This window comes from Arvicola amphibius, chromosome 11 (assembly GCF_903992535.2).
Source record: "Arvicola amphibius chromosome 11, mArvAmp1.2, whole genome shotgun sequence".
In the NCBI taxonomy this organism is placed as follows: domain Eukaryota; kingdom Metazoa; phylum Chordata; class Mammalia; order Rodentia; family Cricetidae; genus Arvicola; species Arvicola amphibius.
In genome coordinates, this window is record NC_052057.2 from 104,576,977 (window position 1) to 104,649,065 (window position 72,089).

A 72,089-nucleotide genomic window follows, 5' to 3' on the forward strand; every position below is an offset into this window, starting at 1 on the left:
TACGATGTAGCGATTGGTCGATTGATCAAGAGCTTAAACAACCTTGGTTTTATTGTGAAACACTCCACTCTTCCATTTTTTTTTTCTTTTCTTTTTTAACTTCTTTTCTAACCTCATTCTCAGTCTGCAGTCTAGGCAACATACCTTTTAACATTTGCAGACCAGCTCTTAATACTTCATGTATTTTCCTGCAATGGACTTCCTTAACGAATTGCACCCATACATTTTATGCTTTGTGAAATTCTGTGTGTCTTTTAGAAAAAGTTCTTCCTGGGAAAACTCAAATTTCGTGAGGCTATGGATAAAACATTACTGCTTTATTTTTCATATTTTCAGTAGGTAAAAAAAAAAGTGAGTTACATTGTGGTTGTTTAATAAAAGGCGAACGGCATTTGTTTACATAAAGGAATTTGACTCTGAGAGTCGCCCCTTGGATCAGCTGGCACCGACCTCCACGGAGAAGATGCCATATCTTTAACAAGAGAACCAGGGACAAGCCCCATCCACCGCCGTGATCCGATGGCCCTGCCTCTCGTTCCGGCTCTGGCCACGCCCCCATCAGGACCCGCCCCTCGGCCGCCCCCCCTGGGCTCCAGAGCGCACGCGCATGACTGGAGGCGGCTCGGCCGTCCCCTCCCCCAACCCCGCCGCGGGAGGGGAACCGGCAGCCGCGGCTGCTCGGGCTGCCGGGGTCGGTAGTCGTCATGGAATACCCGTGGGATGATCTGACCCTGTCCTTCTCCCGCACGTCCATGTTCCCCTTTTTTGACATCGCCCACTACCTGGTGTCGGTGATGGCGCTGAAGCAGCGGCCAGGTGAGTGAAGGGGCCCGACGTGCTCGGGGTTCCGCGGAGTCCCTGCCGGGATGGCCGAGGACAGGGACGCCCGAATCCCGGGCGGCCCACCTCTTAGCCCAGACCACCCGACGCTGACCTCGTCTTAGGGAAATGATACAGACCCCTGAACAGAACGTCTCAGGTGGGACCGAGCACCTTCCTCGCGTGTTAAACTATACGAGTGAGTGGCTTTGCGTTTTCTGTCACTAGAGATGCGGTAGAGGTTAACAGTCAGTTGGCATAGTTCAGCATGTGTGGGGGCGTGATGTGGTTTTCACAACCTTGAGTTTCAAGAACCATGTGACCAAAGAACAATGTTTGATTTCCTGTCTTTCACTGGCTTTCCATTTTTTTTTTTTTTTTAAAGTCACTCCACTTTTCCATCATTTTCTGAGTCTGTCGTTGAGGTCAAGCATTTCACCGCCTTGCTGCTCTCTGCTGCCTTTCCTTTTCCGCAGGTGAAGTGTGAAGGCTTAAGGATGATTGTCTTACTTCTTACACACTACTAATTTTCTAAATCCTTGACTCTCCTACGTTTTTGAGAGTTTCCAAGTCCAACTCTTGTTTCAAGAACAGAGCATCTGCGTGGGATACTGTTTCTCTGATTAAAAAGGAACAACGTTTTTGTTACTGCCGCATATCCGAGATCTGATATTATCTTGTATTGATTAAATCAGATAGTCTCAAAGTGTGATTCCCTTTTCTTCTGCTTCCCTGTCACACGGTGTAAAAATTCATTGTTTTCATAATGATAGTCAGAGGTTATTCTTGTTACCATTGCCTTTATGAATGTGCAGTTTATGAGTGTAAGTTTTCCAGCGGCTTACTGACTTATGATGCTGTAACAGATTGAAACACGCTCTGGTGAGTTCAACCAGTTGTTTGTGTTTGAAGGTAGACATTATAGAAATTGCCCAGATACCCAGCAGTGTGCCTTCTTTAATCACGACTACTTTTTACTTTGGAAAGTACAGTTATTTTTAGTAAAGAACACATTAACATTTAATGCCTTATTTTAAGATGGGTAGGTAATAACTTGAAAAACTGTTGACATTTCTAAATGTTAACTGTAAACCAAAGCTCTAGGCCTTTTGTTGTTGCTAGAGGTGATTCTAGAGAAACGTTCTCTGACTGAGTGTAGCCCCCGGCTGAGCAATTTTTAAAGTCATTTTTTAAAGGGTATTATTTCATAAGTATATTCACTATTTTTTTGTTATAAAGTTAGATGATTTTTGGATAAAAAGTCATGGAACCATGGTCATGATTAAAATTTAATGTCTGTTTCTCATCTACTCCAAATCCCCTTTACCCCCCTATAGTCTTTCTCTAAACCCTGACAAGTTATACATGCCCTCTTTACATTTCGGGGTCTATAGAGGTCTGAAGTCTGAGACTCCAAAATTTGAGAATCATTTGGCTAATTAAATGCTAACGAACATTTTCCCCAGTACTAGTAAGTGGTAGCATTTGAAGAATGGCCCGTAAGCAGGGAGTGCGCTAGCGTGCCCGTTAGCTTTAACCGTAGTGATTTTTTTCGTCCCGCACCATCTTGTTAGTTTCATAGTCAGAAAACAGCTTTCATTTGCATTTTCCATGGTTATTAATGTGTGTGCTTCCTTGGTTTGTTAGCCATTGGTGTTAAATTCCCATAGAAGCCTAGGGATCTTTTGCCTGTTCTATTGGGATGTAGATTGTTTTACTTTATTGGTTCTCTTCATGCATCATGGACATTCTATTGTAAGAGCAGAAGCTTTTTATTTTTTTTCTCTCTCATTAAATTTTAGCTTTTAGTGTAGAAGTTTTAAAAGTTTCATGATTAAATCTATTTTTTTATAGATAGACTTGTTTTTATAGACAGATCTCCTTTATGGCTTTTAGGGTTTGTATATCGTTTCAGGAAGGTTCATGATGAGGACTATAGAAATAGTGATTTGTGCTCTTTTAAAAATAGATTTATTTTTACTGTTTTAATTGTGTGTGTGTGTGTGTGTGCGCGCGCGCTTGTATATGAGTATAGGTGTCCGCAGAGGCCACTGGGTCAGAGTCCCTGGGGCTGGAGTTACGTTAGAGTTACAGGTGTTTCTCAGCCATGCAGTGAGGGTGCTGGAAACTGAATCAGGTCCTCTGTGAGAGTCATAAGTACTCTTAACCATTGAGCCCTATCTCCAGCCCCTTATTATGGTTGTATGGTGACAAAGGAAGCCATTGGGATTGGAGATACGGCTTAGTGGGTGAGGCAGACTGTTGTACGTGCTCGAGGACTTGAGATCGAGTCCCCAGTCCCTATGTGAAAAGCTGTGGTTGTAAACTCTTCTGGGAGCCGGGACTGGGAGAGGCAGGTGGATTGTTGGAGTTTGCTGACAGCTATCTTAGCTTTAGGTACAGTGAGAGATGCTGTTTGAAAAGAATAAGTTAGAAAGTGATAGCATAGGACTGGTGTTGTCCTCTGGTTACATGAACATTCTCGAGTGCGCCCTTGTACACACTTACTTCTTAATCTCTCTGCAACCATTCGGTGGTAGATGAATATACATATGTGTGTGTGTGTGTGTGTGTGTACACACACACACACACACACACACACATATATATCTATATTTGCAAGTCTTTGAATCTCAGTGATGAGTCATTGCCAGGGGCACTTGGAACTCTGTGATCTCGGCAGAGTGGCTAACCAAATGGGCTTGCCCTGTTCCAGAGACCATTTTTCTGCGTGCCCCGTTGCAGGTGCTTTCCTCAGCCTTGCATTTCTTTTGGGAGTTCCTGAAATTCTTCCAGTAAGTTCTCTTTGGCTTAATCTTGCTGTGTTGCTTGTAACCAAGAGCCCACGTTTTGTTTTTTAGCTTCCGTATGAGAAGCATCAGTTCTGGTACCGAGTGACAGGCAGTGATGCTGATGGCAGTTCCACCTCTCCTGATTTTAGTGAGGATGTTTCTAATGGTTAATGAAATGGGGTTCTTTCCTTATGCTTTTTGGAGGTATCTTATAAAAAAGCTTTATTATATTCATTAGCTCTCTAGGCTGCTTCTCTTTACTACCCAAGTAGAGAAGGTGACAAATTTTAGCAAGGTTTTTTTTTTTTTAAGATTAAAAATCAATCAATGCAGGATTGGTAAATATCTGTAATTCTAGTACTGGGGGGGGGTATACACAGGAGAACTGAACTTAAAGTGAGCCTGGGCTACATAGCAAGACCCTGTCTCAAAAAGGAAACCTATTGAGATAAATAATTATATGTATTTCTTTTCCTGTGGAAAAATAATGTAAATTACATGAATGCAATTGGAAAGATTAGGAATCATCCTTATATTCTTATAATAAACTTTACTTGCTTTATGCATTATTTCAGTGTATTTGGGAGTTGTTTTGCTAACACATGATCTAAACTTTTTTCATTCATGTTTATTATGGGTGTTTGCCTGTTAGAGTTTTTTTCTTTTGGTTTTTGAGATAAGGTTTCTATGTAGCCCTGGCTGTCCTGGCACTCATTCTGTAGACCAGGCTGGCCTTGAACTCACAGAGATCTGCCTGCCTCTGCCTCCCAAGTGCTGGGATTAAAGGTGTGAGCCACCATGGCCCGAGGTTCTGCTGTTTTTATAAAATAGATTTAGGTCAAGATGATTTTTTTATCAAGTTGCTTGGAAGTTTACTTTTTTCCCAGCACTCACTTGTCTCCTTTAGACTTTCAGGTCTATCAGAGTAGATGAGTATGTCTCTAGATCTTTTACTAGTTCAGCCTTTATTTTTGGTGTGTGTATGAAGTATGTATGTGTTCACAGAGATGCGTACATCTGTACATATAGGTGCCAGCACCTGAGGAGGTGAAAGTTGACGTTGGCTGTCTCTCCCCTCTTCATCGTAGGTGAGACAGGGTTTCTCACGGAACCTGGAGCTCACTGGTTGTCTGGAGTGCAGAGATCTACCTCTCTATCACAAGTGCTGGGTTGTGGATGTGTGCATCGCTGTTCCCAGCTTTGTGTGGGTACTAGGGAACCTGAACCCAGGTCCGCATGGCTTACATGACAAGCACTTTGCCAATGGAGCCATCTCCCCATCCCATCCCATAATTTATTCTTAAGTGTGTCTTTGCATTTTGTGGATCTTAGGCCTACAATTATTTAGGTTCTCATGTATCTTTTCTCTTTTCTTTTTGATTAAAATACATTTGTTCAGACTTTTGTCTGTAGAGAACAGTGGTTAGTTTGAGTTCTTTGTCTGTGTGGTAGTATTTCTTTTTCTTAATTTAGAACTGAAGCCCTGGTGTGTGTGCATCTCATCCAAAGTTCACCTTGATCATGACTTAGTAGATCCACGCTTTACGAGTTGACTGCACTGTTGTTGCCATGGCTGAGGAAAACTCCATTTTGGGCTAAGGCACCCTTGGTAGTAGCCGTCCTCTCTGACCTGAATTCCTGAGAGATGAGTTCCCAGCAACCCTGCCTCTCTGCCCCTCCCAGAACTGTGACACTGTTATCAAGTGACTGGCCTCTTGCTCTGCTTCTGTGAGATCACTTACTGCTGTGTGCAAGGGGAGTAAGGCAGTTCCTCACGGAGCTGTAAAGTCCTCAGAAATGAAGTGCTTGTGGGTTTCAAAGCTCTTCCTTCACCCTCTGCAGCCCTGCCAGCAGTTTCAAGAAATTTGGCTAATTATAATCTGACTTGACTCTGGTGGTCTTTTCTGGGTGGTCTTGAACTCTGTAACACTTTCATGCTCCCAATGACCAGTTCTCCAGAGCCCTAGAACCCAGAGTACAGTAAGGCCTACAATTCACATGTGTGCAGATAGCAGAGTTCTTCCCCACCCACAACAGGGCCCTAAGAATTTAAGGCTAGCCTGAACTATATGTCAGTGTCTGTAAGAAGTCCCATAAAAGACCACCGTCTCATATGCAGTAAGCAAGAGCGTCTTTATTAAAATTCCAGTCAGAGAGGCTCAAAGGTTCCTTTTAAGCAAGACTGAGGGCATTCCTGGGAAGGGAGGCTAGTCTGGGGACTGATTGGTGGGGTTAAACCAACAGTTTCCGGGTTTCTGTGGGATTGGTTGGTGCTCAGTGGTTAGGGCTCTTCAGCTGCAGGGCGGGAGAAGCTGTTTCTAGTTCTTTTAAGCTTGCACAAGGTTATGGGGTGCCATCTAATTGGTAGCCTCTGGGCTGCGGCTTTCCCAAGGACTGCTTGCTCAGTCTAGCTGGTTCCAGTAAACTGAAACTAAGACCTGGTCCCTCTCGGGGGCCATTAGAAACCTGTCCTGACTCTGGTCTCGCTCTGGCCCTCTCACTACACAGCGAGTTCAAAGCCAGCCTGGGCAACAAGAGGTGCTGTTTCAACACCCTGGCCCCAGCAAACTCTGAAACCAGCTCACTTTTTTTTAACATTACAGGATTATTGGGTAGCTGTTGCCTGTCTAGTCAACATAATTTCTCCCCAGCCATTCAAATAATTCAGGCACTTTTTAAAATCACACTTCCCGTCGTTAGAATGCAGTCAGCAGAGCACAGACACACAGTCCACCTTAACAGTGTGCTGCCAAAATGAGCACTTCGTCAGGACATTGACAGAATGCAGGATGCAGGGAAGAACACCGTGACTTCACGAGGCAGGGAGCGTGGGTGGTTTTAATTCTGTTACCACTGTTCTTTCCAGCTTGACCATCTCCCGCCAGAGGAAGATGCGACAGGCTCCTGTTGGTGTGTGGTTGGCAGGCATTATGTTCCATTTCACACTCTCAGCGACAGCTGTGTGCAGCCCACACCGCAGGCAGACCTCCAGCCTGCCCAGAGATGGCTCAGGGGTAGCCATTAGCTGTGTCTGTGAACTGAGAGGTTCGAGAGAGCTGAGGAAAGACTTCGAGGAGAGGAGCAAAGAGGGCATGTCAGCAGTTAGTAAGGGGGATGCTAAAGGGGTGAGAGTTTAGGAAAGTCATTTTAATAACAACTGGTAAGCTGTTTCCAGAATTGCCCACTGAATTATAGCCGGTGTTAAAATATCATTGGTTCAGGATAATATAGAAGAGTTTCAGGAGTCAAAGACACGAATAGGAAGATTTTCTAGCTGGTGATCAACAAACCTGGGGCTGCAGAGGGGGGCTTGGTAGTGGAGTACTTGGCTCCCAGAGTTCCCTGGAACTAGACCTATTGACAGTTGTGAGTCACCCAGCATGGTTGCTGGGAATTGAACTTGGGTCCTCTGCAAGAACACTTGTGTGTTCTTAACCATTGAGCCATCTCTGCAGCCCCTTAGTTGTAGTTATTTAAACCTCTTTTTAGATTACCTTTGCTTCATAATCAAAGACACAACTGCCTGAGTTCAGCTGCCAGCACAGAGAAATAGGCAACAAGCAGACCAGCCAGCAGACTTCCTTAAGGCTGGAGAAGGTGTGCTGCATCTGGCCAGCGTGGGTTCCTGTGGGATCTGGCCTGTGTGGGTTCCTGTGGGATCTAGGCTTGCTTACAGAGAAGACACAGTGAGACTTTGCTCCTTTGCCCAGCGCATTTCTTTTTGAGACTGGGTTTCCAGGCTAACTTTGAACTTGCTATGTAGCTAAGGATGACCTTAAGTTTTTCATTCTCCTGCCTCCACCTCCTGAGTGAGTGCTGGGATTACAGGTTTGTGTCACCACACCTAGTTTTATGTGGCACTGGGTATCGAATCCAGGGATTCATGAGGCCTGCTGAACAAACTCCAGCAGCTGAGGTCTGTCCCTCAGGTTCTTCTTCTTTTCTCCCTTTTCAAACCTGTATTTCCTTAAGATCCTGGTTTTATTTTCCATCTCTGCCAACACATCTCTCCTCAGAATCCTCCCTTGTGTATCCTGTTATTTGGAATCTCTGTGTAGGTTTTACGAATGGTTAGAGAATAAAAGAGGTTTGTGAGAAACTGTTTTTCTGTCAAGCATGGCCAGCCTGCCAAGGGTCAACAGCTTTTACACCTTCCCCAGCTTGTTAAACTTTTAAGTCAAGGAATCCAAATCTTTTCCTATCCCTACATTGTAAAACTTTTATGCAAATCTTTAATCTCTCTCATCTGATAAAACTTTTGTCAAAGGAGGCCCACTGTGTTTCCAGAATTTGGCGGTCCAGACTGGCAGGTCCCTTTCTTCTTGGCTTCAGTTGTTTTACAGCTAGCCAACCTGGAAGGGAGCTGGGATGTGGCCAGCCAGCGGGGAGAGGTCTTACCTCCCGTGTGAGGATCAAAATGTGCCAGATTTCCTGCCTGGTGTGCTTGTGTGCCTCCTAAAAAGAAACTGCCTTGCTGGGTTGCTTTTGTATTGTTCCTGTATTTCTTTGTGTAGCAATAAGAATATTCTTTTCCAACAGTTTAGAGAACTACCTCTTATATTTATCTGACTGAGGCTGTAGAAGTTTTTTCTTTAGATTTATTTTTATTATATTTTAAGTTATGTATATAAGTGTCTGTCTATAGGGGTATGTATACATGATTGCAGATGTCAGGGAAAGCCATAGGTCCCAGGGGAACTCCAGGTTCCCTGGAACTAGACCTATTGACAGTTGTGAATCACCCAGCATGGATGCTGGGAATTGAACTTGGGTCCTCTGCAAGAACACTGGTGTGTTCTTAACCATTGAGCCATCTCTGCAGGGCTGTGCCACTGTTTTTCTTTTTTAAGTCTTTATAAGTTAATTAAGTTAAAATAATGGTGGCATGTGCTGTAGTGAAAGTCTGAAGTCCCAGTACTCAGGAGCTTGACAAGGGATGATCCTAAATTCCGGGCCAACCTAGGCTGCATAACGAGACCCTCTCTTAAAATAGAAAACAAAAATAGTCAGTCCCCACTACCCCCCAAAACCCGACTTTAAACATATTTATTTAAGTCTATGTCCATATCCAGTTGTCTTTTCTCTAAGAGCCCCCACCCTAGCTTTCATGTAATCCTAGCTTTGAACTAGGCAATGCCTTGACTTTCAGGTCCTCTTTTTCTCCACCTCCCGAGTGCTGACATCACAGGCAGGCGTCACCGTGCCCAATGTTTTTGCAGTGCTGCCTGCTAAACAAGCACTCCAGCAACCGAGCGACATCCCCAGCTTCCTGAGAATTTAATCTACAATTATTTCTTCTATCTAGACATCTATTACTTTAGTCTACAGTCTTTAACAACTCTTTTGCTAACTTACCAACCATGTGTCGTTCATTAAACCAAATTGTTACTGAACTTCATGCTCTTTCAGACACTATTTTAGATATTGAGGATCCCCAAGCAAAAGATACTGTTACAGCCTAAATAAGTCAGCTCCTTTTCTTTTTTAGTGGTGTCTCGTACGGCAGCTCCATTCTTCTTACCGAGTAATAATAGTTATTGAACTCAGCTCCATGAAGACTGTTTCAGCTGGATAATTACAATCCCTGCATGTTCCTGTATTAGTGCGCTCATTTGACAAGTGTGGAGTTTGGGAGAATGAAGTGTCCTTCCTAAGGCACGTGGGTAGTAAATTATAGAGCTTGTTCTTGACTCCAGAGCTTCCTAGTTCCAGTTTCTTACTGATCACTTTTGATTTGCAGCCCTATTTAGTGTTCATGGCTTCTCAATATGTATAAGTCTCAATAAGTTGTCATTTGTTATGTTTTTTCTCCATGATTTTTGTCTTTTCTACACCCACAAAGCAGTTTCTTCATTTTTTTTATAATTAAATACAGAAATGTTGCCATGTTCCTTCATCTCTTTTGTGGGAGATGAAAGGGTTAATAAGAATTTATTAACCTTGGTGTTGGAGACAGGGGAAAGTGAGGGCAGGATATCTTGCAGGTTTTTTTTTTTTTTTAAAGAGTTAGTGCTCTGCATGTGTGTATGTCTTTATGCCAGAAGAAGGCCTCAGATCCCATTACAGATGGTTGTGAGCCACCATGTGGTTGCTGGGAATTGAACTCAGGACCTCTAGAAGCAGCCAGTGCTCTCAACCTCTGCGCCATCTCTCTAGCCCCATATCTTGCAGTTTTTGTGGATGCCTATATATGCATGTAAAAAGGGCAAAAGTCATAAATGTATGGCCTGAGTGTTCAAAATGTATCTGTCCATGTAACAAATATCTAGACATGAGGAGAACACCGTGCTTTTCAGCAGCAGCCTTTGTTGTATGATTTAAAAACTAGAGTAGGCTCTATCTAGCGTGGAGTGAGAACGGATGCATTAGAAATGACTGTTCAAGGACTGAGGCTGGGGTTTAACCGTGTTCCAGCCCTCATAAACCGGTTCAGAAGCTCTGAGCTGTGGCACGCACATGTTCCACATGCTGGGATTTCTGGCTAGCCAGGCTAGCTGAATTGGTGAGCTTTAGGGTCAGTAAGAGACCCTGACTCAAAAAATAATCTCAGTTGAGGGGAATACCGAGCTTCTACCTCTGCCTCCACATGTACACACATATATATGTCTCACTATATATTTCTATATTGATACACACATATTCACACACGGTAATCTATAATCGACTTCTCTGAGTTTAGAGAGTTAAAGTTCTTGCTTGAACATATTTACTTTTCCCCCCTTTCTTAGCGGATTGGAAGAATCTTTGACCAGACATGAGATACTAGGTAGAGAGTGATGTGGTAGAAAGGGTGCGCACAGAGTCAGTAGACCAGTGTCTGAGCTCTCCCGCTAATGGGTTGGGTAGCATGGGGTGACAACTTCAGACCCAGTGTTCTGTTTGTATAACGAGTGGGCTGGACTGAGCACCAGCTAGAGTGTCTCCTCTGCAGGGGTCCTAGTTTGGGCTCTAAAGAGCTTTTCTCTGTGCTTCTGAGTTTTCATAATTTGAGCTTATCCTTTGTTCCCCCAGAATAGTAGCTGCTTTCTGAAGCTCATTCCTCTGTTACATCATCTTTACCTTCGCGTTTCAGTTGCAGCTCTGTATGTATGCAGTTCTTTATATTAAATGCTCTGTTAAAATAACTTTGTTTTTAGTCATCTGACTAGACGCCTAACTGATAAAAGAAATCCAGGGGTAGAATTTAACTTCACATTCTGGTTTAGATACATCTTCTTTTTTTGTTTGTTTGTTTGTTTTAATTTTTTTGAGACAGGGTTTTTTCTGTGTATCTCTGATTGTCCTGGAACTTACTCTGTAGACCAGGCTGGCCTCAGACTCGGAGAGATCTGCCTGCCTCCCAAGTCCTGGGCTTAAAAGCATGGCAATGCCATGCCTAGTGGTTTTTGTTTGTTTGCTATGCTTTTTGTTTGTTTTCAAAAATGCTAACAAGTGTCTTTACGTAAATCTGGCTGTTTTGGAACTCCCTGTGTGTCTACCAGGCTGGCCTTGAACTCACAGAAATCCAACTGCCTCTTCTTCCTCAGTGCTAGGATGTAGTTGGGTTTTAATTCTTTTGCTCTTTGGGAGGCCTACCACCCAACTCCCCAGTAATCACACTTATCATGCTTATTCTTATGAACGCCAAGCCTTAGTTTGGCTTGTTTCTAGCCAGCTTTTCTCAAATTATCTTGTCTACTTTTTGCCTCTGGGCTTTTACCTTTCTCTATTTCTGTATCTTTTCTATCCCTCTCATTTCAAGTTTGGCTGTGTGGCTGGCACCTTCTTTTCTCAATCCTCTGATCTTCCTTTTCTCTCCTTCTGTTTATTCTCTCAGCCTGGCAACACCATCGGTTTCTCTCCTGCATAACTATTGGCCATTCACCTCTTTTAATCAGGTGTTTTGGACAGGCAAAGTAACACAGCTTCACAAATGCAACATAAAAGAATACAACACATCTTTGCATCATTAAACAAATGTTCCGCAGCATTAACAAATGTACCACATCTTCAGCTAATATTCTACACATTGGGGTAAAAGGCTTATAACACCACCCATGCCTTGCATGTGTCTTCTTAAGACGTACTCTGGGCTGCTGGAGAGATGACTCAGAGGTTAAGAGCACTGGTTGCTCTTCCAAAGGTAATGGAGGGCATAAAGGTTCTAGCTGTTAAGTTCCCTTTCTGGGTTCAATTAAAGACGCCACAAACAGCTCAAGGGGCTAAAAATCTGAGCCTAAAGATCTGAGAGGTAAGAAATCTACTCACAACTGGTTCTGTCTAGCCATAATTCTTTATTCTTCTCTCTTCAATCATCATTTTTCATTGTTCCCCCTGGTTCTCCCTTGTTCTACATTGCTCTTAGTTCTACACTGTCTTTGTCCTATGTTCTTAGTTCTACACATTACAAACGTTCCCAATCATATATACTCTTAAAACCAGCAATTCCTCAACCCTAGCATGTTACAGGACTGGAATTCTTTTGCCCGCTGTCATGGCTTCCCCACCATGATGGACTCCCACCCCACCTCCCTGGGTTTTTTTGTTTGTTTGTTTGTTTGTTTTTGAGACTGAGCCTCTCAGTGACCTGGAACTTGTCAAGTGTGGTAGGCTGTCCCAGCCATTGGGTCCCATGTATCTACCTGTTGCCACCTCACCAGTGCTGGGGTTATATACCCTACCACTGGCTTTTTTTTTTAATACATGGTTTTGAGATCAAATTCAGCTGTTGGTGCTTGCAAGGTGGATATTTCACAAACTAAGCCATTTCTCCAGCTTCCTTTTTTTTTTTACTTCCCTGTGTGTGTGTGTGTGTGTGTGTGTGTGTGTATGTAAAAGTGTAAGCCAGCACCCGGGCGGTGGTGGCGCACGCCTTTAATCCCAGCACTCGGGAGGCAGAGGTCGGCGGATCTCTGTGAGTTTCTGTGAGTTCAAGACCAGCCTGGTCTACAAGAGGTAGTTCCAGGACAGGCTCCAAAGCCACAGAGAAACCCTGTCTCGAAAAACCAAAAAAAAAAAAAAAAAAAAAAAAAAAAAAAAAAAAAAAAAAAAAAGTGTAAGCCAGCGGTAGGCATCAGGTGTGGTTTCTCAAGATGCTTCTGCTTTTTTTTTTTTGTTTTGTTTTTTGAAACAGTCTCACTTTTGCTTAGAGCTCACTGGTTCGGAAAGAATGCCTGGCCAGAGATCTGCTTGTCTCCAACACAGGTCACCATTATCCTGGGCCTTTTTTTTTTTTTTTTAGGTGACTCTGGGGATCAAACTCAGGTCCTTATCGTTGCACAAAGAGCATTATATTGACTAAGCTATCTCCCCGCTTCTCCATTTTTTTTTGAAAAGGAGAACTATAGGAGAGACACCAAAATAGAAACATATTAGTAAAACATATTAGTATTCACACAAATACCACCTCAAGTGGAAGGTTTAAGAAAGCTAGTAATCTCATGCTCTTTCTGGGTGTCATAGCAACCGCTTGCCAGCTGGATGTTAACTGTTGTGAAAATGTCTTCAGTGTAGTGGTTTCTACCAGAAGGAGGAGGAAGAAAGCGGAGGAAGAGGAAGCCTGAGGGAAATACGCCCAATATAGATATGTACTTGTTTGAAAAATTTAAAAATACAAAACTACAGTGTAGTGGTTCTTAAAAATAGGTACACACGACTGACCTAAATTTAGATTGAGTACAAGGTAGAAAGGTCATGTTCGTCTACACTGAAGAACCCGTTCAGGCTTTGTTATAACATAGACAGTGAACGGTCTAGGTGGTCCGGTGCGTCATCTGGGGTTTGCAGGAGTGATGTCAGGTGAGCTCCTGAGGTGGATTATGATTTTATGTGGAGCGTTCATTCTCAGTCTCATTGGGATGTAGCAGGCTCACTTGTCACACGTCCCCTCTGACTGCTGCTTGCCAAGTTGGAGCTGGGTGATTGAACAGACACTGTATAGTCCACGGTGTCTCAGTTTGTATAAACAGTTTGCCAGCTCCTGGTTTTGTTGGTTGGATGACAACGCAGGCTCTTCCTGTGATCCACAAGGGGCTCACTGTCACCACGGGGCATGTGCCACTCTTCATGTCGCTGACCACTGCCCTTTCCAGCACAGCCGCTCCCTCGCTCCCTCGTGCCTTTCCAGCTCTAGGGGGCTCTGTGGGGAGCAGGCCTCATTCAGTTGCTGCGCCATGTGCCTGCCCCATCTTCCTCCAGCTCCCTGTCACAGCTCGCTTGCAGAATCTGTTACTAAAGTTCATATAAGATTATTTGTGTTTCAGCCTCTTGTTCTTTCAATTTAGCTGCAGTGTGACAGCTCTTGCAGAGAGGTTTTTGGAAAATAATTCTGTTGGTAGCATATTTGAAGAATCTTAAGGAAGGACTGAGAATTTTCTCTCTCCTAAGTGGATGTTAAAAATCAAGTAATTCGGGGCTCTGGAGATAGCTCAGTGCATAACACAGTTGCTGTACAAGTGTGAAAAAAGGATTTTGGATTCCCAGAACCTGTGTAGGTCGGGCAGGTGGGGTGGCCACCTCTAACCCCAGCATTTGGGCAGAGTCAGGGAGTCCCTGGAGCAACCTGGCTAGTTAAGACTAGCTGGATTTGGTGAGTCCAGGGTTCAGAGAGAGACCCTGCCTCAGTAAATAACGTGGACAGATATTGAGGAAGCTACCTAATATCAACTGTGAGCCTCCATATGCGTGTTCACATACATACATGTACACCTGTGTACCCACACATATGCAAAAACACACATCCACGCATCTGTGGCTTTGTAGTCTGAACTAGAGGTGCTTTTTCTTGCTGATATAGTTTTGAAAATGGGGTCAGATAGGACCAGTATGAGAGAGGTACTCCCCTCCCCTGAGCTCTCTCTTCCCGAGTCTTTTTTATACACATCCTAAGTCATTGATTTAAGGACTATTGCACTTACTTTCACTGGCATGGCACATCATTCACACCCAGCCTTTCAATAAGAAGCAAAGGAGAGAATTGAATGAGCAGCAGCTGAGGCTTTCCTTTAGCCTGTTTCTTATCTTCTCTCCCGGATTGGTCCATTCAGCAAGTAAATCAGCCAATGGTGTCTACCATGTACTCAACATAAAAGTATGTTGTCTTATTTTAAATTTTTATAAAGTGTATAATATTTTCATTTTATAAAAGTTGAAATTTAATGCAAAAGAGATTGAGGCCCTGCCCAGAAGTTAGAGAGTTGTTGGGTGCTTCGAGCTCCTTGTTTGAGTTGTGACAGTGTTAGGTAAGGGACACTCAGGCTGGCATAATTTTAATGCTGAAATGATTTGAGATATCTCACATGTTTTTCTGTCATATGAACATTTTTTAGAGCACTGTTCCTTACTAAGGTCTCTTTTAGAATCCCAAAGGTTAAGTCTTAAAATGCAGCTGTGACCTGTGCACAAGATCAAGAATGTGGGAATGTCTTAGGGCAATGAGTCAGGTGAAGTGGGAAATGTTCTTTGTTAGGTGTAATCAGAAGTGAATAAGCACTTGATACATTGGATGTGTATTGCTTTGATGGGTAAAGGGAAGTCTGGGTGTATATGGGTCTGCTTATTAGCCCGCGAGTGCTTAGTGTAGGATGCGGGCTGATGGTTTGTTATGATAACACTGAGCTGGTCTTCTCTAAATGTGACTTTATCAGTTACTTGAAGAATAGATATTCGTGGTGAGGGCGATGTGGTACTCTTTGGCTCTCCTTCAGACAGAAGGCCAGTGCTAACTAAGCAGGGTGTGCCTGTGTGTGAGGAGCCATCCTCACCTCCATAGTGAGTTTGAAGCCTGTGCGGAATGTGTGAGACTGTCTTAATAAATGCATAAGGAAAAACTAAAGCCTAAAATTTCCTTGATCATCTTCCTTAATCCCAGGATTCTCATAGTTAATAGCTCATTACTGCACACTGTTTTCTGTGCACTCTATATATCTTAACAGCATACACGCTGAGTACTCCTCCACAAAAAGTTCTATGAGATAATTTTATTGTCCATTTAGTGATTTTGTGCTTCTCTAAATTGCTTCTGTTTGTCTGGTTTGGACTATTTTTATGTTTTAATTCATTTTTCTTTTGGTAATTTTAGATTTATAAATCAAATTTCAGAATAATCAGTTAAAGACCTCATATATAATATTTACTTATTTGCTAATTGTTACTTTACCACTGTGAATTTTTCTTATGCATATTATTTTTAGGACTGTGTAAATATAAATTGGAGCATTTTGTCTAGTCAATTATTTCAGTATATTCTGACCACAATACAGTTAAAAAATCAGAAAGTTTGTGATAAAAATGTATTTATCTTCCTTAGTCTGTAAAGTTCACCAGTTGTCGGATGGCCAATAAGGCCCTTGATAATTCTTTCTTCCCTGCTCCAGGGTATTAATTAGAACAGGCATTGCTTTCGTTTGGCTTTTTGGGGGACAGAGAGTGCTGGGAATTGGACTTAGGGTCTCACCTATTTGAGGTAGGGACTTCACAACCAAGCTACATCTCTTGCCTCTAGTTTTCACTGTAGTATAAATTAATCTTAAAGCAACATTGACCATTTTGCGTGTGTGTGTGTGTGTGTGTGTGTGTGTGAGTGTGTGAGTTCACTCGAGTACTGTCCCTACAGAGGTCAAAAGAAGATGCCAGATTTCATGGAACTGCAGTTATAGTTCTGAGCTGCTCAGTGTAGGTGCTAGAAACCAAAATTAAAGCAGTGTATCAATCAGTGTTCTCTAATACATTCTTATATGTGTGAATCCATTAGAGTGACTTACAGGTTGTGATCCAGGTAGTTCAATAATGACTGTCTCCCAGTGGAAAGACATGAATCCAGTTGTTTGTTCATTAACCGGATGTCTCGGCCTCCCAGTCTGGTGCTGGAGTCCTGGAGGAGTCTAGAGAGCTGCTGTCTTCAGCTGACCAAAGAAGTGGGTTCTGATACCAGCAGAGGAATGCCTACGCACCAGGGTAGATGAACTTGACAGCGGGAGTGAAGGCAAACAGGCAAAAAGCAAAAGCCTCCTTCTGTGTCCTTCCATGTAGGCCACCAGCAGGTGTGGCACAGATTTAGAGTGGATCACCCCACTTCAAATGATCCACACAAGAAAACCGTCACAGGCAGGCCCAGCTGCCTGAGTTTTAGTTGATTCCAGATGTAGTCAAGTTGGCAACCAAGATGAGCCATTAGACCATTGCGTGCTCTTAACCCTGAGCTCTCTCCCTAGCCCTCCTCCCTTTATCTTTGACCTTTGAGCTTGTTCCAGCCTGATATGCTGAAAGCTTAATTTATTTACTGTAGCCTCTTATATTTTCTAAAGCGCTCAAGGTTAAAAACTTTTCTTTTAAAAAAAAACTTTAATTATTGGTGGTGGGAGGGTGTGTGTGGAGCCCTGTGGGGAGGTCAGAGAATAGCTCTGTGGGGCTGCTTCTCCCGTAACACCTTCACGTGGGTTCTGGGGATTGAACTCAGGTTGTCAAACTTCTGCAAGCTCCTCTACCCGCTGAGCCATCTGACTGGCTCTGCTTTTCTTTTAAAAAAAAAAAAAACTAATTACACTTTGTGTGTGTGTGTGTGTGTGTGTGTGTGTGTGTGTGTGCATGAACCTGTGTAAGAGGACAACTTGTGGGATTTGGTTCTCCCCTACCATGTCTGTCCCAGGGAATCAAACTTGGTTTGTAAGGCATGGTAACAAGGGCCTTTACCTGCTGAGCTGTCTCTCTGGCCTCTGATCTTTCATGATATATTCCTTTGCCACATTGTCTAGGAGTGCCTACAGTAAGATTTGGGATGGAAGGAGATGCTAAATGGGAACCTTTTAACCATCTATCACTAGGAAACTGGTAAGAAAAAGTTGGATGATATTTTAAGGATGTCAAAATTAAAAAATAGTTCCAGGGGCCGGGAGATGGCTTAGTGGGTAAATTCTTGTTGTGCAAGCATGAAGACCGGAGTTTGTATCCCCAGCCCCCATATAAAAGCCAGGTATAGGGCTGTGTGTTCCTGTAACCCAAGTGCTGGGAGGATGGAGGGAGGGAGGTCCTAGGAGCTTGCTTACAAGCCAATACAGTGAAACAGTGAGCCCCAGATTCAGTGAGGGGCCCTGTCGCATGGTGATGCATGTCTTTAATGGCAGCATTCAGGAGGATGAGGCCGGTGGATCTCTAGTCTCTAGTAAGACACTAGCCTTGTGGACTTAGAGAGTTCTAGGTCAGCCAGGTTATATAGCACCCTGCCTACAAAACCTGAAAGACAGAGAGATCAGCCTAGGAAGATACCCTGAGTCAACCCCTGGCTTACACGTGTGCGTTCATAAGCAAGTGCACTATCAGCCATGCACGTAGATAGTGTACTTTCTCTTATTTTCCTCCTCTTCCTGCTCCTCCTCCTTCTCCTCCTCCTCCTCTTTTTCTTCTTTTAAAAGAAAAACATACTGGTTTTGGGTTAGACAACTCAGTGGGTAAAGTGCTTGCTGCACAAGCGTGGAGACCTCACTTTGGATCTCCACACCCAAATAAAAGCCAAGCAAAGCAGCGCAAGCCTGTAAGGCCAGCACTGGGGTCTGGAGACCACAGATATGGGGGCTCACTAGCCAGGCAGTCTAACTGCAGGGCAGGCTTCAGGTACAGGAGAGTCCCTGTTTCAGAAATAATCCCTGTTTCAGAAATAATGCGGAGACGTGATCAAGGTGAGCCACCCTGACAGCACCATCAGGCCTCCATGTGCCGGCACAGGAGACTCACCCCCCCAATGTGCCCACATATACACGGACCCACATTCACCCACCCCACCACACCCCACACAGGATAGCCACTGACGGAGAATGAATACTGTTTAAATTTCATAATTAGCTTACTCATGAAAATAATTTGTGAGAAGTTACAAATTTGGTTTATTTCTCTAATACAGCGGGTCCTGGGAGCTTTCTTGTAAATATACAGCTATCTCGGAGCATGTTTGTCCTCTGTCATTTCAGGATCAGTGACAGTGGCGTGGAATAACCCCCTGTCCAGCTGGCTGAGTGCTATGCTCCACTGCTTCGGGGGAGGAATTTTATCCTGTCTCCTGCTTGCAGAGCCTCCACTGAAATTTCTTACAAACCACACTAATATTTTACTGGCTTCTTCCATCTGGTAAGTTGCTCTTAGGTTGCATTATGACATGTTTTAGGAATTCTTTTATAGATTGTAATAAATGACTCCTTTTCCTTTAAAGTTTTTTTGATGTCCTTAATGCGTGTGCAGTGAATGAACTTAAATGGTGCCGAAGGTTTTGAGGGCAAAGTCTGTCTCTTGCCCTTTCTCCCTTGTCTTCCCAGTGGCACTTGTTCTTTCAGGTTTTTTTTAAAATGGGAACATTTTAACACAAGAAGAGAATGTCAAATATTGGTCCAGATATTTTATTTTGTGAAACAAACTCTAATACTTAGAACTAGGACATGATAAAAAAGCATACATGTGAAAAGCTGAACAAAAAGTCCAAGTGATTATGGCGTATATATAGTTTTTCTTGTCTTTCTCTTTGTTGGATTGGTTATTTATTTATATATTTATTTGCTTGTTTGTTTGTTGATAGCTAGATTGATTAATTCGAAGTCTCATTGGATAGCCCTGACTGTTCTGAAACTCAGTATGTAGACCAGGTTGTCCTTGAACTCATAGAGATCCACCTGCCTCTGCCTCCCAAGTGCTGGAAATAAAGGTGTGTGCCACCACTGCCAGCTTAGAATTCATCTTTGCTGCACTAGTGAATGGCTCGGAGAGTAAAGGAGCTTGCCACACAAGCCTGGCAACCAGACTTCTAGCCCAGTACTCGCATAAAGGCAGAAGGAGAGGATCAGCTACACAGAGTAATCCTCTTGACTTCCACATGTCCATTGTGGCACACAGCCCCCCCCCCCGTCATGCATACACAACTAATAATAAAAATATTTTTTTGCTATAATAATTTAAAAATTATTGAGTACTTATAAACAGGGATATTATATAGCATAGTAGTAATGGTAAGGTAGTGGTGGGAACCCATGGCTGTAGAAAGTAGGTGAGGTGGATTATTCACTTGCTAGTAATTATTGAATTAGTATTATATTATCAGCTAAAATTCATTTTCATATTTAATCATGAGCCCTGTGAAGTAGCTACTATAATTATTTTTTTTTCCTGACAAATCTTTTACTGGTGACATTAAGAGAAAAATATTACTTAAGTACTATGAAACACTATATTACTTCTCTCTAATCTGTAACTAAATGATGAATTCATCTATTACTATTTGAAATATCCAATAGAAACATAAGCAATATGTTCAGATATGGAATGACTGAGTGCATCGGATTATTCTGAAGAATAACCCTTCTTCATATGAGCAGGATTCCAAGTTTTACTGTGTTTTTGTTTTTTAAAATGCAGTATGGTCTGTGGAATTAGGACTTTTTTTTTTTACTAACGATGATTACAAACAAGTTTCTCAGGTTGCTGATACTTAAGAGCACGACTCAAACTATCAAATGAGAAAGACGAGAATATACTATTTTAAATTCAAACAGAAAAGTCTTACAATGATTTTACTGAAAGCTACTGCTTGCTTTCATTAAAAAACACTACTTTCTCTTTTAATAGTTTATATTTTTTCAGTTGGACGTGTGGAATTACTTGATAACTATTATGTATTGAATTAATATTATATATTAGGTAAATTAATTTCATACTTACGATGAGTTCTCTGAAGTAGCTATTGTAATTAGTTTATTAAAGATTTATTTTTATTTTATGCATATGGGTGTTTTGCTTGAATGCATGTATGTGGAACATGTATATGTCTGGAGCCTCAAGAATCCAGAAGAGGGCATTGAATCCCCTGGAACTGAAATAACAGAGGGTTGTGAGCCACCATGTGGGTGCTGGGAATTGAACCCAGGCCTTCTCTAAGAGAAGCCACTGTTCTAAACTGCTGAGCTGTCTCTTCAGCCCCTTAACAGTTTGAAAACCTCGCTTACTTGTATCACGTTTCTGTATGGTATTCTTGTATGTGCCGAGTTTCGGCTGACTCCCCCATCCTGCCCAGACTCCCTGGTTCTCCTGCGTTATCCTACGGACCCCGGTATTCTGCCTTCCATTTTGTATCAGATATATTCTGCTCATCACCCTACCAGTGATAGTTGTTGTTACCGAGACATGGGGCAGTTGATGTGATTGTCATATCTAGGTCGGTGGCAGGGCTAGAATCTGGACCTCTACGTGCAACAGCTGCAGTCTCTCACAGACTTGCTTAATATCATCTCACAGAATCATCTTCCAAAAACACTTCGGAAGGACTTCTGTTTTTATATTATCTTAAAAAGGTATTAACAGTTTAGATTTTTAAATGTTGTTAAATGCTGAAACTATGTAAGAACTAAGAGCCAGATTTTGTATTCCTTCTGTCCTGTTTCTAGTCTTAAATATTGAGCCTCCATGTCTGGGCCTGGATTTGTAGGAATTTCCTACGTGGGCTAGTTGCTTCTTTCATTACTCCCCTAAATCTTTTCTTCACATAATGATGAAGTGGTTGTCTTAAAATGTGTTATAGTATACCACTCCGGTGTGCAATATTAGGAACAAGATCCTGAATTTTGCTGTGACCTGTACATCCTGACAAAGTCTCTCCTCTGTTCTCTCTGCTGTTATACATCACCAGTCTGCTCCTCCCCCTCCTTTCCAGCCATCCTGAGCCTGCTGCCTGGACACGTAAGGGAGTCTACCCCGTGACTTTGTTCTGGCTTCATTTCTCCCTGTCCCCTCCAACCCCAGACAGAAGCCGTCTGTGACTGTCATCTCCTCCTCCTCTATTTTTCTTCTCAGATTCATTAATGTCAGATATCTTATCAGTTGGCTTTTTAAAAACGCTACTTTGTCTCACTTCTAGACCAGCATCCTATCAATGCAGAAACTTCCCCTTGTTAATGGAGCCACTAAGTACTGTTCAGAGTGAAGAGATAGACTTACAAAAGAACGGATCGCTCTGTGCTCTGGTTTCTGGATTTGAGTAGCAAGGACTTACAGATCTTGATTAGATGATCCAACGAATGAAGAACACTTTCATGCCTATAAATGTATGCCCCTACATTTAGAAGGTATGTTAGGAGCAGAGAAGGAAGAGTGTATTTTTGAGCACACATGTACAGGTGTCTGGAAAGACACTTCTGACTTCCTGGTCTTTGGTGAGCCCGTCTTACTACTCACAGAAAAGCAGGGAGGGAGGTGGCTTGGCTCTTTGACTTGCTGGTCACCCTGCAAAGATGGTCAGTTTTTTAAAAGGATGTTTTGTGAGATTCTACAGATTTCAGTTTTTGTCATTTTTTGAAACTAATTGTGAATCTTTGGCTAGCGGGAGACTTTTCAGAGGAGCTCCCTCCTTCTCCCCCCCAGCCCTGGGATTAACGTCCTTGTGTCTTGGTATTATAAGATTCTTGCACTTTTCTTCTGGGATTAGTTTTTGTTTCTTTCAGTGAGAAATAGCTCTCCTATGCCTCACTCAGAGCATTAAAGGTATTGCTAGGGCACCCACTGCACTGGATTAGGACCACGACAAGGGAAATGACTCGTTCATGTTGATACGTGTTTCTGAGGTTTTTATTTCTTATATCTGCTACCTACGTAATACTTAATTTACCTACACACAAAGAATTCTGTTTCTTATTGAGCAAAGGATATAAGAAAATTAGACTATTCTGACGTTGATAATTTTCTGTTCTCTGCTCATGTACATTTGGTCTTACCCATCTCTAAACCTGGTGTGTGTTACACTGCTGTGGTGTCACTGGGGTGTGTTACACTGCTGTGGTGTCACAGCCATTCAGTCTTAGTTTGTGCTCAGTGAATACCTGGTGCATATCTCCAGTTTTTATACCTGGTCTCTAGTGTTGACTCTTTGAGACTCTGGTAGGTCCCGTGAGGTGGGTACTGTTTTATCCTTAACAGGTCATGAAGGTGAGCCATGGAGAGGTTAGTGACTTATCCAGGGTATCAGAGATACTGAGTGGCTGCATTCTGGATTGAAACCTTGGCTATTTAATCTTTTAGTTGTCGCATAAGCAGTGAATTGCTTTGAATTCTGGAAATAGGAATCTTTTCCTTACAGTTCCTTAAATATGAAAAATGATGCTGGCTGCCAGACAGTATATTTTACTCCTTTAATGATAGAAGTTTTATATTTAGAATAATTTTTTTTGTCCGTGTCTTCTGAATTTAAGAGTCAGGTGATTTGGGGACTCAGATAGCAAGGTCATCTTTAGCACACACGTGGCTCACATCTGGAGGTTAGCGCCATCTACTGGTAAAGACAAGCAAGAACTTGGTTCTACCAGTGTATATCCACTGTCTGAACACAGCACATACTTTTGTTCAAGTTTTCTTTTTAAAAAAATCTATTTATGGAAACAGTACCTACTTTATAATTTTCTGTGTATTGTTTTTATGCCTCAGAATTTTTCTTTAAACTCCCAAGCATACTGCAGTGAGATTTAGATGACGGTCTATGTAAGAGCTGTCGTTTTATAGTCATTTTCAAGACATACCGATGAATTCCTAGTGGTTGGGGTGCTAGCTGCAGAGCAGAGCAGAGCTGTTGCATTAGCCTACCATGGCTGTGGCTTGTGTTGATTGGCCCAGTTAAGTGATACTGACTTTGGTGGAAAAGGAGACTTGAGAATAAACAAAGCACTGTTCTTAATGATTAGCCTTCCTCTCTGCTCAGCCTCTGGTTTTAACCTAAATTGTGCTCCCATCTTAAAACCTGTTTAAACTGGTTTAGCTTACATTGTTGGTTATATCCTGTTCTAGACTAGTGACTACTCTTTGTCATATGTCTTCCTGTTAATCTGACCCACATGGCTTTACAGTGTGTGAGAAGTCCATATTATCTTTTCCTTTCATTTCTTTTTCCTTCTCTGTATATTCTTTCTAGGTGCTTACAAGGTAAAGGTATTTTAGGTGTTACAAACTTAAGGTGAAATCATAGTCTTTACAGAGGAGACATGCTGTTTAATTAGTGACTGTTGGTCCAGTGGTTCATCAGAGGGACATCATCTCGCTAACGTAGGTTACAGAGCAAGTGGAGTCGTCTGTCTGCCATGCTTCTGTGTAAGTCTGTTGAGCATGGCAGTGGGCGGTTCCTTTACTCCATGACAACTCAGCTGGGCACAGGGTTTTTGTTAATATGTGAGATTGTTGTATCTGTACTTTAGAAAAATAGGGTGAAACTTAGGACTCAGAAGTAGCAATGATTATAAATTATAGACTGCATGTTATTGTATCACATAGTTGAATGTAAAAGTCCCAAACTGCTGTGGTAATAGATTTTAGCACATGCTCAAAGATAGAATTAAGGAATGCAAGCAAAGAGAGTCGTTGTAGTATGGTTGTTGTTCTTCTTGTGAGTGTTTTTTTTTTTTTTTAGCATGAATTAAAACTAGTGTTTTCTTAGTCTAACCTCTCATAGATAACAAAGTATTGTTTACTTTTATTAAGAGTATATATACAACTTATTATTTAAGTGTATATGCCTTTTCTGTCCATTGCCTACTTCCTGCAAATCACTTCTACATTTAAAGACTGAAAAAATTTTATGTCCATGTAAAAATTTTAAACTATAACTCGGGAGGCAGAGGCAGGCGGATCTCTGTGAGTTCGAGACCAGCCTGGTCTACAAGAGCTAGTTCCAGGACAGGCTCCAAAGCCACAGAGAAACCCTGTCTCGAAAAACCAAAAAAAAAAAAAAAAAATCTTACCTCAGATAACATAAAAATTTCCCCAGATACTTCATTTCTTTCTCTCAGATTCTGTAATTATCAAGTGATTCTTTGATGTTTTGCCTGTAGATTGAATGCTAACAATTGAGAGCTGGTTTTCATCGTGCTGAGGTTTTGGTTAGAGGACAGCTGATAAGATGCAGGACTCTTGTCATCCAGCCACAGTGTAGTCTACTTAGGAGCACTATAGCCTTTATTTTATATTGTAAAGAACAGTGTATGAAGGACCTTTTTTTGGCATAGCAACCACCTGCTTCAATTGTGTAGAGCCACTACCTGTCTGAGCTGAGATGAAGTGAAACAGACCTTCCAGGGGCCATGGATCCAGCAGTGTTTGAGTGGTTTTTTGAAGAAGAGGAATTAGTGAGTAAAGATGAAGAAGGAGCGTGGAGTCTGACCAAACCATTGCTTCTCATGTTAGGTTTCTGGAGCAGTGTGTTTGCAAACATTTCACATTCTGTGACTACACTTGAGGGTTTTGAGTTTATGACTCAAGCATTGGAATAAAACCGACTCTTGTTTCCAGAAGAGCCCCGACACATTTCCCTGCTGTGTATTCTGCATCACCCGTCAGAAGAAGATCTGTTGTGCTTTTTGCTCTGTACTGTCTGTTAGGAATAGAAGGAAAAATAGTGTAAAAATAGTGTAGTTTCTAGCAAATACCACTGGTAGTATTTGAGAAGATGCCAAAGAACAATGAAGTTTAAAACTGTGATTCACCAGAGAATGGGTGACTTATTCTTAAACGAGCAACTTCATTGGCTAAAGCTAAGCTTATGCAGCCAAATTAAAGATTGAACTTCATAGTCTTTCAACTGCAAGATAATACACTTTCCATATCATAAGCTCATTTCCAGTGAACTGTCTCACCTTTGTATAGATTTCAACTTAATGCCCTAACCTAAGGGACACAGGTCAAGATGTTAATAGGAGTTGAAATATAACCTTTGTTCATTTACCAAAATGCTCCTTTGTCTAATTCCTTTTTTTCTAAGAACAAAGACGCTATGATCATAGCCCACACCTGCTGGAACTGTTGATACACCTGCTTCCTTTGGTTAATAAATTATGTACCTATTAGTTCTAAAACTGCATGGGTAAATTAAAAACTGTGTGGAGTATTGCACAGTATATGACTTTATTTCCCCATCATGACATAGACAGATTATATATGTTTTGTGTGGATTAAAAAACAACCTAGTGTCCAGTCTGCTTTTCGTGAAATCATCTTCTAAGCTTTTATGGATGATTGCTTTCTTTGTGTTATGCCATGCTATTAGTGATGATGGTTTCAATTTTACTTCTGTTCTTTTGATATTATTTACATATTAAAATTTAAATTTTAATTTCAGGTATATTGTATTTTTTTGCCCGCGTGACCTAGTTTCCCAGGGCTATTCATATCAACCTATTCAAATGCTGGCTGCGGGAATGAAGGAAGTGACCAGAACTTGGAAAATAGTAAGCGGAGTCACACACGCTAGTAGCTATTACCAAAATGGCTGGATAGTCATGATAGCTATTGGATGGGCCCGAGGTAATATTAATGTGTTCATAAGTATTCTGTTATTGGTGTACTGTAGCTCCTAAATACTTCTCTGCTTGCAGGAGTGGGGATCACATATTCTAATAAATCTGTTTGGAAGGTGGAAACCTTTTCTTTTTTAGCTACTAAAGTTAATTTAAGAGTTACTTACATCAGTATTAGTGATCAGCCATTATTTTGAACCTCATGGCTTTATAAAGTTTCTTATGAATAATTACTTTAGGTTTCCTTGAACCATATGGGATCATAATTATTTTTCCATAAATGAAATAAGTTTAATAAGAAATTTTGTGGCTCATGTAAATTAAAAACATTACGGAGTCTGGGCATGGTGGTGCATGCCTATAACCTGAGTACTTGGGAGACTGAGGCAGGAGGTTGCAAGTTTGAAACCAGGTTGAGCTACACAGTGATTTTTAGGCCAGCCTAGAAAGCCCCTCTGTAAAAACAAAAACAAATTGCTTTATATTCTTTCCATTCTTGTGAGTTGTTCGAAGTAGCAAGTATTCATAGTCATACTGTTCTAATTGCTTTATGTTTATTTTATATCTTTTCTTTTTTCTTCTTTCCTTCCTTTATTCTTTTCTTTCTTTCAACTGTAGACTGTGTAGACTGTGTAGACCATGTAGACTATGTAGACTGTGTAGACAATGTAGACTGTGTAGACCCGTAGATTATGTAGACTGTGTAGATAGTGTAGACCGTGTAGACTATGTAGCTGGGGATGACTTTGCACTTATGACCACATTGCCTCTACCTCCTGAGCGCCGTGATCACAGGAAAGCGCTACCATGCCTGGTTTATGCATTGTCAGGGACTGTTACGTGCTAGGCAGGAGCTCCTACCAGCTGAGCTGTGTCACTCACCCTGTTCTTTCATATGTAAGAACTGAACAGATTTCTGTAACCTCTGTTACAGTATGCTGCAGCTAAAACTAGCTGTTATCAAGGAATGAAATAAAGAGGCCCTTACTTTTCACAAAACTATTACACACACACACACACACACACACACACACACACATATGTTTCTGTGCTTGAGACCCCAGCGCTAACCTTAGATCACAGTGACACAGGTGGTTGTCATGCTGGGGAGAGAGAGTGCTGCTGTCTCAGATGTCAATACACAGAAGACAACTTTTTCTTCCTCTCAAGAATTCTATTTTGGTAATCTTGGGTTTGAAACCAGGAGGGGAAATTCTGACTTCCCCTGCCCTGTGTTTTCTTAAGAAATTTGGTTAAATATCTTTGTTTGTGTGTTTCTTTTTAGGGGCAGGTGGTGCTATTGTCACGTCTTGTGAACAGCTGCTGAAAGGAGATTGGAAGCCAGCAGGGGATGAGTGGCTGAAGATGTCCTTGTAAGTGTATATATTTTGCTGAGATCTGGGCCAAAAGAGCATTTTTGGAACTGTGTATGTGCCTGAAATACACCTGAGACACAAAGGGCAATCGCAGTGGGAAGAAAACTAGTAGATTCTGTCTAAGAGTTTACTTTCCCAGATGAGATCTTAAAATAACATCACTTTTCTGTGGATTCCCCTCCTTCAGAAAAAAGCTTGGAGGCTGGAGAGCTGGCTCAGTGGTTAAGATCACTTGCTGCTCTTACAGAGGACCCAGGTTTAGTTCCTGGCACCCATGTGACATCTCAAAACATTTTGTAACTCCAGTTACAGTGGGTCTGATGTCCTCTTTTGGCCTCTGTGGGCACCAGGCACACACGTGGTACACAGTATATACATGCATGCAAAGCACTCATACACAGAAACAACAGAGAAGCCTACTTAGACACACCATGTGGACTTGTTCTCCCTCATATGCAGATCCTAGCTTTTTGTGGATGAGACATGTAGGTATGAGTAGGGAATAAGTCCCAAAACTGGGGAAGGGGACCAAGGAAAGGGAAAAGTAGTTTGGAGGAAGGAGCGGGGAGCGCCATAGGCCGGGCTCACAGGCTACAGTTGAAGTACAGAAGCCAGAGCCACGCTGTATAAAATTAGAACATGGCGCCTGCAGCCCTAGCCCTGGAATCCCAGTGGAACTTGATCTGCTGGATTTTACAATGTCCTGGTGCCAGGGCTCTCTCCTTTCTCTTGGACGAGGAGTGCCTGTCGTTGTCAGCCAGCATCTGATCCACTGTTGTGCTATGGACAGAGAAACCATAAAATTTTCCAATGCATCTCAGTCTTCATAGCAAATCTAATACTTTGATTTAATCTTCCTTAAATCCTCCCCAGTGTCCTTTCCAAATTATCTACAAACCACTTATTTTTGAGAGTCTCTCTTTAAGAAAATATCATCCATAGTGGTCAGTGTGTATGTCAAAGCCCTTTCCTTAATGAGCTACTTTAGCACAGGAACCAAATGATTAGAGAAACAAAACAACATCAAGAGAAATCTAATTCCATGTGGGGGGTCATATGTATGTATGTGTGTATGTGTGTTCACATGTGTGGGCATGTTTGTCATGTTTTCACTGACATGTCTCCACCTTGCATATCGCGCCGAGGCCTTTCATGCATGTGGAGGTCACTGCTTCAGGAGTCCTGAGTGCCAGTCTGCTCCGGGGATTTCCATGTCTGCCTCCTGTGCACTGGGACTGCTGGGGGGCTTTTAGGTTCTAGAGACCCAATGTGGCCTCCACACTGTGCAGCAAGCACTTTACCCATTGAGCCATCTCCGTAGCCCCTCATTTGCCTTTTATTTTATACTTTGAAATGTTCAATTTTATGTATGTGTTATAACATAGTTTTATATATATATATAAATATATATATATGTATTCTAGTAAATATATTAATAATTGTCTTAAAATATTAAAAGTAGGAATATGCAATAAAAGTTGAGGAATGACTATTGTAAGACATGATTCTTATTCAGTTAGAGTGTTATGTGAAGTCTGGATCTTATACTGTTTTCAACCCAGTCCTTAGTTTATAATACTAAAATAACCTTTAAAAAATAAACTGGCAATCTTATAACAATCTTTTGTCATTGTTGTAGTGTGGCATTCTCATAGTTTATCAGAGATCTTTACTGGGATACCTTAAGTGCATGATAAGTGTGTAAGAAAAAAATTCTCCTGACTTGGTAGGTTAGCAGTATAATGGTTTCATTTTTTTTAGCATTAATACTTACGATATTGGCTAAGACTGGCCTTCTGTGCTCAGGGTAGCAAAGTGATAGACTTGAGCTGGCTCGCAACGTCTCACTGTGTAGACTGTGTGTGTAGCCTAGGCTGGCCGTGAACTGTTTTTCCCTCTCAAGTACTGGGATTAAAGGTGAGTGCCTAAAGGTGTGAGCTGACCGGGCTCACACTGCTTTCCCAGAGTGACTGCGTGTGTCTCACTCGCCGTGTGTGCGTGCGTCTCACTCGCCGTGTGTGCGTGTGTCTCACTCGCCCTGTCTACAGCATCCTGATGCTGTCAGTGGTGCGTTTACATCACACAACAGGAGAGGCTTTCCCCCACTTCTCTCATCTGTCTTTGGGAGCTTGTTTAAAATGGATGGTTTTTCAGAATTAATTCTAGATTTGTGATGGGACAGGAAACCTTCAAGTCCTTTAAAAAAGTGTTAGATGGACAGATATGTTTCTGAAATACTGCACTGTGGAAACATGTGGACATTTTAAAAAGGCCTTGGGCCTGAAGGGTTAGCTCAGTGGTCAAAAAACACTGGGTGCTTGTCTTTGTTAGATGACCAAGGAAAGCTGGGGAGGAAAGGGTTTATTTGACCTACACTTCCTCAGTAATGTTCCTCACCAAAGGAAGTCAGGACAGGGACTCAAACAGCAGGAATGTGAAGGCAGGAGCTGATGCAGAGGCTGTGCAGGGGAGCTGCTTACTGGCTTGCTTTCCCTGGCTTGTTCAGCTTGTTTTCTTATATAACCCAGGACTACCAGCCCGAGTGGGATCAGCCACAGACCCACCGAAGTCTGAGCCCTCCTCCATCAATCACTAATTGATCCCTCCAGCTGGATCTCAAGGAGGCATTTTCTCAGCTGAGGTCCCTTCCTTTCAGGTAGCACTAGCTTGTATCAAGACAGGCCAGACCAGCATAGTGCTCAGCAGAGGGGCTGAGTTTGGTTCCCAGCACCCACGTCAAGCAGCTTGCCAGTGCCTGCAATTCTAATCTGATGTCCTCTTCTGAGCTCTGCAAGTGTATACACACACACACACACACACACACACACACACACACACAAAGTCTGTAAACAAACAAACTCTTAATTATGCTATGAGAAAAGGTTTATATAACTCAGCATTTCTGAAACTTTAAAACTATATTCACACAGCTCATTCTGTGTTAGCATCTATTAACTGTCCATTAATGTTTACAGCGCATTCTGAGAAAATTGTCACTGACCTCAAATGTCATTTCCTTTCAGCCCTTCCAAGGTGACGCTGCTGGGGTCAGTCCTGTTCACGCTACAGCACACCCAGCACCTGGCAATGTCAAAGCACGACCTCATGTTCCTGTACACCATCTTTCTCCTGACGGTGAAGGTGAGCACCAGTCTGCATCAGGAAGCCGTAGACGCCTTTCCCTTGGTGGGGTTCTTCAGGCTAAGCTAGTACCAAGAACACTTGGTTTTTTACTGTTGAATACAAAACGATGTATTTGGGAGTTTGCTCCATGCATCAGAATTTTTGGAAGCTCCTCTGACGTTCTCCATTTGCCCTTGGGAGATGTTTGCAGTTGGGTAACATAGGCAGGCGGTTTATTGGAAGCCAGAGAGTAGTGGAGGTAGGGAGGAAATCAGAGGCGGTACAGGTGGACCTGCCTTGTTTGTGAAATTGGGGTATGGTTTAAGTTGATACTACTTTTTGTTTTTGTGAAAAATAAGTATGTCTGAATTTTGGAGGTCAGGGGAGTCACGTATATTTACAACTATGCTTGCTCATTCTGGATTGAATATTTAAAAGCTAATTTTTTCCTACCTCCATCTATGGTTCTCTTCTTTCTTGAGAGAAATATGTGAAATACCTCCTTTTCCCTCCTTTCCTTCTTCCATCTCTCCTCTGCAATTTCCTTGTCTTCTTTACACTCAGAACTCAGGCTAACTGAATGCTCGTCCATGGTCAGCCACTTTCCTGAACAGGGAAATCACATACTTTTTTTTCAGATACTTCATGATTGATAAGACCAGAGCCACAGGGAAAGCAGATGAATGGGAAGATCATCCGCTGAGGGGAAAGCCCTCGAGCACTATAGGTCCACAGACTCTTTTGAAATGGAGGCTTTGCAAGTTTGAACAAGTCTATGTTTCTTGAACTAGGTTTACACATGTCCCAGGGGATATGTGACTTCTGGCATTTTCTGTATAAAGTCATATTGTAAGTGTGATCTATTTTCTGCCATTAATGATGATCTCAGTGGTGATTAATTTTAAACATGTTAAATAGGAATGCATTATTGGGTAAAATTCACATAGGCTTAAAATTTTCTTATTATTTTATGTGTACGTGTTTGCCTGCATATATGTTTGTGCACCATGTATGTGTCTGGTGCCTGATGAGGCCGTAAGAGGGTGACAGATTTCCCAGAACTGGAGTTACAGACAGTTGTGATCTGCCATGTGGGTGCTGGGAAGAGGAGTCAGTGCTCTTAACCACTGAGCCATCTCTCCAGCCCCCTGACACCAGATAAAGTTTTTAAGATAAAACTTTTGTCTGTTTTGAGCTAGGCCAAATTTGCATCCCTTCTCCAGCAGAGAAGACTTGGAAGAACTTTGAGAAATGTGGATTGCTTATCCCCTGCTTGCTAGAAGAAGCTTCAGTGTAAAAGAAGCTTGTTCTTCTGTGAGACAGAGCAAGGGACTGACCGATAGATAGCGTTAAACCTGTAAGGAAGCTCAGGGTTTTTTAATTAAGCCATATATGATGATGGCCTTGGTGGACGTGGTTTCAAAGATTGGCTGAATGGTAAAACGAGCTTAATTAACGGAGGTAAATAAAAGGAAGTGAAGATGAGGAGTATTAAGTTTAAAGGGACTTGGGGGAGTGTAAACGGGAGCCCTCCTGGGAGACCAGTTTGGCAGCAGCAGACATGGCAGACTCAGCTCTCCTGTGGCCTGCTAATTCCACTGTAGGGACAGCCAACAGTCATGTCCCAGGTGTGCAGAACCAGCTTTATCAAGGTCACTTAAATGACCACATAACAAAGTACCGATTAATGTTTATTTACAAAATAAGTACGAATGAGCACTTTATTATTATTTTTTTTAAATTAGCTTTGTAGGAGTCTAATTTATGTATGGTAAGGTCTATTCAGTTCAGGGAGTATGGCTCACAGTGGCCTGCAATTCCAGTCCCACCGACTTGTGTCCTCTTCTGGCCTCCTCAGGCACCAAGCACACACGTGGTGCGTGGACACACATGCAGACACAGCATTTGTGCACATAAATAAACTAAGATAAATAAATTTAATTTTTTAAAAAGAGATTATGGGAGCCTTAGCAGTGGCTGCCCCATTGAGTACATGTCTCTTCCCTCTCTAGCACCTACAACCTACCTATAAATCCTCAGGGGGCGGTGGGGCATCAGGACCGCCTGCCTCCTCCATGACAGGATGCTGGCAGGTCCATCCTGACTCAAATCTTCTGCCAGACTGCCACAGCTGTGTCCCAGCTGGAAGTCACATTCCACACCACCGCCCGCTGCTGCTCTGTCTCTTAACCTCTTCCTGGCATTTCTTCCCTAATGTCTCCCCAAGTCTTACGGGGAAGAAGATAGATGTCCCAAGTTTTGCTTTTGGTAAGATTTGCCATTTTTACATTGATCCTACCTATCTATGAGCACGACAGATCTTTCTATCTTCTGATGCCTTCTCCAATTTCTTTCTTCAAAGACTCAAAGTTCTTGTCATACAGGTCTTTCACTTGCTTGGTTAGAGTCACACCAGATATTTTATATTATTTGTAGCTATTGTAAAAGGTGGTGTTTCTCTGATTTCTTTCTTAGCCAATTTATCATTTGCATATAAAAGGGCCACTGATTCTTTCTGAGTAAATTTTATAGTCAGCCACTTCACTGAAGTTCCCTAGTAGAATTTTTGGGGTCACTTATGAATACTATTATATCACCTGCAAATAACAACACTTTGACTTCTTCCTTTCCGGTTTGTATCCCCTTGATCTCCTTCAGTTGTCTGACCGCTCTAAGGAGAACTTCAAGAACTATGTTGAATAGTCTTGTTCCTGATCTTAGTGGAATTGCTTTAAGTTTCTCTCCATTTAATTTGATGTTTGCTATTGGTTAGCAATGTCCCTTGTATCCCTGATCTCTCCAAGACTTTTATTATGAAGGGGTATTGGATTTTGTCAAAGGCTTTTTCAGCATCTAATAAGATGATCATGTGGTTGTTTTTCTTTCAGTTTGTTTATATGGTAGGTAGATCATATCTCCTCTGGGATGAAGCCTACTTGATCATGGTAGATGATCTTTTTGATGTGTTCTTGGCCTCGGTTTGTGAGTTGGGCTTTTGTTGTTGTTTGCATCAATGTTAATGAGAGAAATTGGTCTGTAATTCTCTTTTCTTGCTAAGTCTTTGTGTGGTTTGGGTGTCAGGGTGATTGTGGCCTCATAAAAATGAATTTGGCAATGTTCCTTCTGTTTCTATTTTGTGTAATAATTTGAGGAGTATTGGTATTAGCTTTTGTTTAAAAGTCTGGTAGAATTCTGCACTAAAACCATCAGGCCCTGGACTTTTTTTGTGTGTGGGGGGCAGTCTTTAATGACTGCTTCTATTTCCTTGGGAGTTACAGATCTATTTAAATTGTTTATCTAATATTGATTTAACCATGGTAAGTGGTATCTATTGAGAAAATTGTCCATTTCTTTTAGATTTTCCAATCTTGTGGAGTGCAGGGTTTTGAAGTATGACCTAATAATTCTGTCTGTTGTTATGCCCCTTTTCATTTATGATTTTGTTAATTTGGATATACTCATTCTGTAACTTCCAGGCCCCTATATTATGTCACATTGAATGAGACTTTATTCTTGATTTCATACCCCAAGAAAGTGGATTGTGTATAGACCTGTTTTAGGGATGTGATCTCAGAAGTTTCTGGTTTGATCTCTCTCTGTGATCTGAAAGAACTGACTGTTAGACTATATGTTGGGCCCCAGAGTTTTCCCTGCAGATCCATTTTGGGACCAGCCTAATTCAAATGTGGACATTTCTGGGTAGTGTGATTTGCTAGGTAAAGGATTGGAAGCATTCTTTGGTCCACCTTCCATTCTCTGCGTTCTGCATGCACATTATTGAAACAGAAGAGATGGGTGGAGAGAAGCCTCTGTAGCCTCTGTTCAGGAATTGGTCTGCATCCCATGAGTCTGTGACCGTCGACAATAGTGTGTTGTTGAGTAGGGACTGACCACAAATCTGTATCGCATCCTGCTCCTCACTTAACTAGCCTTTCAGTGTGGGTCAAGTCAGCTGCCTGTCAGAGCCGGGACTCTGCTTCCCTCTACAGTAACTGCTGTTTTAAACTGAATGTGCAGATGAGTATAAAGTTTTTATCACAGTTTTGACTCAAGCCAGATGTATAGTAGCAGTTTGCTGGTGTAGACTGTCGATAATATTCTCTCTCTCTTTCTTTCTCTCTTTGCCTCCCTCCCTCCCCCTCTCCCTCCCTCCCTCCCTCCTTCCCTCTCTTCCTCCCTCCCTCCCTCCTCTTTCTTTATTCTTTAGCAATGGTTATACTTCATTTGGTGTACAAAGAACATCAAAATGTACTTGGTATTACTTTTGATGAGTAATATTCTTTAAATTCATAGTAATTGGAGATTTTCCCAGAATTGAGTTTATTTTGTTTCCTGTAGATTAAAAAAATACATTTTACTCCATTATTTATTTTTCTGTCTCAGTTTTGAGAAACACAAAGTGTACTGAGACTCAAAGTTCTTTTTTCCCCCAGGTAAGAATGATGTTAACAAAGAACATCCCCATGACTTTTGCTCCCGTCGAGGACACCTTGAGCCGGATGCTGTTTGGCTGGCAGCAGCAGTTTTCATGGGGTGAAAAGAAAGCGGATGTGAAGCCGTCTTCCAATGGCACCGCCTCGTCAGTGCCCAAGCCCACCACAGAGGAGCGCGATGCTGCTAAGAGGCATGCCAAGAAAGAAGACTGACGATTTGACCTGCGCTTAGGAGGCGCAAAGGGAGAGTTACTTTTCTATTAGCGTGTGGCCGGATTTCTGTGTCTGTGACGCGAAGTGAGCTTATCTGTAAGGAGAGATGAGACAACAAGGAAGAAATGCTTTGTGTCAGGGACACCGCTCTGCTGATTGTAACTCTTGGGGTCACGAGTGTATCATGTGAATTTATTTTTTCTGATATAAGAGATTCTTCTAATTATTTGAACAGTTTTATATTGATAAAAGGATAATTTTTTAAATGTTAGAAAAGTTCACTTGTTACTGCAAAATTCTAAGGCTTTCACACTTATAAAATTCAGTATTTTTTCAGTTTTTGAATGATTCTAATTGTGTTTTAATTCTGCAGAATTAAACCTTTACTTCATATTTACAATGTAATTCCTGTATATAGAAGACAGCTCCTATTTAATTTTGAACATGGAGAATTTTCCTAAATAATTTTTAACTGAAAATAAACTGATAGTGTATATTTGGTGTATAAATTTGTTTTTATATTTCTTGCCCACGTTAAAAATACTTGAAATTTAATTTATTTTAGTTTCAAGTGTTATTTTTCAGTGAGACCACACTGTTAATTTGAGCCTCCGTTTGAAGTTTTTCTTAGGCTCTTGTTTTAAAAATGACTTTCTCCTCAGAAAAGCAGGGTTACAATCTGTGTGTATCTTTTCTTTTTGCAACAACAGTCTCACTCACTCTGTAGCGCAGGCTGGCCTCAAATCTCCTCCTACCTCGGCCTCCCAAATGCTGGGACTACGGGCACGGGCCACAATGCCAGGCTAGTGGTGAGGTTTTTCTTGTTATTTATCCTGTGCTTTATCGTGTGTTTGGAACCTGGGCTGTCTCTGTCCTTAGCTTGTTTCCACAGCTGGAGAGAGTCCCCGCGTCACATGTTCCTCCTGTCTCAGTTGTGAATGTGCTGGTGTGTGTCTCAGAGACTCAACAAAAATGGTGTCACGTCCGTACCTCTCCTCCAGTGCGCACCGCTTCGGGGCTTTCTTCGACTGTCTCTTGTGAGTTCGCACATGGGTGTCTTTGTGTAATAGACATGCACACGTGTCGCAAGGTTTATCTTCACTGAACACCGCTCTCTGGTGAGACTTCTCAGCCTCATGAGAACTGCCTTTGCACATTGGCTCTCAGTCACGGAGCCTAACCTCGCGCGGTCTGCAGCTCCAGTGCGGTAATACAGCATTAAGTCTGGTTTCTCATAGGCAAAGAAAAGAGCAGACAAGAAAATATACCGCATGATAGATTTACTTGCTTTATTTGGTGTTAAAAGTCTGGTTTATAATATTCAAATTCTGCGGTATGACTTTTTATACCAAGAACGGTACCTGCCCCCTCTATTAGGTATTTGTGTTGGCTAAGAAGCAATTCAGTGACGTTCAAGATGTGAAGTTTTCCTTTTTAGTTTTTAAGAAATACACACACCATCAGGTTCTATACTTTAACTTGCTTAAGAAGATTTTGTGTGGGACACTTTTGATAACCTTGGTATTAGAAAATGCTTATTTTTACTATTGTGACAGAGAACACTAAATTGAACTCTGTATGATATATTTGATAATCTGTAGTCAAAGACTTTGTAAAATGAACTTGTTAATATTGGTCCGTCCTGAAGTTTGAATTTAGCTGTGGGTTAAAACAGTAACGTTTTACATTGTGTTCAAAACAAATTCATTAAAATAAGTACTTTAACACCAGCAGAGCCTTCCTCGTTTTTCCTTGGTATTGTTGTGAGGAAGGTGCTCAGAGTCTGGTGTTGTTTGGCTCTGTAACACTTAGTGGCCCCAGTCAGGATAGGACATTGCTACAGACTGTCCCTCAGCACGTGGCTCCACTGGAGACGTGGATTAGGCGTGGAACTGCCCCACCCCGAATCTGCTCAGGTGACTGTTGCCGACCCAGGAAGCGTGACTGCCATCCACAGGCCCAGTCAGAGGTGACCCCGAACGACGGCAGGATCTGGTAGGCCTTAAAATAAAAAGTCGAGAGACGCTAGGAACGCTACAAGAGTGTGTGCCCCTGACTGCCGTGATCCAGCCTCCAGCAGAATGTGCCGAAATAGGCTCAGACTGAGCCACCAGATTCTTCGTTGTTTCTTGCTGACAGAGTTTCTAGTAAGGGAGAGAGAGCAGATACGTGGGGTAGGTGGATTTCAGTGGGAGCCCTGACCAGGGTCTTTCCAGTGGTCATAACCTGAACAAAGGTGAGGGAAGTGAAGTGGGAGACACTTGTGTGAGAAGCTTTTGTCTGTTTCAGCACAACAAAAATACTTAATGAAAAAATAAAGGAAAAAGTCCACTTCAGACGGAAGTTGTTTGCCGTTGAGAGGAATGTTGGGAGCTGAACCATATGTTTAAAAACATTTTGGGAAGCGGGTGCAGAAAGATTGTGAGAGTCAGATGGGACGGACCACACCAAGGAAACTGTCTTCCGGACAGAGCAGGACAGACGCACAAGTGAAATTAAGAAACTGGCAGCATGCAGAGGGCCTGCGCAGCTCGACGCCACCCGGAGTCCCAGTGCTGAGAAGGAAGGAGACTGAAGGCTCCAGCCCCAACCCGGAAGCGAGGTCCATTTGACAACCACTTGTAAAAGAAAACTTAGTTTTTGCCGGTGGAGTCTCACTGGATGTATAAATCATGTTTCTTAAGGGCACACCCCATGTCTAAAATAAATGGCCAGTACAAACAAACTCATTGTGGAATTGTGGTATTGTGGGATATTTTATTTTATTTTTATTTTATTTTGTCTCATATTGGTTTCCCTCCCCCCCCCCCCCCTTTTTTTTTTTTTTTTTTTTTTTTTTGCCTTACTGGTCTTTTGTTTGTTTATTATGGTTTCTGATTTTGTGTTTTTAAGATTGTGTGTGTGTGTGTTTCTTGTGCTTTTTCTTCTTTCTTTCCTTTTTTTTGCCTATTTGTTTTCTAAACACAAAGAAGATACACTGGAAGAGTGGTGATGTAGAGAGGACCTGGAGGTGAGGCAGAGGAAACTGATCAGAATTTCTTACAGGAAAAAACCTCATTTTCAATAAAAATGCTCTCCTTCCCCCGACATAGAACCCTGTATGGTGTTTACCCCGGGTCTAAACCACATTTTGGTCATGTTTGTTTGCTTATTCAGCCAATTTAGGTCATGACATGCACATGCATGTAAAAACGTCTTCCGTTTTCCTGCTGACTAGTAGAACTGGGATGCTTCAGTAGACTTGTCAGCAACTTTGGTTATATAGATATGATCCAGTCGGCAGACTTGCATTTCTACGCAGAAGTGTTTATGAATTCATACGCTTCATTTTTAAGGAAGTTAATTTAGCAGTATTCCTTTAAAGATTAAAGTTTTAATTTTTTATTTTGTCTTATTTAAGAAGTCTTTCCAGGCTAGGGAGATGGCTCAGTGAATAAGAGCTCATGCAAATATCGTCACAGCCTGCAGATAAGGATTAGGTGTGTTAACTTTGGGGCCTGTCATGGAACTAGCTCCTGTAGACCAGGCTGGCCTCAAATTCACAGAGATTCACCTGCCTCTGCCTCTCTAGTGCTGGGATTAAAGGCATCCACCACTGCCGGGCTAGCCTTGAACTCATGCTGCTCCTGCCTGTGCCTCCTTTAGCAAATCCTACCACATGCACCACCACAACCGGCTGTGTGTGTGTGTGTGTGTGTGTGTGTGTGTGTGTTTATGTTCATGTTAGGGAGTCTTCATGATGGAAGCATGCATGGAGGAGGCCAGAGGAAGATGCCTGGCTGCTGCATCATTCCGACGTGAGACAGAGTTGCTCGCTGAATCTGAAGCTAGGCAGGAACCAGCAAGCCCCAGTCACTTCCTGTCACCACCGTCAGTCCCCTACAGCCCTGGTGTTACAGGCATGTGTAGCCATACCTGGCCTTTGATATGGATGTTGGAATCAGAATGGTCAGTTTTATTCCCCTAACATTTGTGTCAAGTCCTGACTGCACCGGTGGGCACCTCTGGCCACAGACATGCTGGTTGTTGTAGTTCACAGGGTTCTGAGCTGGGTAAGCTGCTCCAGCAGCCTCCACATAGAACCCTCCAGGAGTATGAAAGCTAGCCAGCAGGAAGGACACTTCCTGGTCACTACCAACTACCGAGTCGTTTTCTCCACGTCCCATGACAAAGTGTGTGGTGGCTTCAGCAATAAGTCTTACCATCAAATTCTGGTGGTGATTCAGAGCAATGGCAATAGACCATGTTGCTTTGGGAAGTCTCTGGAATAACTCTGGTCAAAAGCTAGGTGGGGAGGTGTCTCACGCTGGCACTGGGTATTTTATTGTCAATTTATATCTTCTAGGAGGAGCATAATTCTTGCATAGGGTAATTCCAATTAAACTCATACACATGTGTAAGTCTTAAACACCGTTAGGGTTGGTTAACCCTCTGCAGCCCCTTCCTTGTCTCCTACCCCTCTCCCCACGTAAAAGTCCCTCCCATTATGCCTCCTTTCCCCATCATATCGCTCAGAACAAAGTTTTTAAAATTGTGGTGAGGCTCAATTTAGTTTTCTTAGGGTTGTATATATTTTGGGTATTTTATTGAACAGCTTTTCTTAATCCCAAATCATGAGCTCCCTCACTTAAATTTCCTTCCAAAGAAGAGTATCACAGTTCTAGCTCCGATTTTTAAGCATTTGATACACTGAGTTCTTACCTTATTGTTTAGTGAAGGGTATTAATGTAGTTTTAGAATGTTCTGACTTATGATTGTGTTGTTTACAAGTAAAGCTTCATTCCTCCCTTTAATGTGCGTTATATATTTGTCTTGACTCATAAGCATATTTGATCAGAACCTCTAGTGAAAACTTGATTTTCAGCTGTGAATGGTTGCTGTTTCGGCACAGTCTGAATGCACTTGTTTTGTTTCTGTGCTGTGGGCTAATGGTCGTGTACTCTGTAAAGGTTTGTCGCTTGTATTGGTTTAATAAAATGCTGATTGGCCAGTAGCCAGACAGGAAGTATAGGCGGGGCAAACAGAATAGGAGAATTCTGGGAAAAGGAAAGGCTCAGTCTGCAGTCATCACCCAAACGTAGAGGAAGCAACAAAGACAAGAATTATGGGTTAATGTAAGATGTTAGAATTAATTAATAAGAAAGCCTGAGCTAATAGGCCAACCAGTTTATAATTAATTTAGGCCTCTGTGTGTTTCTTTGGGACTGAATGGCTGTTGGACAGGGCAGGACAGAAAGCTGTCAACATGGCTGGGCAGTGACTATGTTGGGCAAGAATGCCCCTGAGGAGTGATTACACAAGGTGAACTTGTAAATGTGAGCCACTTAGCCCTTCTTTAATAATTTAATATTTACCAAGTAGACTTTTCATAGCAATTTATTCATTTTATACAGATGCCTAAAGAAAGAAAACAAACCAGTTTTGCCAGTTTGCTAAGTGTTGATAGTAATAATCATAATTTAAATTTTTAATTGGTAAATTTGTAGACTGGTTTTCATCAACTATCTTGGTTTGTGCGAGGCTGACGGATTCAGTCAGATTTATAGGCCTGGAAGGCTGAGAGGCATGCTTAGGACCATGATAAATTAATCATCCTAACACCACCTGTGAGGCCCACCGGGAACTAGGCCAGTCAGTCTCTCCTGGAAGCACTCTCTCCCGTGTGCGCATTTTCTGCAAAACTTCAGAAAATTCACTTGATGATGTCTCCATCATCAGAGACCGCAGAACTCATCATTTCATGGCGTTGTTTCTCCATACCTGTCCATTTTAGGAAGTCATTGTGTTTAGAGGAGCAAAGAGACGTGTATTTCACAAACTTCCTGGGTGACATTTTTTATTGGATAAGTTTAGGAATCACGCTAATTCCAGTTTCTTTTATCTCTCCTACCAAATGTTCTATCTTTATAAATTACTGTATTTCCAGGATCTCCTGACCCCAATTATAATTTATAAAATTTGCTTACATTAAGGTTCACTCTTTGTGCTGTAAGGTTGCCTAGACTTAACAAATGCATAATGTTGTATGTTCACCATCATAATATCCCATAAAATAGTCTTTCTGTCACCCCTCCTTCCCAAACTTCTGAGCTTCACTTATTCAACTCCCTTTGGCCGTGAATCCCTGACATCCTATAGTTGCTAGGATTTGGCTTTCCTTATAGTTGGAGCCATCATATGTGGCTTTTCTTGGCTGGCTTCTTTCACTAAGCCAATACTCATTTCATATTAACCCGTGCCTTTTTGTGGCTTCAATGGCTCATTTCATCTCTCAATACTGTTCTGGTGTTTAGACATTAAACCACAGCTTTTTACCTGTTCACTACTTGGAAGACATTTTGGTTGACCATGAACAAACCTGCTAGAGATGTTTATGCGCAGGATTTTATGCAGGGTGCACATTCCCAGGTCCATTGGGTAAACACCTGCTAACTGCTGTACTGTATGGCAGGACTAGGCTTTGCTTTGTGAGAAACTGCCATGCAGTCTTCTAAAGTGCCCTTAACTGTTTTTCCAGCCCATCAGCAAGAAATGAAGGTTCTTCATGCTCTTCACTCTCAGCAGCAATTGGTGTCGTCTGGTTTTGGATGAAGGCCATTCCAACAGGTGTGTGTGGTAACTTGTTTAATTTGTAATTCCCTAACAACAAAAGATAACAGCCATTTCACAGGATTTCCTCTTATGCTCCAAGTCTAAACATGAGCTTTTTTCTTAGCTGTTAATTTAAAAATTATATACATGTTTTGGATGGATATGGTTAGTGTCAATTGCCAATCTGATACAATCTTGAATCATGTGGGAGATGGGTCTTGGGGTGTGCCTTGTTTTCTTTTCTTTTTAAAAATTTATTTATTTGAGCTGAGCAATAGCTCAGCCTGTTAAGTGCGGTGCTTGCGAGTCCGAGGGCCTGGGTTCGAACCCCAGGTCTGGTCCCGATGTTCGGTTCTGTAACAGAGTGGCGTGACAGAGTGTCCCGTGTGTGAGGTTTCCCATGCCCTCTTGTGGTGTGGGAAAAAAGAAAATTTATTTATTTATCTATTTTTTAAAAAATGTTCTTTTCTCATTTTACATAACAATCCCAGTTCCCACTCCTTCCTCTCCTCCTGCTCCCTCCACCTTCCCTCCATACCCCACGCCCCATCCACTCCTCAGAGAAGTCAAGGCCTCCCATGGGAAGCCATCAAAGTCTAGCACATTGCTTTGAGGCAGGACCAAGCCTCTCCCTCCTATATCGAGGATGAGCAAGGTATCTCTCCAAAGACAATGAGCTCCAAAAAGTCAGTACAAGCAGTAGGAATAAATCCTGATTTTATTGCCAGTGGCCCCTCAGTCTGCCCCAGCCATTCAACTGGAGGGCCTAGTTAGGTCTCATGCTAGCTCTCCGCTGTCATGCCAGAGTCAGGTAAGCTATTTCAGTGGGTATCTCCATCATGATCTTGACTCCTTTGCTTATATTCTCACTTCTACCTCTCTTCAACTGGACTTTGGGAGCTCAGCCCAGTGCTCTGCTGTGGATCTCTATATCTGCTTCCATCAATTGTTGGATGAAGGTTCTATGATGACATTTAAAATAGTAATTAATTTGACTACAGGGCAAGGCCAGTTCAGGCACTCTCTCCACAATTGCTTAGGGTTTTAACTGGGGTCATCCTTGTAGATTCCTGGGAATTTCTCTAATGCCAGATTTCTTGCTAGCCTCAACCAAGATATCTCTTTCCTTTCTCTCCCTCTCTGTCCTTCCCCCATCTTGAACATCCCATTCCCTCAAGTTCTCCTCCCCTCCCCTTCTCCTCTCTTCATTCCCTCCTGCTCTTCCCTCCCACACCCACTCTCTCAATTTTCTCAGGAGATCCTGTCTATTTCCCCTTCCCAGGGGATTCATTATGTTTCTTTTAGGGTTCTCCCTGTTACCTAGCTTCTCTAGGGTCATGCACTATAGGTTGTTTATCCTTTGCTTTATGTCTAATATCCACTTATAAGTGAGTACATACCATGCTTGTCTTTCTGGGACTGGGTTTCCTCACTCAGGATAGGTTTTTCTAGTTTCAACTATTTGCATGCAAATTTCAAGATGTCATTTTTTTATGTTGTGTAGTACTCCATTGTGAAATGTGCCATATTTTCCATATCCATTCTTTGGTTGAGGGACATCAATGTTGTTTCCAGGTTCTGGCTATTACTAATAACACACATTTGAGCAAATGTCCTTATACTATGATTGAGTATCCTTTGTCTATATGACCAAGAGTGGTATTGTTGGGTCTTGAGGTATTTTGATTCCCAATTTTCTGAAAAACTGCCCTGATGATTTCCAAAGTGGCTGTACAAGTTTTCATGCCCACCAGCAATGGAGGAGTGTTTCCCTTACTCCACATCCTCTCCAGCATAAGCTATCATTGGTGTTTTTGATCTTAGCCATTCTGACTGATATAAGATGGAATCTCAGAGTCATTTTTATTTGCATGTCTCTGATGGTTAAGGATGTTGAACATTTCCTTAAGTATCTTTCAGTCATTTGAGAGTCTTCTGTTGAGAATTCTTTGTTTAGCTCTGTACCCCATTTTTAAATTGGATTATTTGGTATTCTTATGTCTAGTTTTTTGAGTTCTTTATATATTTTGGAGATCAGTCCTCTGTCTGATGTGGGGTTGGTGAAGATCTTTTCCCATTTTGTAGGCGGTCTTTTTGTCTTATTGATTGTGTCCTTTGCTTTACAGAAGCTTCTCGGTTTCAGAAGGTCCCATTTATTTATTGTTGCTCTCAGTGTCTGTGCTACTGGGGTTATATTTAGGAAGTGGTCTCCTGTGCCCATGCATCTAAGTGCACTTCCCACTTTCTCTTCTATCAGGTTCAGTGTGGTAGGATTTATATTGAGGTCTTTGATCCATTTGAACTTGAGTTGAGCTTTGTGCATGGGGATAGATATGGATCTTTTTTCATTCTTCTACATGCTGATATCCAGTTATGCCAGCACCATTTGTTGAAGACACTTTCCTTTTTTCTTTGTATACTTTTAGCTTCTTTGTCAGAAATCAGGTATTCTTAAGTATGTGAATTAATATCCGGATCTTTGATTTGATTCCATGGGTCCACCAGTCTGTTTTTATGCCAATACCAAGCTGTTTTCATTACTGTAGCTCTATAATAGAGCTTAATGTCAGGGATGGTGATGCCTCCAGAAGTTCCTTTATTGTACAGAATTGTTTTGGCTATCCTGGGTTTTTTGTTTTTCCATATAAAGATGAGTATTGTTCTTCCAAGGTCTTGGGATTTTGATGGGGATTGCATTGATTCTATAGATTGCTTTTGGTAGAATTGCTATTTTTATTATGTTGATTCTACCTATCCAAGAGTAAGGGAGATCATTCCATTTTCTGATTGTGTCTTCAATTTCATTCTTCAAAGACTTAAAGTTCTTGTCATATAGGTCTTTCACTTCTTTGGTTAGTGTTACCCCAAGATATTTTATGGTTTTTTTTGGTGGCTATTGTGAATGGTGATGTTTATCTGATTTCTTTCTCTCTGCTTCTTTATCGTTTGTATATAGGAGGGCTACTGAGTTTTTGAGTTGATCTTGTATCCTGCCACATTACTGAAGGTGTTTATGATCTATAGGAGTTCCCTCATTGAATTTTTGGGGTCACTTATGGATACTATCATATCATCTGCAAATAGTAAAAGTTTGACTTCTTCTTATCCCGCACCTTATTTTCTTATGAATTTTAGTTTTATCATTACAGTGGAAAACCCTAAAACTTTCAGGACTATATTAAGTAATAATGCCAGGCAGTGGTGGTGTAGACACCTTTAATTCCAGCTCTTGGAAGGTAGAGGAAGGCAAATCTCTGTGAGTTTGAGGCTAGCCTGGTCTACAGAGTGAGTTCCAGGATAGCTAGGGCTCTACACAGAGAAACTTTGCCTCAAAAAATAAAAAAGTAATAGTAACTGCATGTTCAGTGACCCTCAAATTTAGGATTAACACAACTCAGATGTGATGATGATCAACCTTATGCGTCAACTTGGTTAGAGTATTCATTTATTTAATCAAATATTAATATACATGTTGCTGTGCAGATATTTTATAGTAACAGGTAATATCTATAGTGAGTTGAGTTTACCAGTGAGGTGTGTTTCTTGGAGAACATAGGTGGTTGTTTCTAACTTTTGAACACAGTTGAGTAATTTATGTCACCATTGGTGAAGTTGAAGCCATTTATACTTTTGGTTATTATTGAGAGATTTTGTTCGTGGTTGTTCTGGTTGGTTGGATTATTTTTCTTCTTTTCTTTTCCCCCTGTTAATATCAAAGTTTGCTGCCTTACTACGTGTGATGTAATGAATTTCTTTCTAGTTCTTCTTCACCTACACCTCTCAAAAAAAAATCCCATTCTTCCTTGTGCTCTGGTGACTGAGACTGTCTTCTTTCTCTGTGTGTGGTGTCTTTTGCAGCTCTGGTTTGGTTGTCATGAACTGCCTTAGCTTGTGCCTCTCTTGAAATGACCTTTCTTCACCATCAGTTTTAGAAGTTTTGCTGGCTATAGCACCCTGAGTTGACAGCTGCTTTCAGGACTTGAAATATCATTTTATGCTTCCCTGAATTTTCGGGTTGTTCATGTGAGACCTGATGTTCTGATGTGTCTGCCATTGTCAGTGAGTTGATGCTTACCTCAAAGCTTTGCAGTTTTGACACCTTTACTATTATATATCTTGGAGAGAGCTTTCTGTGGTTGTCTATAGGAGATTATGAATATCTCTTGTCTTTAAATGCCCGTTTTTTTTTGTTTTTGTTTTTTTTGATTTGGGAATTTTCTAGTATAATTCCCTGGAATAGGTTTTTCTATGCCTTTAATGTTTATTTCAGCTTCTTCTATTCCATGGAGTCTTAGATTTGGTCTCTTGATCGTATTTCAGAATTTCTGGATATTATGGTCCTGCTATTTAATTTTTCTCCTTATTGATTTTTGAGAATAGTGTTTCTTCAGCCTTACCCTCTGTCTTTGGTGTTATTTCTTCTGCTTTGTTGAGTGATTTGTGATGCAGTCTGACATGGTTCTTATTTGATCGAGTTTTTCACATTTACCTCTTAAATTTTAAGAGATCTCAACGGCTGTTTTGAATTGTCCTCTTTATGTTATTTGCTTTTCCACGTACAATGCTGGTGTTTTTGTCTGCTTTGCTGGCATTCTCGTCTGTGTGGCCGACTTTCTTCTCTAGGTACTTGATTGATTTCATCTGCTTATTTGTGCTTTTGGTGAGGTGACCAATCATTTTCACTAGTAAACCTTGTGATCTTTGTACAGTATTTTGCCTCTTCCAGCCTTTGAATCCCATAGGTGAAGAGTTTGGCTTCTTGGAGGAATCCTGCTACTTCGCTGTATCATCTTTTTATGTTGTGCTTTGCACATTTAGCGGCTTGGCTGTCACTTCCAGTTTCAATGGGGTCTTCTCATTGAGCTGCTTTGGAAGGTTCAGTCTGCAGGACCACACTTGGAAGAGTCTTCTGTTTCCTCTCCCTGCCCTGAGTCATGCAACTGAAGTTGTCTTCAGCTTGACTTTCTCCCCATGCATTGTCTGTCTTTTCTTGATAGCGGTAAGGTATCCTATCATGGCCTTCCTTCCCATGCATTGTTCATCTTCTCCGCCCCCCACCCCCACCACCATAGTGGTAAGGTAGCCTATCATAGCCTTCCTTTATTTCTTTTCTTGTTGCTGTGATAAAATAATTTTGGGTAAAAAACAACCTAAGACAGGAAGAGTTTATTTTAGCTCTGGGTCCAAGGTGACCTATCAGGGTGGGAAAGTCAAAACACTGAGAGTTCAAAGCAGTCAGAAGAAGAGAGAGTTGAACAAATGAATGGAGTTGCCAGCTCACTGTTTCCATTCCTATAGTCCAGGTTCCCCTCCTTGCTTAGGGCATGGTGTCACCCACAGTGAGTGAGTTTTCCCACCTTGATTAATGTAACCAGGATAAAGTCCATCAGATATGCCTAGAGGCCCATCTACTGGAGAGTCTAGAGTTTGTCAAGTCGGCAGTGAACACTAACCATCACACACCTTTGCAAATTTCTGAAACTTTTCTTTTTTTTTCCATGCTAGCAACACTATATTCTTTCTTACTGACTTTTCTCCTTGACTGGGTTATATGGAACACACTCCTGGTCTAGCTTACCTTGAAGTAGAAGATAACTCTTAAATGTACTTATTGTGAACCAAATGCTCATCTAAATTCCTCTGTGTTGAACACTGCTCTTTCTTTGAACTATAAGTTCAAAACAATTCTCTGTACATTGTTACCTAGTATTTGAGATGAACACACATTTCATGGTGGGACTGATACTCACAGAAGATGTTACTGCCTTCAGGGCTCTCCTTTCATTGTAGCCCTTGGAGTCTAGCCTAACCAGTTGACTTTAACAGAAGAGATTACCCTTCACAATGAGCTTAGATCTTATCCAATCAGTTTGAGGCTCAAGATCTGAGATAGTTCACCCAGGGAAGAAAAGCTTTTTCCTCAAGACTACAATCAACCACTTCCTGGGTTTCCAGCCCTCCTTATACATTTTCGACATGCCAACTCTATAAAGGTATGAGGCATTTCCGTAAATGTCTCTCTGTGCATATGCTTGTTTCCATCCTTGATCTACCCATCATCACTGATCCAAGAGAATAGAATTTTGAGGAATAAATTTAATCAAGAATATAAAAGACTTGTGAATGAAACAGTGTTAACATGCATAAAAGGAGATTTTTTTTTTTTTTTTTTTTTTGGTTTTTCGAGACAGGGTTTCTCTGTAGCTTTGAAGCCTATCCTGGAACTAGCTCTTGTAGACCAGGCTGGTCTCAAACTCACAGAGATCCGCCTGCCTCTGCCTCCCAAGTGCTGGGATTAAAGGCGTGCGCCACCACCGCCCGGCTATAAAAGGAGATTTAAAGACATAGAAGGACATCCGTTGTCTATGTATTGGCAGTTTTCATATTGCTAAGATGGCTATACTTCCCAAAGCGATCTAGAGATTCAAAAAACCCTAATCAAGATAGCAATAGCTCATTTTTGCTGAAGTAGTTAAAATGGTTTTAAATTCACATGGAGGTTATACGTGAGTTCAGCCCCATGGGTACCTCATAAAGGCTGATCTGCTCTCAGCAAGAATAGGTACTCAATCTGCCAGTACTAAATCTTCAATACTGCTCTGTTTCTTGGGATTATAAGCCAGGTTATCACACTAGGCTACTTAGTTACAGAATGGGCAGCATTGTGCCCTTAGCAGAATGGACATTGACTCTGGGTACAGATTTGTTACTTCTGCACATAGTACTTCTAACAAAGCCAGCACCCACAGGTTTACAGAGTGCCTTATGCCATCACGGTATTTCCTCTAGTGCTGTTTCCGATCACGGAACTCACATCACAAAGAAGCCAGCACAGCAATAAGCCACGGTCATGGAATGTATGTTCCATGTTCCTCTCATGTCCTCTCTATTGCTTTCAGCTAGTTCTCAATAATCTTGTAGGAAGAGCACACGTCAGACAGGACCCAGAACACCCTATATAACATTTTAAACCTGGGTTAACAGAGGTTCTGTCTAGTTACCGGCATTTCTAATTGCTATAATAAGGCAACTTCCACATCTTTTTACAAGAATCAATTTAAAAATCTACAAAAGCAAGGAAGGTCATTAGTATCATAGTCAGAATTTGTCTTGACAGATACATTTAATTCCAAGTCCCTTCTGCTGCTGAGTATAGGGCTGTTTGAGTCAAGGATGGCTCAGGGATAGTTTGGAGATGTTTTTCTTGATAATTTTTTTTAATTCCCAACTTTCATAAAGGATATGGCTTCCTGTGTCTCATAGAGTTTATTCTTGCCAAAGTGGAGTTGGGGAGTGGGCAGGTAGGCTTTTGGTACCTGGATCTTCCTCAGGCATCTGTAGCCACATTTCCCAGCTTTTAGGTAGGACTCTACATTAAAACAGGACTAGGATACAGGTCATAATGTTCAACATCCTGTGCTCTCATAGGATACAGTTCTTCTCAGGTATGTAACTAGGGGCTGATTAACTATCAATAGGTTGTACAGAGAGAGTTGGATCATAATTGCATATTTTGTTTGCTTCTCTCTTTGGAGGTAGCCAAAAGAAAAATCCTTAACAATTGTTCTGGGCTTTCTGAAAATTGTCTTTTAAGGATGATACTGCATGTACTATCCGGAGATGTTGTTGGAACAGATGTTATGAGGCTCTTACATGCTCGTATGCCAAGAATGCCCATGTATCCCCCTGGCATTATCGCAGAAAATCCTCGCACACATTCATAGCACTACAGGGCGTTGCCTTCCACTTGACCCTTCCGTTCTCCTGATTGTTCAATGCACAAGGGTTATTAAGAAGCTGAAAGATGATTATTATGCTCCACTGTGGATGCCAGCAATGTGCTGGCAGATTTTTGCAAACAGACTCAGGAAATTATCGTAGGTTAACGATATAATAGGATGAGGGAGCTTTTAGTCTTTGAATACACGAGGCTGTTTTACAGAGAGAGAGACCTGGGATGATAAAAGGGAGAGTATACTGCAGAACTTCAGCACCGCCTGTGTGGAAAGCTTCCTCTCACAGGCAACTTGACCTTGACTTTTCGGTTTTTCCTGAGACAGGGTCTCTCTAAAAGACCTAGCTGTCCTGAAACTTTCTCTGTAGACCAGGCTGGCCTCTAACTCAAAGATCCATCTGCCTCTGCCTCCCAAGTGCTGGAATTAAAGGTGTGGGCACCACCATGCATGGACCTTGACTTATGTCAACTGCTTAGCTCTTCAGTCTCCTCATATGAAAAAAATGGAGATGATAGTAGCGTTCACGTCCATAGGATTAGTGACGGAATTCTGTAAGAAGGGCAAAGTACTTAGCAAAAGTGCCTCGTACCTACATTTATAGGCTTAGGGTTTAATATGGATATATATTTGGTTTTTCAAGACAGGGTTTTTTTTTTTTTTTTTTTTTTTTTTTTTCTGTGTAGCCTTGGCTGCTCTGCACTTCCTCTGTAGACCAGGCTAGCCTCGAACTCAGAGATCCAACCTGCCTCTGCTTCCCAAGAGCTGGGGTTAAAGGCATGTGCTACCATCACTTGGCTACAAAATACTTGTAAAGTTTCATTTACTTTGTGCGTGTGTTGAGCTCAGAGGACAGCTTCGAGAATCAGTTTTCTCCTTCCTTCACATGGGACCTGGGAACTGAACTTAGGCCATCAGGTTTGGTGACAAGCACCTTTATTTGCTGAGTCAGCTCATCACTCATCTTAGGCTTTTTTAAAACCTGTCGTTGGATTCAAACACTTGTTCTTAATTAGAATAGATTCCTTGCAAGCTGCTTGCAAAGGAGTTCTTTCCGTGGTTTCCCTCCTTTGCCCTTTAGCCAATCACTGTGAAGAAACTCTGTTAGCGGGGAGGAACCGGCTCAACTGGCTGTCACTGTGCTCCAACTCTGTCCTGTCATCAGGGAACTTGCTGGAAATACCTAGACTCACGGAATAGACACTGATGATCAGAAAGGCTCAGAAATAAGCCCTCCAGTGGTCCAGTGCCACCAAGGACAGATGGTTGGGAAGCTGTGGGCTGAGGTCACTGCAGAGCATGCGCGGAAGCTCATGATCCAGTCCCGCATCTTCAGTTGCGGTCTGGAGCCTCTGTCTGAGTCCCTTCTTCCCTCCACGCTGCCTCCTCCTGCGCTGTCGTGATTTTGGTCTCATCATCCAGTCCTCTAGCTTCTTCTCCTTTCTCGTCAGGAACCTGCTAGTTCCATTCCACGGTGCTTATGTCTGTCCGCGCTGTTTCCTCAGTTTGTCTGCTCTCTCCCCACAGCGACAACCGAGGGGGACAGGCAGTGGAAGGTCAGTTGTTCCACTCACCTCTCTAAAGCCACACTCTGCTGGAGACATATCCCCAGCCAAGGTGTTCCAGGTGTGAGCCAACCTCTCCACAGAAGATGCCTTGAGCCTTCCCTCCACCCCCTTCACCCACTCTTCTGTAGCTGCCCTCTGCTTTGATGTTCTTCCCCATCTCCATTTCTTGGGGTTCTGTTTACACCTCAGCTGCAACATCTCAAGCCCTTGGAAGCTTGTTAGAATTTTTCAGTTTTCCAGACGTGTGTGTGTGTGTGTGAGCGTGCGTGCGTGTGTGCGTGTGTGTGTGTGTGTGTCTGTATTTGAAAGTCACAGGACAGCCTCAGCTGTCATTCCTCAGGTGTCTTACACTTGTTTTCTGAGTCTCTTGTTGGTCTGGGGTTCACCAGTAGGCTAGGCTTTCCTGCCTGCATGCTCCAGGAATCTGCGTGGTCTCTGTTTCCCCTGTGCTGGGATTACAAGTGTGTGTCTTTGTTTCTGGCTTATTATTATTATTATTATTATTATTATTATTATTATTATTATTATTATTTTTAATGTGAATTCCAGGGGATGGAACTCTTACGCTTGGCAAGTACTTTACCAACTGCGCCTTCACCTCGCGCCCTCCCAGTACCTTATTTTAAAAAGCATTTACTGCTCTTGCTGGTCGCTTTCCTACTAGCCTGAGCATCTCAAGGGCCCCAAATAGGCTGTCTTGCTTATTTATCTTTGCATGTCCGACACAGTGCTTAGCACGTGTTAAGTAGGTGCTTAACAAACATTTGCTGAAGGAATTAAGAGTATACAAAAGGGTTTTCCATGTGAGGAGCAAAACCTCAGCTGCTGGGGCATAGCATACCGCCTATGAGAGAGTATTTATGTTCTGGACCATAGCAACTGTGGAAGAGGAACAGGCCTCTGAGCGAAACCACAGGAGGGTTTGGACAGGTGAAATGTAATTATCCACGCTGGCCCTGAGCCAAGGATTTGCAGAGCCACCTCAGGCCAGGGCTAACCATGAATGGGGATGATCTTCGTCTCATATCTCTTCTGAAGACTGGCTTCTCTGGCAGTGCAGAGCCCCCGAACAGCTTGCTAGGGCCTGGGGTCACTCACAGAAAGAGGCAGCAAGGCCCGGTGACCTGGCCGAGCTGGCTAGTTGACCCTCCATCCCCTTTGGTTTAAACATACGGCTGGGTGCAGGAGAAGCAGCCCTGTGATCTTTCAGTCTCTTTGTGCAGCTGTACTGCTGCTTTCCTTCCGGCTGAAGTTAGCAACATGCGTTCGCCTTTCAGAACAAGGACCCCAGCATGTAAGGATCACTTGACATCATGTTACTGGCAGCCAGTTTCCTGCCCCCCCCCTGTGTGTGTGTGTGTGTGTGTGTGTGTGTTTGTGTGTGTTTATGCTTATGTCTAAAGCCAGTAAATCTCTCTACCTAAATTACAAAGCAATTCATGCATACATGCAGAGAATCCAAAAGCTTTTTTGCAGCTGATCATAAATCCCTTTTTGGAAGAAAATGTAGGTTATATAAAAAAAACAGCTGAGCTGAGACTTATACCAAAGAAGTGTGACTCTGGGATGAGCTCGGAGAGCCCTGACTTTACTGCGGGTTGGATTCCTGGAAGATCTACCTGGGAGGGTTTAGGGGCAGCAGAGGCCAGCAAACATAGCAGGGACTCCCGAGGCCCCTGGTTTTTAATCTAACTAAAGCCACGGAGTCTCTGAGCTTCCACAAGTAAATGACCTTGGAGGTGGCCACAGGAGACAGGCGGGAAGAATGCCGAGTGGAGAATCAGGCTGTCCTTTCTTCAAAGCAATCTTACATCTCGTCAGCGCTGGGCCTTGCAAGCTTTCTCCAGGCAGGGCTATGCCCAGAGCACAGCCATTCCCCTAAACAGCAATATTTCTGTATGTTCTACTTTTCATTTTCCTGATTCTCCCTGCAAAGGTCTCCAAGCAATTTACAAACTGCAGGTTGTGTTTGCGATTCGGACCCTTAAAGTTTATCTTTCTCGCGGCTCTTCACTTGCCTTTTGTCTTTTATGATAGGGATGGAAAAGAGGAAGGAGGGTTGGGAGGCCGGAGCTCATGAATGCATATGAAACCATTATATCCATAGGGCGAGGCGCAGGCGCGGGCGGTCTTTAAAATGCTTGTCACCCCATCACTAGAAATGCTTTGCCGCTTTTCTTCCAATTGCACAAATTCATTATTTACTCCTTTACAGCAGCTCTTTATAAGTCTGCATGGATCCTCTGGGACACACAGCTCGGGTTCCGAGCCCCTATAACAAAGCTCAGGCCCCTTCACTTTGATGTACCTTACTGCTACTACTGCCTGGAGGATTGACAGTGTGCCCACCTCCTTTTTGGAAGGTCAGCTTGTCTGAGGACAAAGGATTTTAAATTGTGCTCGGTGGAATCCTGGAATCCAGAGAAGGCTGCCAGGAGTTCTAGGAAATAATAATAAAACTGGCCACAGATACACACACTGCCATTTGTCAAGACACTGTGGTTTTTGATTTGGTTGTTTAACTTTCTCTGGGGTTAACAATCCATGTCTCCTGTAAGGAGATCACACTTCCTGAAGTTTCTCTTCAAAGCAGACCACAGACAGGTATGGAATGAGTAGGGCTGGAGGGGCTGGAGGAGAGCAGGCACTGGGTCACACCGGGAAGGGACACGGCTGGAGATAGTGACTGAATGAATGGTTCAGCTTACCTGGAGGTATAATTTTCCTCCAAATCTTACACTCATCTGGACCAAGGAAGGATTTTTGTTTTTCCTTTCTGGTGCTGGAAATCAAATTCAGGATGTCCAACATGCTTCGTCTTAACCCCAGCCCCAAGGGAGGAATTTTATCAACTCTGTGTGTGTGTGTGTGTGTGTGTGCGTTTAGGCCAGAAGCCTAAACATTCAGTGAATGTTTTCTCTAGTAATTCTTCACCATATTTTTGAGACAGTCTCTCTCTCTCCCTCCCCCTCCCTCCCTCCCTCCCTCCCTCTCTCTCTCTCTCTCTCTCTCTCTCTCTCTCTCTCTCTCTCTCTCTCTCTCTCTCTCCCACTCTCCCTGAACTTGAAGCTCATTGATTTGGCTAAACCAAAGTTGGTCAGTGAGTCCCACCCATCTCTTTGTCCCCAGGACTAGGACTGCAGACATGGGCTTCGGTACTCTCAGTTTTTTTCCATGGGAATTGGGGATCTGAACTGATCCTCATGCTTGCACGACACTTTACTGATTGACCCATCTTCCTGGTCCCTTATCAACAGCTATATATGACTCATATGATTAACATCAGAACCCTTGGGCCCAAACAGGGAAAAGGGACACCTTTATGATCCTTTAGCTGACCGTGCCATGCTGTGAGTCTTCTCTGATATGTAGCGCTGGATCCCTTACCCTTGGTTTTAAGTCTGCTCTTTCCCTCTTAGGGATGGCTCCAACCTCCTAACCTGGTTCAAGGGAAGGAGTTCTGAGGTTCTGTCACCTGTGATCTTTCCTCCAGATAAATGCCTACAGTGAGCTTCAAGTTAGTGATTGAGCCAGCAAGCAAGTGAATGAGAGAGAGAGAGAGAGAGAGAGAGAGAGAGAGAGAGAGAGAGGAAGAGAGAGAAGCTGTCTAAAAAATAAAATGGAGAACGCGTAGAGAAGATACCCATTGTTGGCCTACAAACACACACACTCACATACACACTCACACACTCACACACACTCACGCACACTCTCTCACACACATGCATACGCACAGTGTTAATAAAACTTCTTCCTCTATATTATGTATGCCAGAGTTAGTCTCAGTTTTTCTCTTTAGTAACTCAGAACACTTGACAACCCCTGTCGCCAAATTTCCCAGAAAAACCAAGGTTCTCAAACTAGAGTTTGGGAGAAAGGAAAGCTTCCGATCTCGATGCACCTGGTCACAAGTGAGTTCACAATACTCAATGGTTATTTTACCTAGAAAGGCGGTGCCCAGAAAGGCTCCTAGGAGCAGGTGTCAGAGAGCATGCTCGCTCTCTGTAGTCACATGGAAGCAGATGAACCCCCCCTTTCTCCCTGCAGAAGCTTAGGGGACAGCGCCATCTCCCTCCATGGGGTGCCTCCCAGCCACTCTATGGAGGCTCCCTGGTGGAAGATGCAGAAAGGCAGGCAGGGAAAGGACAAACCCCTGGGAGGGGATGTGAGAGAATCTGCTGAGCCCCGGGGAGTTCCAGCTGGGAGAGACAGTTTTAAGTAAGAGTTATTGGACTTTTAGAAGAATAGGGAGATAAGCAGAATTTAAGAATCATTACTTGAATTATGTCTGTGATCTCTCTCTCTCTCTCTTTAGTATTTTTTCTAAGAGCAAAGTAAAAAGTTCAGGTTATTTTTGGCTGCTAGGCTTGTTTATTTGATTGAGACACCACATGGAATTGAACTACTTGGGAGTCGGGGATTTCAACAAATAGTGAGCGCCGAACGCCGGTGGTACAGTGGTGAGCAGAACAGACCCAAATGCCTCCCTTGGGGGTACATGAGAAGAGAAAGAAATTAAGGAAAATAGTAAAGTATGTCATATATTGTGAAGTCGTAAGTACTATTTAAAAAAAAAAGCCGGACAGGTCATAAGATTTTCCAGGTGTGTGTGTGTGGGGGGGGGGGGCAGTGTGGATTTCAGAAACAGTGACCAGAGAAGAGCTTCAGGAGAAAATGACACAGAGTAAGAACGGAGGGCCCCAGGGGCTAAGCTACACAGAGCTCCAAGGCAAAGCCTTGAAAGCCACTTACAGCTGGGGTGTGTTTGTGAAGTGGTCAGCGTGGCGTGGCTGAAATGGTCAGAGTGGAGACTGTAGCCACGGATGTGTGCTCAAGCGGGGAAAAGTTCTGACTAAAGAGGGCTCTAACTCACGTGGGGACCTTTGCTCTTCCTCCGGAGAGCTCTGGGCAGTGTTGAATACGACGGAAGTGTTGAAAGAGGAAGGGATGGAAGGGGAGGACAAGGTAAGGCGAGATGTCACCATTGCACAAACCTAGGTGAAAGACGAGAGAACGGCCATGGATAAGGGGAGGAGTTGTCCCGACTGCCTGACCGATTAATTAATCTAATAATCATTTCATAAACGGCCAAAGAAATGTTTATTTAGTTCGTGGGGAAACTACAATTTGAAAAGAAAGGCAAATACTTACTGACCGTAAGACCAGTTACCCCAAATTCTAAGTGGCCCCAGGAATGGAGACACCAGCGCTTTCCTCTCAGATTCTGCTGAGAAGTAGGACTGTTTGATAGGACTATTTCATGTGACCACCAACCAGGGGCAGAGCCTAGGGCTGAAGAATTCCCTTCCTTTCCTCTCTTTCATTCAGAAGAACAACAGGACCCTTCCTCTCTGACATCTTGTCTTAAAGCCCCGCAACCTGATTTCTGTCGTGGACAGAGCAGACTTTGTCTTGGCTTTGAGCTGGTGCTGTGTTTTGACCCTTGCCCCTGTTTGTGTCTGGACTTGCTCTGGTGGCTGGCTGCTCCCTCCCCGATGTCCCGTGTGAGACTCAGCTGGTCCTTTCCATTCGTCTCTATGTGAAACAGTTACACCATAGTCTCATTCCCATGAAACCCTAAACCAGTCTGTTTCCCTGGCCTTCTCTTCTTTTTCCTGTGTGAAGTCTTTCCTTCTTAGCCTTAGCTCTTGCGCCTCCTCCTAAATCCCAGCGTCCTCCTTATTCCTGTATTACCTCCTTTTGTGACTGACACAGCAGTCACAGAAGTGTCTAGGGTGGATTGGAAAAGCAGGTGAGAAACTCCCTGTGGAGCAAGAGGGTAGTTCACACTTATTTTCATTATTTTTTTTCTGCTTTCTATAAGAAGTCGGGCACTGAATTTTAGGTTGATCTGAATTGAGTGGAGTAGACCTACCAGCAATTCTTCCTAAGTATTTTCACTTCTCAAATTTTCTTTTAAAAATACCTTTTTTTGTCCCCCTTCCAACTTGTGTGTGTGTGAGCGTGTGTTCATGTGCATGTGTGCATGTGTACACGTGGACCATATGTATGTTGGTGACTGTGTAGAGTTGGCGTTACTGGTGGTGTGGGTGCTGGGAACCAACAGAGGTTCCTCTGGAAGAGCAGCCATCGTTCTAACTGCTGAGTCATCTCTCCAGTCTCAGGATTTTCAGTTTTCAGATGATGTTTTTGCTGCCAGCAATTCGAGCTTTCTGGTAAAAACACACGTGTGTCTTTGTGTTTGTGATGGTTCCAACCAGGCTCCTGGGTGTGAAGACAGTCTCCAGCTGGTGCTGCCATTCCAGAAGACTGTGGAGCCTTTAGGGGTGACAGATGTGTGGAAGCGGGAGCCGGCCTGAGAAAGTCATAGCCTGAGCCTGGTTCCTGTCTACTCTTTGAGCCCACATCTGCCACGAGGATGTTACACCATGCTATGGGCAGATCTGCTCCCCCACCACGATGAGCTGACGTAACGCTGCTTGCTGCCTCCCTCCGTGGTTTGCTCATCATGCGCAGCTAATTTCCTTATACAGCCCAGGCACACCCTCCCAGGGATAGAACCACTCACAGTGGTCTTGGCCTCTTACAGCAGTCAATCAGCCGACAATGCCCTACAGACATGCCCACAGGCCAGTCTTATTTAAGCAATACCATAGCTGAGGTCTGCTCTTCCCAGGTGAGGAGCCTAGGCTGCGCCAAGTTGACAGTAAAAGACAGCATACTACCTGAAAAAGCTTCCTCGAGCAGCACACGGGACTCGCAGGGGGCATATATGTATGCTTTGTATGATGCAGGGGCTGTAAAAAAAAAAAAAGCCCCTTGCAAATCATCATTGTCCTTGGGTTGCTTTTTCAAACTCAGTAGATTATCAACTAAATTTGGAAATTGCCCCTGCAATAGGCAAATATGGCCACCAGGTGGCAGGAGAAACCTGTGTTCCGGTTAAGGAGGCCAAATGTACCAAGAGAATTAGTGAAATAAAATAAATGCTGCTGGTTAAGAGCTTCAGCTGGCTAGTGATTATTAAATAAGCAACAAAGCCTATTTGTAAATCACGGCATCCTCCAAATACTGCAAACATCCACTTCCGACGCCGTGCCCCTCAAACGCTGCTTTAGACGGGCACGGGCGTGCCTCTCGGGAGCCAGAATCGTGAGCACAAGTCCACACAGATCAAAGTGTCAGTGCTCCTTCTGAAGCTGGGTAGGGACACTGGGACATCTCCCTCTTCCTGCTCGTTTGTTCTTGAGCATCCTCTGCTGAACTCTAGGTCTTCATGGGAAAGACTTTTAGATCATGGTTCTAATAACTTTCTTCTTCACTCTCTTCAAAAATAGGCTTCTAAGTATTTGCACCAAATACTTAGGACCTTTCCAAAATAATGACTTTAAAATAGTTTGTATAAAATATAAATTATAAACACGTGTATACAAACATAAATTATAGCTTACATCTGTATTATATAGTATGTAATATATGACTTTTTCTGTGTCCTACATAGACTATGGACTGTATAAACATAACATTTAAAATTCTGGAGTGAAGAAAAGGTGATTTTTTTTTAAAAAAAGACAATTGAAGAAAGTGCTTAAAAAGAGAAATCTTAGTATTCTAGGCTGCTCTGCACTTTTTACTGGAACTGTGGTGTGTGAGAACTCCCATCTCTCAGAGTCTAGGGTACTATGAAAATGAGCCTGGTACCTGGAGATGCTGAGCAAACTGTTTGATCCACGACTGCCTTGTCTTTGTTTTCAAACGCCTCTCTGCCCTCATAGGCATTTCCCCTAGATAACAGGTGTCCTTTCTAGCCAAAACTGAAGGGAGAAGAGTATTTTTTTTTAAAAAATCAGGAAATCGGGCCGGGCGGTGGTGGTGCACACCTTTAATCCCAGCACTCGGGAGGCAGAGGCAGGCGGATCTCTGTGAGTTCGAGGCCAGCCTGGTCTACAAGAGCTAGTTCCAGGACAGGCTCTAAAAAAGCTGCAGAGAAACCCTGTCTCGAAAAACCAAAAAAAAAAAAAAAAAAAATCAGGAAATCGGAATATTAGGGGTGACAGTGTCTGTACTGCAAAAGGACTGCAGGCTCCAGGATCACCAGGTGACCCTGTCCCAAGAGGACAGGATAGACAGTGCTAGAGTAGGAAGCCTGACATCCTCCTCTGGCCTGTACGTGCTTAAGAGTATGAATCTGTACACACATGTGCCCATCACTCTGCACATACCACATACGCTTGCATGTGTACTTTTATACATACATATGAAATGCAACATGTACGTGCTACAGCTTAGCAAGACAGAGCTAAGAAACGCGAAATTTCCTGCAGTGAGCTCTGAGTTTGCTAAACACAATCTAGCAATAGATAGAGTTGTCAGGAAGGCAAAGACTATATGTAAAGAAATGATACTTATCTAAAAGGAGAAATACTGTCTGAATTCTAAATAAAGGCCAGCAAAGACTAGAGGGTGGGAAAAATGCAACTTCTAATGTCTACATTTTCCCCCAATAGACGAGAGCAAAAAAATTACAGTCTTTATAGTTAATAAATAAGTACAGATTTTGAAAGTTTTGGATGCCATTTGCTCCTAGAAGTCCAAATATTTGCAGGAGGTTAAGGCATAGAGCAGCCCACTGGGAAAATTAGAATGGAAAGAAAATATCAAAAAAAAAAATAAAATTCAGAAAGAATAAGATAGCATGACAGTGACCGAGCATAAATTGTAAGGAAAGACAATCTTTAGGACAGTCTTTATCTATGTAATTAGGTTAGTATTCTCTCCAATTAGATCATAAAATACAATTCAGTGGTGTGCTAATATGCTTACTATACTTTGCCAGACCTCACAAACACAAATAAAATGCCAAAATATATTAGGAAAACAGAAAATTCAGAATGAAGCCTAGCACTACAGCCATCACTAAATGAACCATGTTGTCTCAGTTCATCCTGGGCTGGGGATGTAGTTCAGTCTGTAAAGTGCTTTTCTTGAGTGCAGAAAGCTTGGGGGAGGGGGGGCGGGGGCCGTGGTGGTGCACACCTGTGATCCCAGCCCTAGGAAGGTGGAGTTGGAGGATCGGGATTTCAGAGTCATCTTTGACGATAAATCAAGTACGAAGCCAGTCTGGTCTACGTGAGATCCTGTGTTCAAACAGTGCTGGACTAGATCCATGATGCTCTGATTGGAAAGGGGATCAGGATGACCTTGAAGCCTCCGAAAAGCCATCTCTGGGCCCACCCACAGCTTCCAGTTCTTCAGGTCTGAGTTGGGGTAGGATGTGGAATTTGCTGTTGGGCAAGTTCCCACAGGAGGCAGGTGCTGGTGGACCTAAGTGCTGAGAAAGGAAGGTTTACTACTCGTGAGATCTGGTGTTCTAAAGAATAATGTGGAAGCATGCATAGTAAACACGATAGTATATGAGAACAAACCTCAGCAGCTTTGGTATCAAACAGAACAATTTAATACGCGATTAAATTATCTGAATATTTTAATCAACATCATTACAGTAACAGCATAAAGACAGGACACATACACTTTCAAGGGTCCACAGGTACATAAAATTTAAACATGGATTTCTACCTTAATAAGTATCTCTTTATAAGGATCAAGGTAGAAAAAAAATACACGATTAAAGTCCTTGGCATATATATTTCACACACATATATATGCATGTATGCATGAAATGCATATTGGAACTAGAAGAAGACCAAGAACCTAATTTTTGAAAAGCACCAATAGGGGTAGAGACTGTAGGTCAGTGGTAGAATGTTTTCCTAGAATGTGTGAGGCCTTGGATTCAATTCCAGCCTCAGAAAAAAAGTACAAATTTGGTAATTCAAGGAAATTCAAATAAAAATAGAGAGAACAAGGACAGTAATAAGTATGGGACCTAGTTCTGATGAAGCAGACAAATTAGGGAAAGTATAAAAAGATGACTCAGAACAGTCGTAGAAAAGCTAAATAGCAGAAGATTAGAGGTCAGTGCATGGGCAACTGCAGCAGCGAGTTAGTTTCTCTAAGAAGTGATTGGGTTCTTGGAAAGAGAATAACAGCGATCCAATCTCACCCTTGTCCCAACTGTGGGCTGGTGGTAATTTTGACTGTTCTGCCCAGACTGAGGGATCAGAAGATTCCTTTATCATTTTGATGTTCTAGAATCCAGAACCTGGGCTTAAAGACAATTAAAGCATAATTTCTATATTCTCAACAGAGGGAAATGGAAAGATGGTCCACAGGCTGACATGTGAGTCTTTCTGTTTTGAAAAATGATTTACTTTGAAATCTTCAATCTCTTAAAGAAACAGGACAAAGGATGACCCAACAAAACCAAATACTTTATCCCACAGTAGACAGAATTAGTTTAAGGAATTTATTGTAATAAGCTATTATAGCCATTATAGAAGATGTTTTTCCAAACAACCATATGATTGCCTTAATAATGCTGGCAAAGCACATTATAAAACATACTGAGTATTGAGTCTGTTTTACTAGAAAGTCAACCTAAACCCTACATGGTGGTTATCAGTTGTGATGGTGTTGAAATCTCGCAAAGTTGTGGGAACATTTACAAAAGACAGCATCTGGTTGGACCGATTTGCCTAGTATATGGGTGTGACCTCTGCAGTACCAGGTCCAGGCCCTTCACAGTAGCCATAAATGATATAAAATATTTTGGAGTAACTCTAACCAAACAAGTGGAAGACCTGTATGGCAAGAACTTTAAATCTTTGAAGATTTAAAAAAATTGAAGAAAACACCAGAAAATGGAAAGATTTTCCATGGTCTTGGGTAGGTAGAATTAACATAGTAAAAAATGGCAATCTTACCCAAAGCAATCTACAGATTTAATGCAATGTCCATCAAAATCCTAACAAAATTCTACACAAATCTTGAAAGAACAATACTCAACTTCATATGGAAAACAAACAAACAAACAAACAAAAAACAAAAACAAAAACAAAACCCAGGATAGCCAAAACAATTCTGCAAAATAAATTCTGGAGGCATCACAATCCCGGACTTCAAACTATACTACAGAGCTACAGTACTGAAAATAGCCTGGCATTGGCCTAAAAACAGACAGGAAGATCAATGGAGCTGATTTAAAGACCTGAATATCAATCCACACAACTATGAATACCTGATTGATGGAGGAGGGTCATAAATGATCTTTGACAAAGAAGCAAAAAATTGTAAAATGGAAAAAAGAAAGCATATTCAACAAATGGTGCTGGCATAACTGGATATCAACATATAGAAGAATGAAAATAGATCCATATCTATCACCATGCATAAAACTCAAAGCGAAATGGATCAAAGACCTAAACATTAAATCAACCATACTAAACCTCATAGAAGAGAAAGTGCGAAGTACACTTGGACACATTTGCACAGGTGACCACTTCCTAAATAGAATCCCAGCAGCACAGACACTGAGAGCAACAATAATTAATAAATGGGACCTCCTGAAACTGAAAAGTTCCTCTAAAGTAAAGGACATGGTCAGCAAGACAAAACGGCAACCTACAGAATGGGAAAAGATCTACACTAACCCCACATCAGACAGAGGTCTGATCTCCAAAATATACAAAGAACTCAAGAAATTGGTCACCAAAGATCACATAATCCAATAAAAAAATGGGATACAGACCTAAACAGAGAACTCCCAACAGATGAATCTAAAATGGCTGAGAGAGGCCAGGCGGTTGTGGCGCACGCCTTTAATCCCAGCACTCGGGAGGCAGAGGCAGGCGGATCTCTGTGAGTTCGAGACCAGCCTGGTCTACAAGAGCTAGTTCCAGGACAGGCTCTAGAAACTACAGGGAAACCCTGTCTCAAAAAACCAAAAAAAAAAAAAAAAAATGGCTGAGAGACAGTTAAGGAAATGTCCAACATCCTTAGTCATCAGAGAAATGCAAATCAAAACAACTCTGAGATTCCATCTTGCACCTGTAAGAATGGCCAAGATCAAAAACACTGATGACAACTTATGCTGGAGAGGTTGTTGGGTAAAGGGAACACTTCTGTACTGCTGGTGGGAATGCAAATTGGTATAATCCCTTTGGATGTCAGTTGGCGATTTCTCAGAAAATTAGGAAACAACCTACCTCAAGACCCAGCAATTCTGCTTTTGGGTATACACCCAAAGGATGCTCAATCATACTACAAGGACATGAGCTCAACTATGTTCATAGCAGCATTTTTTTGTCTTAGCCAGAACCTGGAAACAATCTAAATGCCCCTCGACCAAAGAATGTATAAAGAAGATATGGTACATTTACACAATGGAGTACTACACAGTGGAAAAAACTAATAACATCTTGAAATTTGTGAGCAAATGGATGGATCTAGAAAACATCATATTGAAGGAGGTAACTCAGACCCAGAAAGACAAATATAATATGTACTCACTCATAAATAACTTTTAGACATAAAGCAAAGAAAACCAAGCCTACATTTCATAACCCCAGAGAACCTAGACAACAAAGAGGACCCTAAGAGACACATACATGGATCTAATCTCCATGGGAAGTCGAAAAAGACAAGATCTCCTGAGTAAATTGGGAGCATGGGGACCATAGGAGAGGATAGGAGGGTATGGGGAGGAAGGGAAGGGAGTGGAGAAAAATATATAGCACGATAAAAACAATAAAAGGAAAATTGACACATAAAATAGAAAAGCCTTTACATCAATTATTTTCACAGTAACATTATTCTGAAAATTCCTGAAGCTAGAAACAGTCAACTATCTATCAACTGATTGAAAAACTAAACAATATATATATATACAATATATATATATATATATATATATATATATATATATATACAATAAGCTACAACTTGGTCATAGATGGAATGAAGTATTAATACATGATACACACACTATATCTCATAATATTATTAAGATTGTCTGTTTAACTAGGGGTGTAGCTTATTGGTAGACTGCTTGCTTAGCTTGTATAAAGCCCTGGGTTTAATCCCATTCCACTTTGTAGTGCTTGATGCCATTTATATGACTTGTCTAGAATGGATAAAAACACAGAGATATAAAACATATCCATTATTGTCTATGGCTATTGGTGGTGAGGAGTTCAGAGGCTAGGGATTTTCTCGGCTGATGAAAATATTCTAAAGCTGATTCTGGTAATGGTGGCATGGTCAGCATCGCACTGTGTCTTTTAGTGGGGGAATATATGACATGCGGGCTCCATCTGAATAAAATTGCCAAGGAAAAACTAGAATACTTTGTACGTAATATTTAAGACTCAATTTCTTCAGCATATTTCCCATTTCTTACATTTAAAAGCCATGTCTGCTTTTCTTCTTAGACATTATAGTTCTTCATTCTCCTTCCATTTGGGCAAATTGATTTCCTATCGAATCTACCTGTTTCCATTTCTTTTTTCTTTTCTGTGCTGAGGACTGAAGGTGAAGCCCTTTCCTGTGTCCTTTTACTGATCTGTACCTTCAGGGCCACCGTGGGTTTCCCATTGCCTTTCCTATTGTTGGAGTGTTACGTCATCACAAATACTTACTTTAGTTGAACAGATACAATATATCTTTGGATCTTTTTGTAATGAGTTCAATGATTGTTTCAAATTTTGTCCTGATTTTGGTGAAAAGTGTATTTTATGAAATTAATTAAAGAAGCATTTCCCTCTTTTCTCTGCCTTTGAGTATCCTATTCTGTATGGCAACTGTACTGTTTTGTCATTCTCAGGGTCTTTGAAGTACCACAAATAGGCACTTAGTTTCTGTTAATATGGTCTGGGGTGCAACGCCAGTCTTCATGTTCCTCAGTAATGCCACACTACAAATTGCTAATCCAGTGTCATAGAATCTTGAAGGTAAGGACATATGTTATGTTAGCTAGTCCTTGTTCTGGTTAAACCTTATTTGCTTAAAAGTTTAAAGGAGATTCACCCATGGACAGTCTAGGAAGGCTGAAATTCCTCAATAGGAGTTTTGGGAGGAATTCAAATACAGGTGATGCTCCATGACTTATGATGGGGCTATGTCCTGGTCAACCCACTGCAAGCTGAAAACTGAAGATATCACAAGCTGAAACTGTGTTTAATGCTCCTAACCTGCTGACACACTAATTTAGCGACAGTGTGCAGTGCACACTACAGAGAATCGGTTCCACACTGCTAGCATTTTATGTTAGACTAGGATTTGTGGCCTGGTGCCACTGCCCAGGATCTTGATGGAGGATCCTACTGCGTAGAGCTAGCCCAGGAGAAGGTCAAAATTCACAGTGCTGTTTCTACCGAACAGAATACTGCATGCATGCCATCGTAAAGTTGAAAATCTTGAGTTGAATGTCAGGGATCATCAGGGACTGCCTACGATGGAAAAGCACCAACAAGCCTTCAACCCATCTTGTAGTAGTAACTGCAGGGAGATGCAACAAAGAGGCTTTCTGTCAGAAATAATGCTGGCTAGGTCAGGTAGATGTAAAATTTCACGGCTGCTTTGCATCAAAATGAATTTGAGATGCATTTAAGAGGTAGAAAAATGGAGTAAAAAACAGCAAAGGAAAATAAAAGTTTCTGTTTTCCTCTAGCAGAATATATTACAAAGTATTAAAGTAACAGAAAAGTCATAAAAGTTCACAAGTTTGGGGACATAAAAAAGAACAAGAGTCACAAAATTTAAAAGGCAGACATATTTGGGATGTATTTTCCGTGAAAGTGACCATGTTGGGGTCACAATGTTTCATGCCTATATGGTGCCTTAAGAGTGACTGTGGTTGGGTTTCTTCTTACAGGCTCTGCAGGATGCTAGCTCCCACTGGACTCCGGGACTGTGGCTAAATTTCTATAAGAAGGCAGGCAGCGTACTAGTTGAGAGCACAGCCTGACTGTCTTTAGGCCTGGGTTTGGGTGCAGCATTACTATTCTAGGCGTGTTACCTCTGAGGCACTCCTCTCGGTTTCTTTGTGCAAATAAAGAGCATGATGATGTCAACCTCACAAGGTGAGAATGGGAGTCAGAGGAGGCAAATGACGGAGGTCTTCTAACAATGTCTGCTGCATCAATAGAGCTCAACAGATGGAATTGGTTTATCATTTTCGTGTTCGTCATGTTCACTGTTGGTCATCATGACCATCACCACCATCACGCTCCATCATCATCGCCATCAGCATCATCACCATCATCACCATCATCATCATCATCATCATCATCATCACCATCATCATCACCATCATCATCACCATCATCATCATCATCATCATCATCACCATCATCATCACCATCACCACCATCATCATCATCATCATCATCATCATCATCATCACTATCATCATCGCCATCTCCATCATCGCCATCAGCATCATCATCGCCACCGCCATCACCATCATCATTGCCATCAGCATCATCTTCACCATCATCATCACCATCATCATCGCCATCATCACCACCATCATCGCCATCATCACCATCATCACCATCATCACCATCATCACCATCATCGCCTTCACCACCATCATCCTGTCATTGTCATGCCTTCCCCATCCATCATTAGTCATAACCATAACCATAGTTTTATCCTCATTGTCTGTCACCATCACCACCATCATATTCCTTCATCATCGGCATCACCATCACCATCATCACCATCATCATCATCATCATCATCATCACCATCATCATCTCCATCATCGCCATCATCACCATCACCACCATCATCGTGTTACTGTCATGCCTTCCCCATCCATCATTAGTCATAACCATCACTCTAGTTCCATCCTTACCATCCGTCACCATCCCCAATCTACTCATTACATTTGAACCCAGAGTCACATTTTTTCCGGCACCCAAAGTCTTTTAACCTCTTCAGGGTTAATGAAGGAGGCATCTCCAGAGAAGACCATGCCCATTGGGCAAAGCTGCCCTGTACAATTGGCTATGGGACTGAATTCCCACCACACAGCATGCTCCAGAGAAGCAGCCCCACCGGAATGGGAGGTAAAGATAGGGCGGAGGGAGGCCGGATATCACACACCCAGCCTTTGTTTTGCTCTGACCTCCTCCTTCCTCTCTTGCATCCCCGACTCGAGGCTCTTCACGCTGCTTCGGTCACTCCATCATGCCCCAGGACATTGTGTATATAAAACCTTTCCCAGTCACAGGCTCCTCACTTTGAATTTGGGGTAATAATTCCTCTGGACTCATGGTGCTGTGATGAGGACTTTAAAACATACATAATTATGAGAATTAACTTAGCGGCAGATAGATTGAAAGTTCCCCAAAAGTCTAATTTTGAGAGAAGGACACTTGCTCAATGTCGTATCTTATTGAATGAAGGAAGGCCTATGGGAATCGGGCCTCTGACTATTGTTAGAGTTATGGCCTTCTCTTGTGTTAAATACGGAAAGATAGACTGCTTGGATCAGCAGTGTGAAGCCCAGTTCTCCCTGGCTTCCATCTCTATTCCCTCCTCAATGTCCTAGATTGGCTCTGATTTGCCAACGGTAATAGACTTTGGATTTCCCATAATGGCTTTCTTTTTCCTTCTCCCTTCCTTTCCTTTTTTTGTTCAAGTTACTTATGACCATTTAAAAATACATAATTTAAAGAACCAAATCTGACACCCCTCCCCCACATGACAGTTGGCAAAGACTACTAAAAATATGCTAACTTTTAATTTTATGTGTATACATTTTTTTTTACCTCCCAAAGAAATAATAAAAGAATCATACTTGCAAAACCCATAGCATAGGTCTTAAAGCAAGCAAGTAAGGTTTCTCCTGCCAGATGCCTTTGACAGCGCCCAGGAAGGTCAGGACTCCTGGGTTCCCTTCCCTGTCTGTACCCACCGTGGGTCTGGACTTTCTATGTATGTAGGGTCCGGCTTGGATGTGGCCCACCCCTTTGGTACACCGTTACTGGTGTGAAAGGACATTCTTTTTGTTCCAAACAGCACGTTTGTGCCTCAGTGTCTGACGGTGAAGCAGACCTCCTCTGGAAAAGCAAGTCTGTCTCTTGTGCAGTTCCTCTGCAAACCCCTCCCACCCTTGCCATATGCTTCCCCCCTCCCCCAGCTAATTCCCATCTTTTGGGTGCCATACGGTTTGGCAGAATCTTGGCATGGGGCTCTGAGATCTGAAATTATACTGGGTGTGGCACCTGACCACTCTCCCGGTCTATTCCACTTTCTGCGGCAATAGGGATGTGCCTGGAAACGTGCTTAGATTTGTTCCACCTGTGGCTAGAACCAATCGCATCTCATTGACATTGACACACTCTCTCTGATTTAAGGGCTGCATTTCAATTCGACGAAGTTTATTGAGAAGGTATTCTGAGCATGTGTTCCCAAATGCTATTCTTTTGTGCTGGGATTCAGGACAAGCCGGTTCAGTAGAACTGCACCGCACACCCTGTGCCTGGGCTTGACTTGATCCCATCACAGAGCACAGGGGATAGACGGGCACTCCTGAGCCATCTGACTTGCATTTGCCTGGACCCGCTCCTACAAAACTCCAGGTCAGCTGAGAAATACAGTAGCTATAAGACCAGCTGATCTCTGCCTTCTCCCTTCGTTTGCAGCTCCGCCCTGGGGTCCATGGCGTTGTTCTCCTGTGGGATCTCTCTGTCCTGGGCTGAGAAAACACCTGCTCTTTTCTCTTTGTGGAGGAGTCAACCTTTGGCCCATACCAGGCTTCACTAGGCAACCATCACTCCCCGGTCTCTTCTCGGCATCCACTGACACACTTGCTACTGTTGATAGCCAGATGCCGGGTCTAGGCAGTGGCCAGAAACTAGTCCACTCCACCCAGCTCTTCATCCATCCCAGCCTTCCTTTGCTCACTCATGAAACATTGACCATATTCCTGTTCTCCTCTGGACCTGGGAAAGGAGATGGAAAAATAAAGGGATAATCACACAAGCATGGGCTAGAGAATAAATTAGAAGGAGGCATAGAATGGCTGTGAAAACAAAGGCATGTGAACCTGGGAACTAAGGAGAGAAGAGGGGCACATACCCTGGAATGCACACTCATGGGACGGACTATCTCAGTTTACTGCTCTTCCAGTTCCATCTCCACTGCTTTTGCCTTGTACTTCATTGGTTATTGCGCCAATGTCCTGCCTTTGTGTATGGGCATCTTCCCAGACTTCTGTCTTCGTGACTTTCCTATTGTGAAGAGGCACCGTGACCAAGTCAGCTTGTGAAAGAAGGAATTTAATGGAGGGTTTGCCGTTCCAGAGGGTGAGTTCTTACTACCAGGGTGGAGAGCATGGCAGCGGACGGGCAATTATGGCACTGGTGCAGTAGCTGAGAGGTTATATCTGATCCACAAGTACTGGGCAGTGGCAGGAAGAGAGGGATAGGGGGAGGGGGAGGGGGAGGGGAGGGGGAGGGAGAGAGACACACAGAGAGAGACAGAGACAGAGACAGACAAACACACACACACAGAGACAGAGAGAGAGAGACAGACACACACACACACAGAGCATCAGAGAAGGAGGAGGAGGGAAGAGAGGATGCCAACTAGGACTGGCATGGGCTTCTGAAACCCCACAGCCCACACCCAGTGGCACACCTCCTCCAATCAGGCTACGCCTCCTCACCCTTCCCACACAGTTCACCAACTGGGGACCAAGCACTCAGACATACACAGCTCTGAGGGCTGCTGTCACTCAAAACATACAAACCTCGTGATTCTGGTGAAATTGCTTGGCTTCTGCTCCTACTCTGCTTCCCTGTGTGTTGCTGTGGCCACTCAGAGTCAGGCTTGCTTCTTCTCGACTGGCTCTTTGATTCTGAGTTGCAGACCCATAGGGGCCTTTTGAAAACTCAGCCTGCCCAGCGTAGGACGTGGCGAGTCTGACTCTGGGAGGCCGGCTCATCCTCAGCCTGCCTGTTCTCTCAGGCCACACTTCTGCCTTTTTTTTTCCCAGATTGGATTCACATTTAACTGCTCCCCTGCCTTCTCTATAACTACTTACATATGAGCCTTACATACACTTACATATAACTTACATATACTTACATATACATATACATATATACTTATATATAATGCCTTACATATGAGCACATCTTACCTACAGGTGTAGCCTGCTACCTGAAGAATGAGCCAGAGTGATCCCCCCCCCAAGTTTATTTTATCCCCACTCCCCTTGTGACTTTTCACGGCAGCTCTGCTGGGAATCTCTTTTCAATTCCTAGATAATATCTCATGTGGAAATATTAGCTTGTCAAGGATCGCAACAGACCCCTTTGGGGGTTTTAAACATTCCGATTTGATTTAGATTAAACTTTCAATCTCTCATCCAATTTTAAGTTTGCCTTCCAAGTCTCAGCTCGGGGCGGGGCGTGGACCCAGACCTGGCTTTCTGCCCCGGGAAGAGCACACAGCCTGTGATTTCCAGCCCACCCTCTGGGTCTTTTTTTCTCCTGATTCACCTGCTATATCTAAATGGCAGCGATGGGTGGAAGGGGAAGCTGGGTTGACAGCTGCTAGTGTCACTGGGCCAGAGATGCTGTGGTAGGTGTCCAGCTGCTCAGCGAGATTCTCGGGGTCCTTTGAGCTGTGAACTCTCTGACACAGAACAGGCCTCTACATGGATGATACATTCTCTACTGGCTACTACTGCTACCCCCTCAGCGTCTCCTTGGGAGGAATCTCTCCAGACCTGCTGTAGGAATCTCTAGTCTGCAGTCAGTCCTCCTACATGGGGGTCTTTCCATGATGACTTTGGCTTAGCCATGTCTGAAGGCCATCTAACCCACCAGTAAATGTTTGTGTAGCTGAGTTCTCACAGGGACAATGCTCCTGGGAGGGTTCGACTCAGAGAACGAGCAGCTCACTTCTAAGAGGGAGCTTGTGGGAACCCGAACTGACAGGGGCAGCAACAGAGATGTCCTTATTTCTCACTACACCCGTGCAGCTGCTGCCACTGTAGCCACAGCCTATTTGCCTGGATCCTGGGAGTCTCCTGGCATATTCTGAGCTCCAGGACTTGCAAGGAAACTAGAAAAAAAGTATAAGTCAAATGGAAAGGTAGGGGCATGCAACACCTATTACCTAGGGTAGGCCGTAACTATGCAATGATGGTTAGACAGGATACAGACAAGCTGGCTAGAGTGAGGCGCACATGTGTTTGTAATGACAGGGAATACATGCACGTATGTGTATTGCAAATGTGTGTGTGTGTGTGTGTGTGTGTGTGTGTGCCTTTGCACGTGCGTAGTTGGAGCATGCATTCAAGAGTTAGCACCTTTTAGAGAAACACTGTGAGTGATATGGGTATCATTATGACTAAGAACCTTCTGGGAAGAGAATTTGACTCCATGAGGTGTGTATGTGAGTGTAAGGGACAGGGAAGAAAAGGGAGAGAGAGAGAGAGAGAGAGAGAGAGAGAGAGAGAGAGAGAGAGAGAGAGAGAGAGAGAGAGAGAGGAAGAAAGATAAAGAGGACCACGAGAGAAAGAGAAAGAGAAAGGGAAAAAGAAAGAGAGGAAGTGAGAGGAAGAGAAAGAGAAAGCAAGAAGAAGAGAAAGCAAAAGAGAAAGAGAGCAGAGGGAAAGGGAAAGAGAAAGTGAAAAAAACGGAAAGGAAGAGAAAGAAGAGAGAAAGGAAAAGAGGGAGGGAGGGAAGGAGGGAGGAAGGGGAATAAAATGAAAAGAGAGAAAGATGGGAAAGAGACCATTCGGGTGAGCCAGGGAGCAGGGCCTGGCCTCCTGCGCACCTTTATGGGGCTCACACTGTGTCCCAAGGGACATAACTAATACGAGGACTTTATTGCTAATTGCGTCTTTGGATCAGTAGACAGGCGCTGCATGGAGGAGCTGGTGCCTAGGCTGAGGGTCAGAGAACTAGGGAGGGGCTGCTTAGGAGGAGCTACAGCTGCAGCGGATACTGTATCAAACTTTGCTATCAGCTGGAGCGGAAAGCACAGAGGCTGACCCTGGCCACGAGTAACGGGCGCCTTATGACGGCCCTGGACATGCTTTCTTGCGTTCTTGAAACTTTAATAATTTCCAAGTCACCTGCTTCGTTAGAGTCCAGGCCCTACCTGTGTAGCTACCAGTGAGCTTGCTCAATGTCATAGTCCTCACCTCCCCACTTTTTCCCACTCAGCTGCTGGTGAGTCTGTCCAGTGGCACCTTTGTTCTTCCCCTACATCTACAAGGTGGTTGGGAGGCACGGACAGAAACTTCTGGATTTACTGAGTCTGTGTACTCTGCC

At 42.7% G+C, this 72,089-nt stretch overlaps 1 protein-coding gene across 3 annotated transcripts; it reads left to right on the top strand.

Annotated features, from left to right (window-relative positions):
• The first annotated feature begins 610 nt into the window (after positions 1–610).
• Tmem38b (transmembrane protein 38B) lies at positions 611–36,763 on the top strand. Of its 3 annotated transcripts, none has more exons than XM_038348138.2 (6): positions 611–816; positions 18,551–18,707; positions 25,714–25,898; positions 27,177–27,264; positions 30,291–30,408; positions 34,824–36,763. In XM_038348138.2, exons 1-6 carry the CDS (start codon positions 705–707, stop codon positions 35,034–35,036), a joined length of 873 nt encoding a protein of 290 aa, XP_038204066.1. In that variant the 5' UTR covers positions 611–704; the 3' UTR covers positions 35,037–36,763. The 3 variants fall into 3 exon arrangements, with proteins under 3 accessions (XP_038204066.1, XP_038204067.1, XP_038204068.1); XM_038348139.2 differs by lacking the exon at positions 611–816 and adding an exon at positions 882–1,018; XM_038348140.2 differs by lacking the exon at positions 611–816 and adding an exon at positions 17,360–17,417.
• The last annotated feature ends 35,326 nt before the right edge of the window (positions 36,764–72,089 follow it).

Coding starts and splice junctions, on each gene's coding strand:
- Tmem38b (XM_038348138.2), top strand. CDS start 705: ATGGAATACCCGTGGGATGATCTGACCCTGTCCTTCTCCCGCACGTCC. Junction 18,708..25,713: donor TTACTGGCTTCTTCCATCTG/GTAAGTTGCTCT, acceptor TTTTAATTTCAG/GTATATTGTATTTTTTTGCC. Junction 27,265..30,290: donor GAGTGGCTGAAGATGTCCTT/GTAAGTGTATAT, acceptor ATTTCCTTTCAG/CCCTTCCAAGGTGACGCTGC.